This window comes from Lemur catta, chromosome 13 (assembly GCF_020740605.2).
Source record: "Lemur catta isolate mLemCat1 chromosome 13, mLemCat1.pri, whole genome shotgun sequence".
Lineage (NCBI taxonomy): Eukaryota > Metazoa > Chordata > Mammalia > Primates > Lemuridae > Lemur > Lemur catta.
This window is the reverse complement of record NC_059140.1, coordinates 41,798,965-41,871,053: the sequence shown is the minus strand read 5'-3', so window position 1 is coordinate 41,871,053 and position 72,089 is coordinate 41,798,965. Positions and strand designations below refer to the sequence as shown.

Genomic DNA, 72,089 nt, shown 5'->3' with positions numbered 1-72,089 from the left:
CCCCAGCCAGCTTCACCAGCTGGAGCTGGAGCTGATATTAAATCCGAGCCATTGGACTCTAGAGCCACATCTTAACCTTTATACTCCACTGCCTCTGAAAAATGAAGTTTAATAAAGCAGTTGGGAGAATAATTATTAACTAATAAGTGTTTGAGGGTGTAATTAGCTTTATGGTATTTTATACCATAAACCAAAATGAACCAGGAAAAGTAAAAGTATTACACATTTTTTAAGCCATGAAAAAACACTGGAAACCACAACACAGAATTCATTCCAACTCTGTAGGAATGATAACTTTCTAATTTTTGAACAATAGAAAATGCTACAGAAAGTCACACATTTGTCCATAATTTATTACATTATAGTATTGACTTTTAAATTTCAATATTATTAAGTACAATGAAACAAAACCTTACAAAAACAACAGAACAAGATAATATTTGCAATAAATATGATTAATAGAATTCATACTTTCAATATATAAAAAGCCTTAATATTTATAAAAACGTGAGGGTCTCAAACAACTAAATTGGCAAAGATGATTCACATGGGATGAAATACAAATAATAGTAAATAATGAGTGGATTAGTAAAATGTGGTATATGTATACTATGGAGTTCTACTCAGCCATTAAAAAAATGGTAAACTACCTCTTGTATTATCCTGGATAGAGCTGGAGCCCATTCTTCTCAGTGAAGTATCACAAGAACAGAAAAACAAGCACCACATGTACTCACCATTAAATTGGTACTAATCAGTCAACACTAATGCACGTATATGGGAAGTAACATTCATAGGGTGTTGGGCAGGTGGGAGGGGAGGAGGGGATAGGTAAATCCACACCTAATGGGTGCAGTGCACACAGGACACATTTGTAGCTCTTACTTCGGTGGTGCAAAGTAAGTAACCAAAGTGTTTGTACGCCCATAGTACTCTGAACGAAAAATAAAAATAAAAAAATTAAAAATGAAAAAAAATAATAGCAAATAAATTTGTACTGGTCAGGTCACATTCTGAGTGTTAAAATTATTTATTTAAACTAATTTTATTATAAAAGATTTATAGAACAATTAAATATGCTACAAAGACCAATTAAAATGAGGAAGAGATGTGAAACATTTCAGACGAGGAAGGAGTAGTGAGGTTACTGGGGAAAGATGTGTTGGTGGTGGAACTAAATTTTGTCTTTCAGTTGCAAGAGACGGAGGGAGGGTATGACTAGACTAGAAGACAAATGCATATGCCCCAGAAATGGAGGTAGTAACAGGTGAGATTCTTTTTCTCCCCTTTAAGGGAATAAACTTTAATATCTTCTCAAAGAGACTTTCCTTGACAATTCTATCCCTACCTGTAATTATCTATCTTGACTACTTGTTTTTGTCCTTCCTATGATTCATCAAAATTTGTAATTCTTTATCTGCTTATCCTGCTATTAGAGAAGTTCCAGAAATAGTGCTTATGTTAAACGTATACATTTACATTTAGCACAGTGCCTGATACATAGTAGGTCAATAAATACTTGTGGATTGAATGAATAAATTGGCACTAGTAGGCATGGCGGGCAAAGGTGTATTTCAGAAGGGTTTCAGGTTTCCTCGGTTCTCTATACAGCAACCTCTTAAACCTGATGAGAAATTCAATGCCTTAAAGTTACAATATCTTGCATTTCCAAGTAAATTCTTTAAGGTGCTCCAAAATTTCTTTGTTGTACCAGAGGACAGAATATATTTTGCCCCATGTGATCAATGACACAGTAACATTCCATATTTATCATTTAATAAATACTTATTGAGCATCTGTGTGTGCCATGCCCTAGGCACACAGCAGTGAGCAAGCTTGACTGGTTCTGTGTGTTTATAAAGCTGACATTCTAGTGGGGAGGATATAGGCAAGAAATTGATCACCAAGGAAATAAATGAGATAATTACAGTTGGTGAGAAATGCTCTAAAAAAATAAAACAAATTGCTACAGTAAACAGTGCCCAGTGGGGACACTTCTTTGTCTTAAGAAAGTCAGAAAGGTTTCTCTGAGGAGGTGATATTTGAGCCAAGATCTGAATAACAGGAAGAAACAAGCCAGGTGAAGATTTAAAGCCAAAGCCTTCCAGCAGCAAGGAGGCCAGTGTGGCTGAAGTGTAGTCAGTGAAGGGGACAGGGAAAGTGATGGGGACAGAAAGATATACAGAACCAGATCACATGGTGCCTTGGAGGCCATGGTAACATGTTTGAGATTTCATCTTAATGTGATAAAAATCCACTGGAGAATTTTAAACAGTAAGTGATACGGTCTATTTTACATTTTTAAATAATCATTCCAGTTAAAGATGTTAAGGATGGCTGGTTGCCTGTATGTGTTTTTCTCTTATTCCAGAGACTTTGCTGAAATAATAGTAAAGGAATTTTAAAAAGACATAAATAAACCTTTAAGAACAATGAGAAAAGTTGAGGAGACAGCAGGAGCTAAAACATTTCCACGTGTTTTTTGGAAAACAGAAACAGGTGGACAGAGGAATGGTAAGTGATTCAGATAGAAGCAAGGAGTTAGAACAAAAAGTGTGTGCAGAGGAGAACACCAAAGAGGAGTGAGCCAATCTTGCTGTCCAGGACTTGAAGGCATGAGACGCCATGCAGAGTGGGGTGGGGCGAAGAGTCTGAAAACAGAAAGACTGGATGAAAGTTTGTATATGAAGCTGTTAGTCTCCAGGTGCCTGTGCACAGTCAGGCATCAAGATGATGTCCTCCAAGGCAAGCAAAGGAACATGCACTCTATGGAGCATTTGGCCTTGAGAGGCTAAGGGATCAAGGAATATGGCAGAGCGAAGGAGAGGTATGCGTAATTGGGGATGAAAATAGAAGATTAATCCAAAGCCTGCACGCTGAGTAAGGGAATTCTCAGCCTCTTTTACCTGCCTATTGCATGAATGTTGGTCTATATTCCACAGACCAGAGACTTAAGGAAAATTCTCCTTAGAAGGAATGGAAAAGTCACAGAGAACATACTTGTACATAATTCCTTGACCGTTTAGCCCGCAGTGAAGCCCACCACTTGGCCAGTCCCAATTATGGACTGGATCTTGTTTCTAAGCACTATCCAATGTAAAAAAGTAGATAAGAAACATCAGACATTTGAGAACAAAACCTTCAATATAAAAAAGAGAGCTCAAAGCAAACAGGAAAAAAGAACCCTGGAGGAAATAGAGATAAACCAAAAAACAGCATAATAATTTTTTTAAAAATCTTTAATATCATCAGACAGATACTGCATATCTAATACAAGACCAGGAAACTGTAAGAAAGGAACCAACAAAGAATTAAAGTTATTGATTGAAATAAAAAATATAAGAAAAGTGATGGAAATAAAGTGGAAGAAATCTTCCAAAAATTTGAACAAAACCACAACAGTCAAAAAAAAAAAAAAAAAAAAGAAGAAGCAGAAGAAAAAAAAAGACAAGACTTGGAGGATCACAGTGTCTAACATCTAATTCAGAGTATTACAGAGAACTGAGACAAGACAGAAGAAAGTATGAAAAAATAATACAAAAATATTTTCTCCAGTTAGAAAACATGAATCTTTAGATTGAAAAGTTTTACGGAATTCTCAGGAAGACAAATAAAAAAAGAACCACTTCAAGACATCTCATCATGATATATGAGAGCTTTATGGTAGAGAGGCTGTTAGAAACTTTCAGATAGAAAAAGATAGGTTACAAAGGAACAAGATTTAACATACTATTGAACCTTTCAATAGTAACAATGTCGCTGACAAAAAAAGGAAATGAGGAATGCTTACAAAGTGCCAAAGAAAGTTATTTTCAGCCTAGAATTTCATGCCCAGCCAAATTATCATCAAATTTGGGAGTAAAATAAAATTATTTTCAGACAATTGAGTCATCCAAGGTCTCAAAATATTGTATCCATAAGTAAAACACAAAAAGATGTAGCAAAAGGAAACTACTTGTCTCTAGAGTGAAAAAATAATAATTTAAATGAATAAAATAATGAGTTATTGATAATTTAGTAAGAAAATATTAGCATTATTATTCTGAAAGAAATGGGGGAGAGTGGGGGACGGTGGTATAGGAGAGCTAAGTCTTCACCAGCCATAAAAGGAAGTCAAAATAGATAATATCCAAAATTCATAAAGCAAGAAGCAGTAGTTTATTCATATTATTTAGCAATGTGGAGGTAAACACCAGAAGAAACAAAGAAATAAAGGGTAGGGAACTATTATTTTTCACTGAAGTTTTTCAATACTTCATATATCGTATGTTCATGTATCCCATATGACATATATTGTAAATCATGGTTTTCTGACATATTATATATTGTAAAATTATGTGTACATATTACTTTGACCAAAAAGAAACAAAATTTAAGGCAAAACTTTTTTGTGGAGACTAGATTGCAGAGAGACAACAATAGAAATAGGCGGCTATTTTAGTGGTCCAAGTGAGAGACGACAGTGGCTCCGATCAAAGTGGTAGTGGTAGAGACAGGAAGAAGTGGACAGATTCAGAGTGTGTAATGGAGCTGACATCATTTACTAAGGTATTGGCTGTAGTGTATGAGGGGAAGAGAACCACCAAGGATGATGGTGGTAAGATAGATGTGCTGTTTTGTACATATGAAGCTTGACATTCCCATTCAAGAGGGGTGCCAGGGAAGCAGTTTGATGGTGTAATGGGTTGAATTGTGTCTCTCTCACCCAAAAGATGTTGAGGACCTAACCCCCTCTAATTGTGAATGGGACTTTACTTGGAAATAGTGTCTTTGCAGTTGATCGAGTTAAGATGAGGTTATTAGGGTGGGCCCTGATGAAATATGAATGTGTACTCATAAAAAGATGAAATTTGGACACAGAGACAGACATATATAGAGGGAAGAGGATGTGAGGACACAGCAACAACACCACCTGCGAGCCGGGGAACGCCCTGAGCTATTTAAGATGGCAGAGGGGAATGGAGTAGATTCTCCCTCACAGCCCTCAGAATCAACCAACCTTGCTGACACCTTGCCTGCAGACTTCTGGTCTCCAGAACTATAAGAAAATAAATTTCTGTTGTTTAAGCCACCTGGATTGTGGTACTTTATTAAGCCAGACCCAGGAAATACTAATACAGATAAATCTGTATCTGGAGATCTAAGGAGATCTAGGGAGAGGAAATGGTAGAGACACACATTTTGGAATCATGCATACAAGTGGCACTTAGAGCCATGTGACTGGAGGAGATCACCTTGATGGAGAGGAGGATACAATTCAGGAATCAGAACTGAGACTAGAATGGTCCCATCTTTAGAGATTGAGCAGAGATGGAGGTGTCACCAAAAGAGAATGAGAGAATAAGTGACCAGAGGGGGAGAAAGAAACCGGGAGAGTGTGGAGCTGTGGAGAGCAACAAAATAAAGCTTTTTTTAAAGGAAAAAAAAGATGAGGTGCACAGCTGCGAAGATGATAAGCATGATGAAGACAAAGACAGATGACTGCTTTTGAAAACCTGAGACTCATTACTGACCTGAGAAAACCACATTCTTCTGTTCGAAGAAAGCTGAGGATAGAAATGAGGGGAGAAGTGAGGACCATAACCATAGAAGGCTCTTGTGAGATGATTTTCTGTGAAGATCAGAAAACAGAGTGGAGGCTCGAGGGAGACACGCATCCAAGAAGCGGGTGTAAAAGACGGGGGGGGGGGCAATCATGTTGGACGATCATCCTTGTGGAAGTCAAATGACAGGAGCAGGTGAGGAGAGGTCCTAAGTGAGTTAAAATCCTCAGTGCAAAAAGGTAGATAACCAAGGGGAGGTTAGTAATAAAATCAAGGATAAAAAATAGGGGCCTGGTCTGAACGGCAGAGGGGTGGGGGCTTTTGATGAAAGATGGAAAAGAAATGACTTAAAACCAGCACTAAAGTGCAACTCCAGGCTGTTGGTTACTGGGATGGATGAGGACAAAACAGCTTCTGTGTGAGAAGGCTGCAGAGGTCGCTGTAACCTGTGGATGGAACCCCTCACTTTCACGGGCCCCCTCCCACAGTGGCTGTGGGCATTTAATAGTTGTCATTTTTACTGGCATTGCCCCAGACATTTTGTATTTTGTTCTTTTTTTTTTGAGACAGAATCTCTCTCTGTTGCCTGGGCTAGGGTGCCATAGCGTCAGCCTAGCTCACAGCAACCTCAAACTCCTGGGCTCAAGCGATCCTCCTGCCTCAGCCTCCCGCGTAGCTGGAACTACAGGCATGTGCCACCATGCCCAGCTAATTTTTTCTATGTATATATTTTTTAGCTGTCCAAATCATTTCTTTCTATTTTTAGTAGAGACGGGGTCTCGCTCTTGCTCAGGCTGGTCTCGAACTCCTGACCTCAAGCAGTCCTCCTGCTTCAGCCTCCCAGAGTGCTAGGATTACAGGCATGAGCCACCGTGCCCAGCCTGTATTTTGTTCTTTTGTTTATTTTCTTTTCATTAAGAGGGCTCTTCAAATTGTATATGTTTCAGGACTCCCAAAATCCTGGATTCACCCTTGCTTGGAGAGCTAGGTGGGGTCAGAGTACAGACAGTTTCAGTTACTTAAAGAAAGTCAAGCAAGCATTCAGAGAAAAGGTTGACAAAGTAGAGGAATTTGCCAAGGGCCCATGGTGAGAGTCAGTCTACTAGAAAGATAGAGAATCAACTTCCCAGAAGAATTCTAGGTTACCATCTGCAAAGAAAAAGCGGAACACAGATCTTTGAGACTTCTCCTTGACTTCCTCCAAGGAAGTTCCATTTTAAAGCAAGCCATGCCACCTCTGACATTTTCCCTTGAGAAAAGCCCTTCCCTTGGTCAACTGGTTGAATGGCTTGTTACAAAAAGATAAAAATAAAATTAAACCCATTGATAGCTTCATGTCTTGGTGTAGACAAAGATTTTTTTAAGCAGGATAGAAAAAGTGCTAATTTAATGGGGAAAAATAATAAATTGATCTACATTAAAATTAATAACTGCTCATCAAAAGACACCAGTAGGAGAGTTAAAAAGCAAGCCACAGATAGGGAGAAGATACTACTTAAGATATTATACTGACAAAGGATATCTATGAAGAACATAAAAAACTGTAATTGGTATGATTTTTGTTGGGCTTCATTCCAGTTTTTGCCTTATGCACATGTTTTTGTTTCATGACTATGTTTCTGTTTGTTTAAAAAAAAATGGGATCCTGCTGTACATTCTGGTTTGTACCCTTTATCTCCCCTTGTATATTACAAATAATCGAACCTTTGAGCTATGAGACACAATGAGATCGTTTAGGCTAAATATTTCTTACAGGGTCCTGGAGCAAAGGGACTTGCTTAGTATTGTGTAACTGGCTGATACAGCGGGAGACTGTGTCCTGACCCCTGTCCACTCTCCTCGTCCAGAGAGAGAAGACCTTACAGAGAGCCCTGCCTTCATCCTTTGCTCTCACCCTGGGTTGTATCCAAATCGGTGCCTGCCTCTAAAAAAAAATATTTGTGAAAGTAGATTTCATGATTTCTCTCACTAGCTCATTTTTTGGGGGTGTCCAGATTCCTGTAGGGATGAAATTTTGATGAATTATAATATGCCTTTATCCCCAGGATAAAAAAGAAAAACTCTTCAGGAACAAGAAGGAAGAGAAACATTCACGGCTAAGAAAGGTTCAGGTTGCAAACTTCTCTTGCTTATTTATTGAGGTTAAAAGTTAAACTGGATTAGGACAATCATATTTTTCTGACACATTGACTTGCTTCTTAAGAAAACATATTTAGCTTTTTTTTCATGAATCATTTCAGTGGAAGAGCCAGGAGTTATGTTCTTGTGCTGGGCAGAAACACTGAAGGCCCCTTTGTGAAGGCCTTAGCTGGCTCCATGTATTTATTAGGTTCATTTTTTTTCTCCCTCTGGGTTAAATTTTGACTTAAATACTTGTACGTGGAGCAAGAGGTAAGGCATTTGGGCTCATTTTTGTGATTTTTCCACAGATAAAATTAGCACTAAATTTATGGGCCTGATGGCATTGTTCTCCAAGCTGTGGCCTGGAAGGTTTTCTTGTGGTTGTCACCATTTCCTTCTGCCCCAGTTTCCTCCAATTACTCTTTCTCCTGGTGAGTAAGAAGAAACAGGGCTAAGAAGTAAATCAAGAGGTGCCGACCTTCAAAACGTGATATTAAAAAATCTCCCCTCTGAGTGGACAGCAGCCCACGAAGTTGCTTTATGCCACAACATACACGACCCTTCCTTTCAAGTCGCCCTTCTGTTCGCAGAGGTCTACACAACACTGGATGTAGAAATTTCTCATTCTTGTTGTCCTAAAGTTTCAGGAACGGTGCACACCTTCCATTTAGGTTTTCTTTAACATATAAATATGTTATATGGTAAATATGTTATATGTTATATATTCAGTTTTCTGGACAGTGAATTAAAGTTCACATCCACCTAATTGAAAATGGCCAGGAATTACTTACCATGACATTTCCCCCTTAATAATGGGAAAATGGAGGGGGCGAAGTATACCTTTATTGATTTTATTCTGATTATAAAAATTTAGAAAATATCGGCTGGGCGCGGTGGCTCACACCTATAATCCTAGCACTCTGGGAGGCCAAGGTAGGCTGATCGTTTGAGCTCAGGAGTTCGAGACCAGCCTGAGCAAGACTGAGACCCTGTCTCTACTAAAAATAGAAAGAAATTAGCCAAACAACTAAAAATAGAAAAAATTAGCTGGGCACGGTGGCACAGGCCTGTAGTCCCAGCTACTCAGGAGCCTGAGGCAGGAGGATCACTTGAGCCCAGGAGTTTGAGGTTGCTGTGAGCTAGGCTGACATCATGGCACTCTAGCTCAGGCAAGAGAGTGGGACTGTGTTTCAGAAAAAAAAAATTGGAAAATATAGACACATACAAAGGAGAAAATAAAAATTCTACACACTTCCACTACTGAAAGATGACTGTCGATATAAATGTGGTGTGTATCTTTCTTTTAAAAAATGGGATCCTACTGTAAACATTGTTTTTGTGACTAGATTTTTTCAATTAAATACACATTGTCCTTTTTGTATGTCAACAAAAATAAGTTTGCATTCTTACTGAATGAAGAATATTCCATATGTAAATATATCATATTCATTTAATTCATTTGATACTGATAGACAGTTGGGCTCTTTCTAGTTTTCACCAAGTGGTGAATCTCTGTGGCAAATGTCTTTATCATACCTTGTGCTCTTTTCCAATCTATTCCTAAGAGGCAAACCTTAGAAGGGGAATTTCCACGTCAAATGAGTTGTACATCACTAAGGCTATTAATACATATTACCATATTTCACTACAGAAAACTTTTACCAACTTAACACCGTCACCAGCAATGTATGAGAGTGACTTGTTTCTTTCATTCTTATTAGTACAAGCATTATTATCTAAAAATCTTTTCTCAGTCTACTAGCCAAAAGTACTCTATCCCATTGTTATATTAATTTGAATTTTTTTTTTTTTTGAGACCAATTCTTGCTCTGTTGCCCAGGTTAGAGTGCTGTGGCATCAGCCTAACTCACAGCAACCTCAAATTCCTGGGCTCAAGCAATTCTCCTACCTCAGCCTCCCCAGTAGCTGGGACTACAGGCATGTGCTACTATGCCTCGCTAATTTTTTCTATTTTTAGTTGCCTGGCTAATTTTTTTTCTATTTTTTTCCTTTTTTTTAGTAGAGATGGGGTCTTGATCTTGCTCAGGGTGGTCTCAAACTCATGACTTCCAGTGATCCTCCTGCTTCAGCCTTCCAGAGTGCTAGGATTACAGGCATGAGCCACTGTGCCTGGCCTTGAATTTTTTTTTATTATCAATGACAGCGAATATCTTTTCTTATTTGCTATTTGGATGCCTTATGATGTAAATTCTATTTTCAAATCTTTGCCCATTTTTCTATGGGAAAAATTTTTTTTTTATTGATTTGTTAGAACTCATGTATTAATTGTAGTAATCTTACGTTGGTCATGTATTTTACATATTCTGTTTCTAAATTTTGTTTATGGTGGGTTTTACTCTACAGAAGATCTCATTCTTATATAGTCAAATCTATAAATCTTTTCCACAATGATTTCCACCTTCTAAACTAATTTTAAAAAATAAATACACAAATAGGCACAAGCCTTCTTGTACCCTCGGTAATGGAAAACATTAATAGGTTTGTGGTCGAGGAGGTCTCTGGATTACTACAAGACTTTAGGCAGAATATTTTTTAAATACAGAATTTACAGAATTTTTTACACACACAGATTTACTTATGGTAAGTCTATGAAAGAACAAAAAAAAGCCACAATTCACAATTACAGATTTGTAATTATGATTATAATTACAATTTGTAATTTGTGATTATAATTTACTAGGACTCATTAGACTTAAAATAATCTTGAGTCTGGCATTTGGCATTGACAGTTATCTCTTCTTTCAATCTGTCTTCATTCCACGCCTGCCAAGATATCCATTTTGTTTTTCCTGGTGAGTAATAAGTTCAATAGAGGTAACACTGGGTAAATAAATAATATTGAAAAGCAAAATGCTTACAGCTCTATTTAAAGTGGTATAGTAACATCATACCCAAAATGCATATATTTGTACTTCATAAACTAATAATGTTTAAATTGACTTAATCATTGTTTCCATAACTTGCTTAGGTTACAAAAAGTAACAAATTTGAATTTCCTCACAAGCAAGAACTAATCCAGAAATCTCAGTTTTTAATCAGCACGAGGCATCCTAGTTTCTCTTTCTTTCTTGGAAATATCATAAATGTTGTAGGTACCTTGGGGAAGAGAGGCGAGAAGGGACATAATAGGAGGAGAAAGGAAGAGCAGTGTAGACACTGGACACTTTCTGTGTCACATCATTCTTTAATTCTATGCAATGAACTCGTCTCCAGAGTACAGGACATCAGAATTCTAAATGTTCAAAACTAGCTAGGTGTTGAACTCTGACAGCAATTCTGAAAAAATAATATTGCATAATGTTTAGATTTTTAAAAAAATCACTTCCTAATCAGCCAAAACATATTTCTTTCATCTTTCTGATTAGTTAGGAAGAAGTTTCCAAAATATCCAGGGCATGGCATCAGCACACTTGATGCCAAAGTTATCCACCCTGCTCTGGCCACCAGCGACCCTGCTCACTAGTGACCCCCTAACCCCACTGGGGACCCCGCCCACCAGTGACCCCACCCACTGGAGACTCCACCCGCTAGTGACCTGGCACAGCCTTCCATTTGCTTTGGTCATCTCTTGGTCCTGTAAATCTTTCTTTCTCACTTTATCTCTTTTGCTATATTATGACCCATTAATAAAATGTTAACTTGAAAATTTCCTGTGAAAACATTTCATAGTCTAGGTGCTAATCTGTATAATTTACTTAGATTGCAGATAAAATATTCAATATCTTCTGTTGCATTGTCTCTAACATGGGTTCTCAGGAAAATTTAAGTATAAAATGCTTTACGTAGGGTTGTTATAATTGTCCAAACCAAGACACCTTTGAAATGGAACAGATGGTAAAGACTATCAATGATTAAGCCAGAATGACAGGAATAAACTGGAAGTATTCCAGGCAAACCAGGGCATAGGATCATCCTGTTTGGAGGAGATTTTAAAATCATATGGGATATTGTCATAATTGAGCATATTCTTGAGATTGCTTATTCAGATAGATCCCTTTTAATGCTCTTTGCTATCTTAAAGAAGGAGATAGTACATGCAATACCTAACTCTTTAATATAGCTATTTTTCATTGAATTGAAAGCTACCTAAGATAGAGTTTTTTTCTTTTTTTCTTTTTCATAAGGTTGAGGAATGGGCAACTAAAGAAAATTATTACAGATTTATAGGAAGATGCCTTCACTTGAAAAGGCTCTTCAAGCCTGTGTTTATGCTTTTTTTTTTTAATCATAAGTTTGCTTACTTTTGATGATTACAAAATGTTTGTAAGTTTCTAGTTAGGGACTTACTAGATTATCAGAATATAGTTTGTATGCAGTAGATACAAAAAGCAGTAATAACTACTGAGCAGTGTTAGTAAGCAGAAATAATAATAGTCATTATAGCTTTTTTACTGATGCTGTATACTTATTTAAAACTTTCTTTTTTGTTTAAAAATATTTGTAATGATTTTTTTATCTTGAAAAAAAATTCCAGCTTTCAGAAAATGTAAATATAGTGTAACGTACTTTTTCCTCCCAGAACCACTTGATAGTAAATTGCCAACATTCATTGTGGATATAACATCCACATATATTATCTTTAATTCTCATAAAAAGCCTGCAATAGAGCATTAGCCCCATTTTACAGGTGAATAAAATGTTGTTCATTAGCTTGATTAAGCTTACAAAGTTGGGACAAAACAGGACTATTGTCTGAATCCAAAACCCATAATCTTCATTATACATGTTGTCTCTCCCTTCAGAAAGACCCAGAGATTGTCCTTGTATAATTTCTACCTTCATCTCAAATTTTCTCTGGGATTATTAAAGACCCATAACTACAGTATAATATTATGTATCTTTTCTAGCAAAAGGAAATCTGTTATTTATGTTGTTGGTGGAGTGGGTTTCCTAGTCTACCTGCTATACCTGCCTTACCAAGATGTTTAACCAAATGGAATGATAACAGTCTTCTACAACTAATGCCAGATATTAGTTACTCAATCACAATAACTTTGGAGGTTATAATAGATTTAAAAAATAATCTTTTCCTAAAACAGATTGCAGCTCTGCTCATTTAATCTCCCAAGATGTCTATCTGCCTTGGTACCCAGTTTCAGCCACTTTTTATATACTCTGGTCTACGGTATCACACAGCCATGGCATCTCCCCGAGCCCTGTGTAGATAACAAGTTGTAATGGGCCTGATTGAAAATTGTTCATAGGAACACAAGTCTGATGAGTGGTAATGACATGTGAACGAGCATAAACACCAGGCCATTGATTATATTAATACATAACAATGATAGCCTCACTAATGAAACCTGTCTCGGTGTGTTTGTAACAGGGATGAAGGCTAAATCAGAGTCTGGAGGAGCTTGGAGGAGCTGAGCTTCAGCAATATTGGGAATGGTGGTGCTGAAAATTCTAGCAACTGTTATGTCCATCCCTGTTAAGGCTGACCTACAATCCACTTGCTACTACATTTTAGTCATTCTGAGGTGAAGGGGTATGTACTTGGCTTTGTGGCTTTTGCAGTCCATCTTCCTGAAGGCAAAAGTGGCCTATTTGCCAATTACTTTCTTTCCACCATCCCATGAAATTTAGCGTGCTGAATTTATTAGAACAGATTCCAGTTGTGTTTCTCTTTTCTAACTTGATCTTTTCCTCTGCCTATCATATCAAACATATCAACATTCTCCTGGTCTTAAAGAGCAAAACAACACAATAAAAAACACTAACAAAAATCCCACATTTCTTTAACAATGTCTCCCATTCAAATTCTTGCCCTATCTTCAGCTTTTTTATTGATGTTGTCATACTTATTTAAAAATTTCTTTTTTGTTTAAAAATACTTGTAATGATTTTTTTTTATTTTGAAAAAAAATTCCAGCTTTCAGAAAATGTAAGTATAGTATAATGTACGTTTTCTCCCAGAACCGCTTGAGAGTAAATTGCCAACATTACCAAACAATATTTATTATTTGGGACAGAGATCTTAAAAATGTTTCATCTTTGTCTTTCCCACAGTGAGAAACCACACTGCAGTACCCATAGCTCTGCCATTGGAACTGCTGAGCCAATATGTGTCTCAACTTTACTAGGTAAAGCCAAAGTACTCTCCAAAATGACTGTCAGACTTTCTGAAATAATCTTATGGCCTCCACTTTGCTCATCAGCAAATCTTTCTTTAACCCCAAATAGTGGCCTCTGTTCCTGTCCCTGTGAAAATCCCATCAGACCCCTTGCTGTCTACAACCAAATGTTTTTATTGTCTATCTTCATGTTCCTTGGTTTCTTTGCAGCATTTGACTTTTCTTCTTCCCTACCTCCCTGTACTTTTTGAAACTCTGTCCTCATCCTTGGTTTCATTCATTTGTGTATTCATTTATTGAACAAATATTTATTGGTTGAGTAACTGTTATGGTCCAGGCACTCCGGCAGGGATTGTATTCAAATCCAGTGCTGAGTAAGCCAGAGAAACTCTCTGCCCTTATGGAGCTAACATCAAACGGAATCAATTTTCCTAAACCACATATTGGATCATGCTACTGTGTGATCAAATACTTTTAATGCCATCTTCTAAATTAAGAACAAACTTTATAATCCTTCATTCAGCATTCTCCTGAAATGCTACTATCCTACCGGCTTTGCTCTTCATAACTGTCTTACCAACATTAATGAATTCTAAAGAGGGAGCCAAAGATCCTTGCCCTGGGGAACCAAAGTATTATGCCAGTGGATCCATGAATCCATGTATATCTCAATATTAGACTGAATAAAGAATTTGCCTTGTACATCTAATCTCTATATTGCTCAAATCTACTTAGATATTCATTCACTTGAATGCAGAATAAATTGGCCCTCAAGCATTGTTTTCCATGAAATCCTACTAAAAGTACAGTAACTGTCATTTTGAGTGGGATGCAAACTTTTTTAATGTTTACAAGAGGACCTAAGTTTCAAAAAGTCTTAATTCTAACAACACTGGGCAATTTTATTTCCCTCACTATTCTGCCTCCAAGACTGCTAAATCTCAGTGTCCTGTGGCTTGAACTTCATCTGTAGGAATCCTATCCAAGGCTCAGTTTTTATTTCAAATATCTCTTCTTGAAGGAGTCTTTTCCTGTTGTAATCTCTTCCAGCATTGCCTTTTCTCATGGTTGTCCCAGTCTTATGGGTAAAAGGCAGTGTTTTACTTATCTTTCTATCCCCCAAATCACCTAACATAGTGCTGGCATATCCTATGAGCAAACTACTGCCAAATTGACCTAACAATTATCCATGAATAATCATAATCAACAAATGTACAACATAATCACAGTTGTTTACCTTACAGTCAGTAGAAATAGAATAATATATTTCAAGTAATGTTTACTTTATTGGAAAAAATGTTGCATAAATCCATTATTATGTTATTTTGGAGCTTTTAGAACTCTAGAATTCATCCTACTTTTAAACTATTTTTGGCCTTTATACCTAATGCACAAGAAGCTGAATTAACTCATGCTTATTTCACAGGAAAAATAAATTTCCTTTTGCAGATGATTAATATAATAACATTCTACTCTAAACAATATTGCCTGCTTAATGTACTCCTGTGAAGGATTAACCTATGCAAGTTGAGGCAGGAGCTCAGAGTGGTACTGTGTTGTGACAGAAATCTTATTGTTATTTACTGTACAACTTTGAGAGATCTTTAAGTTATTCCTGGGGAGAAAGACTCTATCTCTTTCACCTCTATATTCCCTACTCCTAGTGAAGCCACACAGCTTCACATAGATTGTGTGTTTAAGTCATCTTTTAAGTGAAAACACACAAGGATTGTCCACAGTTAAGGTTCATGTGCTAACCTAGAGGGTGGGCACAGTTAAGTAAAATAGGCCCCAGTGTGATAATGAGTTACAATCAAAGCCCAGTGGATAGGATGGCCCTTCATTTCTAATAATATAAGAGAGAAATATTTAACCCCTTTATTCTACTTCTTTCTCTCATCTTATTAAAATTCTATGATACATCTTTTCTCACTCTATTCCCCGAAAATTTTAATAAGTTTAGATCAAAAAAGATATGTGCTTTTCTTGGGTAACCAGCCTTCATTCAAACTATCTAGTACTTTTAGATCTGTTACAGTTAAGAAGGTATATATCTGAGACTAGGAAACTGCAAAACAGTCCTTGGAGACTGCTATGGTCTGAATGTCTGTATCCTTCCCCCAAATTCTGATGTTCAAACCTAATCACCAATGTGACGGTATTAGGAGGTGGGATCTTTTGGGAGGTGATTAGATCATGAGGGTAGAGACCTCATGAATGGGATTAGTGTCCTCTTACGGGGCAAGAGACCAGAGTTCTCCCCTTTCCACCGTGTGAGGACACAGTGGGAAGGTGCCATCTATGAACCAGGAAATGGATGCTCTCCCTAGAATCAAATCTGCCAGTGCTTTGATCTTGGACTTCTCAATCTCCAGAACTGTGAGAAGTAAGTTTCTGTTGTTTATAAATTACCCAGTCCATAGTATTTTGTTATAGCAACCCAAACAGACTGAGATTGAGACCTTCCAGAATTTCAGAATATAATTTTGGTCCATATATGTCAATCTGGTAAAGGGAAGTTCAGATATCAATTTTTTTTTCTTGCCCTTTTACGATTTATATATGTTAGAAGATGGATTATTATCAGTTGAGATTTAGGATATCGCTTCTCTGCCAGTTTAGAGAATAGTAATTGTGACTTAAACTGGCAAATCATCTCAAAATTGTAAGTGATGCTTCTTCAGAAAGAACAATGTCTTCTTGTCATAGTGCTATTAGTGTACTGAAGGAATATCATGAAGCTCAAATAAAAGAGAGGTTTTTCTAGGGCAGTGGATAGAAAGGCAAGCACTGGTGTTCTTTAAGCATTAATAACTGTGATCTTGCTTCAAAGCAACTTGGGGAGGACGCATGGAAATTACTGCCCTTCCCACAGCAGAGCTAGGAGCAGGATTTTGGGAAATCCTAGAAAAGAGAATTGGAACTACTGTCAGAATGATGGTCATATAACTTTGGAAACTAACACCTCATGGCAGTAAGATTAGGAAATATTCCTTAAGGTCAATTGATTCTATCATCAGACAAGCTATTTTTAAAAATCTTTTTAAAAACCTCCATATAATCTTACTGGGGTGCGGTGCTGATTTCCTTTTTCCTTTATCTTGGCAGAACATCCCCGTAAGAGGATTCCCACAAGGAAATGCCAAATCCTAACATCAGACAGTACTGCTCACAGCAAATAAAAATTATTCCACATTTTCCTGTGTAGACCAATCATTATTGCTATTACCCATTATGGTTGTAAGAAGGTACCCAATTGCTTGATAAATTTCTAGGTACTTGAACATATATTTGTAAGATCTCAGCTTTAGTAAAAATCCAACTAAAGGAGAGAGTAAAGCTTGGTAGTAAATGAGACAACCAATCGAAGGTCACTAGGCCTTATCAGAAATGAGAATATTTCAAGATAGAACTCTCTTCCTGTAGCTACTCAAACCCCAGTGTGGGCTGGTAAAGGCCTGAGGGGTAGGAGGTCACAAGGTGTCCCTGTCCTGGAGTTGGAGAAGGTCCATTTCAGGGTTAATTACAATGGTTGAGAAGAGGCCCAGAGGGGAGGATCATCTTTCAAGTCATAAGAATTTACAGTCAAACTTAAAAGTTTCCTCTCATACTTAGAAACAAACAAGGAACATGGCCAGTCCTCAGCCACAAGTATGAGCCACAGGCAGCCTGAACTCATCATTAGCTGTCTACCAGATCTTCACACCTTTGTGAAATTGTTACCTACCATTTAACTCTAATTCTGGGCAGTTGCATCATTAAAAAATGGCAAGAAGGACCCATTCTTCTTAGATTTAACTCTAAAAAGCACTTCACACTGGATGATCCAGAGAGTTAAATGGCACTGACTTTCTTAAGTATTCTAGTTTGGTTCACAGCAAGATGAACTAAGTAGAACATTCAGACTTGTCCATAACATCAATTCAGTAAAATCAATACTTTTCAGCACCTTTGGAAGAGGCAAAAATACCAATGACCAAAATGTTGCTTTCTCTTTTCTTCTCATTCTTTCTTGAAAAAAACATGTTCACAACATCTATGGCATTTATTATTATTACTGTTCTTAGGTGAGAAAGGAATTATACCCGCAAAAGACAAATCCAATGATGGCTAAAGTGGTAAGATGATTTTCTGTAGATTTTATCCTATATTACCAAAGCCCCCAAACTCCAAAGCATAAAGTTTGACATCATTAGTGGTTTCGAAGAGTTGGCAAGTTTAAACAGATTGACATAAGAGTCATAGATATTTTTATGACAAATCATCATATATTTAAATCCAAGTAAACATCATCTACTAACCTGTGTCAAAACATACTTTACTTGATTCTTTAAGCAAATCACATTAAACTTAAATAATGCCTCTCAGGGATTGTGCTGAAACACCTGTTTTCTTAAGCAACGTGTCCTCTTTGAGAAATAAATTCAAAGTAAATAGGACATGAAGCCATTTTATAATTTGTGCCAAGGTAAAACCAGAAAGTGCCTCCTAAGTTAAGCCAAACAAACACAGAAATATGTGACAGGTTTGTCTACTAATAACCTTATGTCGTTAATTCAGGTTATCTCTATTTATCTAACGTTGTTAGATTTAATCTCATCTTATGAAATGTATGTTACTGAGTTGATGCCCAAAGCTACTTCAGAATGTACTCCATTTTTTTTAAAGAAATTCAGACAGAAATTATTTAAACATACTTTAAACATATCGATATTATTTTTATTTTTAGCTTATTCATTTATAGAATATTATAGCAAACTAACGTGGACCCAGAAAAGGCCAGATTTTTAAGACTGGCATTTTTAATACCTAATATAATGTTGCTTTACATTCAAAACAGTACCCCATTTGTGCTCTTTAAGGATCTTAGTGTGTTTAGACTGTATATTTCTTAACTATTTTCTGAACAAAGCTCTGATTAATATGCCCTTCAATACTCAATTCACTGTGAAGTCATTCTGGAATTCTTCCCTATCCTCCTATTCCGTTTTGCCCTAATCTTTAAGCCACAGTAGTGTCACAGCCAATATACATCATTACTTGCAGACTCTCTGACTCCTGTCTCAGATTGTCATTTCTGGATGTCTATTCTTCTGTGTGTGTCCCCTAACATTTCACACAGTGCCTGGCATATATGGTAGAGGCTCGTTCAAAGTCTTCGGTGAACACATGAATAAACTAAATAATACCTTCATTATTTAAGGGTCTGGAATTGAACCATTTTAAAATCCCACAGAGAGCAAAGCTAAAGCAAAATTTTAGTAGTATCAACTAAAATTTAGTGAGCATTAAATAGAGATATGCGTTTTCATAGATACGAGGCTTCCTTGTTGCTTCTGACCCTTTCAAAAAGCCAAAAAGAAAGCAAAATAATAACTCGATTTATAGGATAACAGAAATTTTATTGGATCATTAGATTGATTACTTTGGTTTAAAAAAATTTTTTTTTCAGCAAAGCTTAACTAGTCAGAACAAGAAAAATACTTTTGCCCTAGCAATTTCAAATGCTTGATATCATTGTTCATGTTCTGAGATGCACATCTTTGGTGATGGCTTGTTTGTTTTTTTTGGTAGAGAAAATGTGCTGCTGTAACAAAACCATAAAAGGCTATGTGAGATGGAACCTGGAGTATCTAAAAGTATTTAAAATAAATATTTCCACCCCTGAGTTTAGGAATTTTCAAAACAGATGTCTTCTATCAAAGAAAGTAGCAGATTTTTTTTTCTTCTTTAACTTGGCAGGGATATCTGCATGTTCTATACTCTCAATTCCCTACGGCAAGAAGTTTTTTTTTTTCTCTCTCTTACATTTTTCCTGGTTTAGAGTTTCTGTCTGCAAGGTAGAAACTGTATGGTGCATTGCTTAAGTTTGGTGATGGGTTTTACAGCCAGACACCACCGAATTCAATCCCAGATCACACAACACAGTGGCTAACACCTGTGGCTAGCTTACAATATGCCCAACTTTGGGATAATTTTCTTTACATGAATTATTTTATTCAATTTTTACAACTTGAGAGATATTATTATGCATATTTTTCAGACAAAGAAACTGATGTTTAAAGCATTAAGTCAATTTGCCAAGGACCTTCAGCTGGTAAGTGGAAAGACAGGATTTGAATCCAGGTCTGTTTAATTTCAGAACTCATTTTAACCACTACACTTTGAACTGCTTGCTAATCATGACCTTGGACATGCTCCTACACATGTCTGCATCTTACTGTGTTATTAAAAGGATTATGTGAATTAATATTTGTAAAACAGTGCCTGATATAAAGTGAGCTTTCAATAAATTATAACCTCAAAATACTTATTATTTTTGCTTTGAACAGTCAAATGTCTGCTAGACAATAAGAAAAGAAAACAAAATCTTTTATATTTATCAGACGAGATGGGGAACATTCAGGGTGGTATGGCCATAGACAATTTATCCACATATTTATATTTCGTGTATCCTTCATTCCATCATGTAATTCTAAATTTCTATCTGGTGTTATTTCTTTTTAGCCTGAAGCAATCACTCCTTTAGCCTTTCCTATGGGATGGATTTGCTGGCAACAAATTATCTCTACTTTTGCTTATCTGAAATTTTCTTTATTTTGCTGTCACTTTTGAAGGACATTGTTAGTGAATATAGAATTTTAAGTTTACAAATTTTTTTCTAATTTCAGCATTTTGACAATGTCATTTCATTATTTTCCAGCCTCCTTTGTTTCTGATAATAAGTCAAATGTCTTCTTTTTGTTGTTCTTCTATATGTAAAATGTCTTTTCTACCCCCGGCCGGCTGCTTTCAAGACTTCATCTTTGGTTTTCAGTGAATGTGCCTAGATGTGTAATTTATTCTATTTGGGGATAGGTATGCCTTTTGGATCTGTATGTTGATGTTTTTCATCAAATTTGGAAAAATTTTGCCCAATATCCCTTTAGATATTTTTTTCTGTCTCTCTCATCTCTCTCTTCTCTCCTTCTGGGTCATTAAGTACATGTATGTTTGACCATTTGATAAGATCATATAATTTCCTGAAGTTCTGTTCAATTTTTTAAAATCTTTTTTGCTTTCTGTGCTTTAGTTTTAATAATTTCTGTTGACCTGTCTTCCAGTGTACTGATCCTTTATTTTGCATTGTCCAATCTGCTGTTGATCTCAAAATGCTTTTTAAACTTCAGATATTTTTTTATTCTAGGTATACAATTTGTTTCCTTTTTAGAGTTTTCTTATCTCTCCTGAAATTACCTATCTCTTCATCCATTTTCCTGAAGATCCTTTAATATGTTTATCATAGTTATTTTAAAGCTTTTCACTACCAATTTCAACATCTGAGAGATCTGTGGGCCTGTTTCTACAGATTGATCTTTTTCTTGACTATGGGTCAGATGTTCTTATTTTTTTTCATGTTTAATAATTTTTTAAAAGACATTTACACTGGGTATTGTGCATGATCATACATTATAGAGATTCTGTATTCTGCAGTTTCCTCTGAAGAGTAATGAAGCTTTATTTTTAGCAGGCAGTTAAATCACTGCTGGATTACCTTGATTCTGTCAATATCTGGTTTTAGTTTGGGGCTTTGTTAGGGTGGGTCTACTTCAGTTTTGAACTTTGGTCTGGGAAGTGATTCTTATTCCTGAGGTGCGGCACTTCTGGGATTTTAACAGAAAGTCGAAGATGTTCACCAAGCCCTGTTAACTTAGTAAGACTTGAATGTCAAATGCTGGCTCCCCAAAACTGGGAAGATGTTGAAATCTCTCCTCAGATCTTTCAGGCTTTGTGGATTGGATTTCCACTGAAGACTTTGTATTCTTTCTTTTCAGATTTGTAGTTCAGAATGTAGCTCAGAATCTGAAAGTAGTTTGTGTGCAGATTTGAGGATCTCCTTCTATTGGTGACTGTTTCATTTATAGAATTTCTTCTGTCAGTTTTCAGGTACTCTGGCAGCCCTGAACTCTGGCTTCTGAGCTTCTCAGCACAGAAGGATTTCTACTCTGACTGAGCTTTGGATCCCATATGCTGCATGGCCTAGGGATTGCACTAAAAAGAAAAGTCAAAAAAATATTTATCCCACCCAGTTTGTTTCCATTATTTCAAGGATCATATTATTTCCATTTTCTGCCTATTTTCAGTTGGTCTTCAGTAACTCAAGAAATTGTGTTTTATATTTTGTCCAGAGTTTATCATTGCTAATGGCAGGAAGATAGTATATGCTACTCTGCCATAAACAAAAGCCAGGAATGTACATTTTCAATAAATTATGCTATAAATATTAACTATCTTTTTATCAATGAGGTGCTGCAAATATTGAATTTTTGGCATAGGCCCACATCTGGCATAGAAAGTATTTCTAATTATAAGCCATCATTATTAGAGGAATGACTTAAGAGTTTATCAGGACAACTAAAGAGCAGGAGACAACTACAGAAGAGACTATCATAGTACACGCAGAGCCAGAGCCCTACAGCAGCTTGAACTCACGATAACCTGCTGTCACTTGCTCAGCATCCACTGCAGCTGTCTGTGAAGTCCTTATAGCCAGATGTTGCTTCTGAAAAAGTCATTGCAAAGTTCATAAACTCAGAGCAAAGACTTTTAGTCCTGACCTGGTGTGATTAACAGGCTAATGCCTGGGTAGAAAGAGAAATCAAAGAAAAATACAAGGCTTATGAAATTTAGAAATAATCTTCTACACCGGAATGAACAAATCTCATTAGCTGCAGGTCATGTTCATATGCTCCTTCTTCAGAAGTTATGTAGAAAATTGTGTTGCATAATGTGCTTATGTAAAATGTGTGGTACATCACCTCCTCATGACATTCTAGCTAGCGTTTTAATAATTATCTAGTGTTTTAGACTATAGTTTCCTACAACTATGAAAATAGTGACTCACAAAATCACAGATGGGAAAAAAACAACCCAATCAACAGATATTCCTCAAATGCTATCAGGAAAGAACCTGTGCAAAGTAGCTAAATCACTGGCTGTGTTCTAAAATTTATAAATGCAATAGAAACTCTGCAAAGAATAACTGGACAGATGAAAGTTTTAGAAATCACACTGCAACTTAAACTCAAACTTGGTGAACATCTTGGACTTTGCATTTAAACCCCAGAAGTGCCACCCCTTAGGATTAAGGATCACATTCCAGAACAAAGATCAAAACTGAGAAGCAAAAGTAGCAACTCATAGAAAAAGTGTATAGTATTCAGATATGGAGACAAACATAACCAAAATCTAGGAAATAAATGTCGTGTGTTGGAGTTAAGAGAGGTCAGTTTAATTGGAGTGATACATACATGGAAGGACATGAGGTTAATAATAGCGTTGGGCCGGATAAGTCAAATGCTAGAGGGGGTGTTTGATCCTGCCAATATGGCATTTTCCAAGTCTAGAAAATAGTAGCTGGAAAATAGTATACTTTAAGAAATATCTTTAAATATCTTTAGTGGGAAGGCATATTTGTTATTATGGAAATATTACACATTCAATTTTACTTGGTATTATTTCTGAAGTTTTTCGAAATAAAAACAAGAAAATACAGTACATACTTTCGAGTAGCAGAGGAAAAAACTGGAGACAGATTCTACACTTAATGGGAGCTCTGTTACTGTGATTATAATGGAGTTAATTCTTAGAATGAAATATGAAGGAAAAGTCCTTTTGCATAACATAGCTTCTTCTTCATGCATTTACCCCTTTCAGGAGTATATTTTTATTATGGTATAGTCAGATACTTTTGAAAACAATTTTATGCAGTACACACTGAAGTTGACATAAAAGAGTCATATATTTTGTGTCCTGAATTGTACAAATTGACCTTCCATCCATTCATTTGTTCAGCAAATCATTTATTATTCAACAAATATTAATTGAGGATCTATGATGTGCCAGGCATTATTCTAGGCACTGGCGCCACAGTGGCAAACAAAAGGATGAGTTTCTTCCCCCATGGAGAATAATTTTTAGGCCTTGCTTTTCACCCGGCTTCCACTGCTTCCTTGAAGCCACAGCCTTCCTGCCCACCCTCATTCCTTGAGACCAATACACAATCTAGCCTTATTTCAGTTTGAAACCTCAGCTTCCCTGTCTTCTCTCTCATCTTTCCTTTTCAGTTTCATGTAATCTTGGAGAACGTCCAGTGTAAGACCTCACTTTGAGAGCTGCTCCTTCTACATCCCAGCCTGCACAGAGAACAATCCTGTCAGTCTCAGTCTCCTAAGTAGGATCCAAGCCCAACACCTTCTGAGGTGTTGGGAAACATAGCTGGAAATGAACCTATTTCACTTTGAACAAACTAGTGAGGATGTTGGCAAATAGATTCCATTTTAAGATGTATTAAGGGGGTTTTATTATTGGCATGTGTAATATTAATATAATGCCCCACATATTTTCCCCTCAATCGATTAACTGAATGCCTCCTCTTTCATGTTTATCTCCTTTGATGAAATAAGGCAATAACCCTCACTCCATCATGCAGTTTTATTATTTTGTTGCTCTTTCATAGGAGGAATAAGTGATGTTAAGTCCTAATGTTCTCTGTCATGAGAAAAATTAAATTATATCTTGAGGCTAAATTATTTTTATATGGTATGAACGACACTAACTCAATACAGATCCCTAAGCAGCAGAACCCATCATCAGTACTTTGATCTGCTAGTATTTGGGCACATCAGAGACCTACATATGGAGTCAAGAGAAGCTATGAGTCAGAGACCAGTGCTGACAGCAGAGCAGGTGACTCAGGGCTTATGAACTCCGTTCACTGCCAGCTTGATTTTTAGAAAGCCGTTTTCTCTGGGGTTGACTGTACTAATATCCAAAATTCTAAACATTTTAGTACCTCTCCTCTGGCCTCTCAGGCATACTGATGAAATGAATTTGTGCGGTGGACTTTTAGGATGGAACATTTAGCCTATCCAGTGGACTTTCTGCTACTGGTAGCAAAGAAGTTCTCATGGCAAAAAGACACCTGCCCGTAACTATATCAATCTGGCCCCAGATTCTTGATAAAATCTATAAAAACATCCTACGTAATAGTGGACATGCCAACAAAAAGATTTATGAGAATGAAAAATTATATTTCATTTTCATTCTTTTTCTTTTTTTAAAAAAAGGATGGTTTCTGTTATAAATCAAGAACAATTTCCAGAATAAAATGTCAATGAGTAGAACACTTAACATCTTCCAAATCTTAGCTAATACAAGGGCTTTTTAATTTCTTTGGGGTGTAGGTGGGCCTTTCTCTTTTATTCTCAGGATCTATTTTGTAAAATTTATTTTTATAGTTTAGGGGGTACAAGCACAGTTTTGCAACATGGATATATTGCATAATGCAAACTCTGGGCTTTTAGGCAGCCATCATCCGAGTAGTATATGTGGTACCCATTAAGTAATTTCTCATTCCTCACCTCCCTCCCGCCCTCCCACTCTTCCAAATCTCCGATGTCTATTACTCCGCTCTCTATGTCCATGTGTACACATTATTTAGCTCCCACTTATAAGTGAGAACATGTGGTATTTGACTTTCTCTTTCTAAATTGTTTCACTTAAGATAATGGCCTCCAGTTCCATTATGTCCAGGATCTATTTTTAAAAATCACCTTGGGTTTAAGTCTACTTGACTTGATCGAGTGCTAAATTTGTTATTCAGTAAAGGCAGTAGAAGCCAACTGAGGAGCCCAAACTATGAAAAGCTACCAGGACCCTCAACCCCTTATTCTCCAATTCCAGAACCCAGGCTACCTCAATCATGCCTTACTGCCACGACTGAGGACTCAGGATATGCCATCCTGAGACTATATTTCCAGGCTTCCTAATAATTCATTAGAACAACTTAATTCATAAAATATTTCATAGCTGTCATAAGTGTTAATTCAGTGGGATTAATGTGGGAATTTCGGTATTAAAATATAGTAGACATATTAGGTTACCTGAGGTCTCCTTCTCTGGGATTCATTCTTTAACCTCATTGCTAGTCACAGGGGCAGGTTTCTAACACTCATCTTTATACACTGTGACAGTGCTCTGCAGACTCTTGTCTTATTAGTCCATAGGTAGGCACTTGAGATCAGCTAAGTCTAGCAGTGTCCCTTTCTTGACTATTTGAAATGGGGCCCAAGAGATTCCAACTGCATTCTGTACTGGTGAAAGAAGATATGAACACATGGGCCATGTTTTATATCACATATATCAGGGAATTGAAAAGGTAGTCCGGAAACACAGAGGGGAGAAAGAAAGAAATACACACAAAAGGAGACACAGAGAGATGAAAAAAGAAAGAAACATTGGTGCAGGGTGGGGCCTTTGGAGAAGTTTCCCATGACTACTGTTTTTAGCAAATGACTACTCTGTTATAGTGAATTCCTATAATGTGTTTTTGTAATTCCCTCAGACTTCTTAGGGTTCTATGGGTTTCCCAGTACCCATATAATAAATCCTATTTTTTAAATTTCAGTTCTCTCAAGTTGTCTTATTTCAGCCCAAAAGTCCTAACTAATACAAAAGGAAAAGTAAATCCTAAAAGACAATTTCAAATACATTTCAAGTAGATGTTCATTAGATGCGTCCACTTTTCCTATTCACACCATGTCCATGCAGGGGGATTTCATGTCCTAGACTTGCTAGATGTTCTTCTGACATTAACATGTCCTTTCTTCTGCTTGTAACGCCTCCCTTTTCTGCCTAACTATCTAAATCCACGTCAAAACTTAGGTATTCCCAGAAGCCATCACAACTTAACCCAACCCATTCTGTTTTCTTCTTAATTCTGTTTCTAGCATCTCCCCACAGCCTTGAGACCATACTGTATTATTTTCCATGTTTTTAAATGTCGCCTTACAATCATTTCTAAATTTCTTTGTTTGCATATCTTTTTTCCAAAGAGACAATGACTTATTTCACAAAAGGGATAAAATATTGTGCCCCATATTTTACTAATTTACTTTAAATAGCCCCAGTACCACGAATTGCATACCGCAGGTGCCCCATAAATATGTTAATGTCTTTAGCACATCCTGAATGCGTCATCAAGGTCTCAATTTTTATAATACTAGAAGCAAATATTTGAAAGTGATTGACTTAAAGAAAATAAGATAGCGATGACATCTGGAAAGGCCAAAATGTTAACCGTCTAAAGTTTAGCCACGATGCATCACTTCACCTGTAGATTTCCATTTCTCCAAGGGAAGCAGTGTCAGAGTTCTAATGCAAATTCTTTTATGCATAATGTGTCTGGGTAACTAACCACAGAGGTTTTTCCTTCTAAATGAAGCAAAGCAAAGGGCAGATTGGGTTATATTTCCCAGGCCTAACTCCTCAATAGATGCAGTAGATGATAAACCTTTTAGAAAGAGCACACACTTGCAGAGAAGACACCAAAAACTAGCAAGAAAACGAAATATTAATATCTTTGAAAAAGTGTTTGTAAAAAGTGTAGAGGGCAAATTTTTAGATTCTACTTTACAATCCACAGTAGATCATTAAAAAATGTCATCCTCTTCTGATGAGACTATTCTTTAATAGGAAATGTATCCCTAAGACATTTTTTCATTCATTGGCAATGATTAGGGAACAATGCAAGCGATAGCTATAAGAATTCTTAATATTTTCAGAGGGCCAGAAGAAAGCTATTATATAGAAATTTTCTCTAATGAATCTCAATTTTTATATTGTCACATGCCCTGAAGCTACCGGGATGAGAACATTTTTGCAAATCTAAAATAAATAACTAGAGTAGATTTGTTACTCACAGAAAAACACAGCTTGTTTTCATGAATACCTCTTCTACTTGATTCCTTTGACCTGAGAACTTGAGTGAAACTCTGAAAATGCTGCCAAGTTCCAATGCTGGGAACAGACCCAGCCCGGCATGATTTTTATTCTCTTCTACCTGGGCACATTATCTCAAGTAGACAGGGATTAACAACGTACAATTACATTTTTACCAACCAATGTTTGCAATACTTTTGAGATGGCATGTATACTAAGAATGACAAATGGTTTTGTTTTAATCATCAGTTAGGTGTGAACAGATTTTTATACCAGTTTTCTGTTATTTTTTTCTCCCAATTTCCCTATCTCTGCCTTCTCAAATCTAGTACTCCTTGGATATTTATCCTGTGTTTCTCTTTGCCCCAACATATTTTGTTCTGTCAAATCAGCTTCTGCTTAAACTTGCAGACCACCAGTTTGCTCGCAGAGGTGGCCCTGACAGGATGACATTTCTGGTCATCTCCCAGATCAAAGCACCTTCAGGAGAGTTGTCAGGTTAGGGGAAGTTAGTAGGCGGCAGGAAAGGAAGGGTGTTACCTGAGGAAGGGCAGATGGAAAACCAGCAGAGGAGCCGTGCTCTGGTGTCTTTCTCTGCCAGGGTAATGGCCACACCTACTCATTCACTGCTGCTGCCCTGACATCCTTCAGGCCTTTCTTCTCTTTTCTGGATTCTGTCCTGAGTATTGGTCACTGTATCCACTGGTGTTTCACTGGCTCCTTCTTCCAGTCTTACCTCAATACATTTGGTTTCACAACCACAGAAAATAGACATGCTTGCTGTCTGACTCCCAGAGTACATGACTATTTTTTAAAACAGCAATTGATTCCTCTTTCCAAACTATAGGCCTCTTGGCTAACTAGACATTCATAAAAGACTTGCCTCGGTCTTGCTTGGCCAACCATAAACTGAAATTTCTCCAGTCAGAGTTTTATATGAATAGCCACTGACCTTTAGGCAAAACCATTCCGCTAAAGTCTACCAACTCTTAGCCAACTTGTGGGACAATCTCTCAAAGACTCTTGTTCTCCTTTCAAGAATTGAATCCCTAAATAATTACTACTCATCTTCCTTCTCCCTCACTTACTAACTCTCCTTATTTTAACCTGTCTTGTGAGAAGGCTGTGAAAAATTAGACATTTCTTATAATTTTGGCCTGGGATCACAGTAAGATGTAACAGTGAACACATAAACATCAGACCTCAAGATAACCTAAATAAGCAAACTATAACTTTAGCTACATAAACATCTTTTTTCCTTTTTCTTTTTTGATTTCTCCTTAGACTGTCCCACATCGTAGCATTGTTGCATTTGAAATATTTCTTTCTTTATTGGTTTTATGGTTCCCACATTTTAATAACCTGGCTTTTTTTAAATCTGGTGTATGTTGGATTTCAAATTTTTTAAAAAATAAAAGCTATCTAAAAATTTTCTTTTTTAATAAATATTTGGCCTTATCATGCCTGTAATAATTTTTTTCCCACATGGGTCATTATAGTCTTTATAATGGGAAGAAATAACTTTCAGATGTAGGGCGCTCTTGGAATGAAAGTTTGAGTCTTTTAGAAATTCAAATAACCCTGACTTTTGGATGATAACAAAATACACAGACTTGTAAGTGTTTGTGACTGCTAATAGAAATGTGCCCTTTCATCCAAGGAATTTTACAGTATTTAAAAAATGCTGGTGAGAATGCAAAATGGTACAGCCACTTTGGAAGACAGCTTGGCAGTTTCTTAGAAAACTAAACACACTCTTATCATACCATCCGGTAATTTTGCTCTTTAGTATTTACCCACATGAACTGACAACTTATGTCCACACAAAAACCTGCACACAAATATTGATAAAAAGTTCATTCCTTATTGCCACAACTTGGAAGCAGCTAAGATGTCCTTCAATAGATGAATGGGTAAACAATCTGTGGTACCTCCAGAGAATGGAATGAATGAATGAATGAATGAAGAGCATTCAACGATAAAAAGAAATGATCTATCAAGCCACAGAATGACATGAAGGAAACAAATGCACAGTACTATCTGAAAAAAGCCAATCTGAAAAGCCTACATGCTAGGTGGTTCCATCTATATGACATTCTGGAAAAGGTGAAATATGAAGACAGTAAAGGTCAGTAGCTGCCATGGATTCAGAGGAGGAAGGGAGGGATGAATGGAGCACAGGATTTTTAGGGCAGTTAAACTATTTTGTATGATACTGTAATGGTGAATACATGTCATTATACATTAGTCAAAACTTATAGACTGTTCAATCAAAATACTGAATCCTAATGTAAACTATGGACTTAGTTAAGAGTAACATATTAATATTGTATCAGTTGTAACGAATGTACCACATGAATTCAAAATATCAATAGTAGAGAAACTGGAGGAGCTTTGGGGCAGGCCAAGGGAGTATGTGGAATCTCTTGGCACTTTCTGCTTAATTTTTCTATAAGCCTTAAACTGCTCTAAAAAATAGTCTATTAATTTAAAACAAAACAGAAATGAGTTTGCTGCTTCTCAACTATAACAGAGTAAGAAAGTCTTAAGGGCTTTTTCAAGAACACTTTTGGTAATGTCACGGCCGTTCGGTAGGATGGTGAACAGAACGAACGTGCATCTGTAAGTACATTTTGTGAGCCAGCCTCTTCACTAGGTACTACTGTCCATCCAGTATCTCAGTGGAGCCCTAGTAGGTGGTACTAGATGAGGCATTGAGGCTTAGAAAGATTAAATAATTTGTTCAAGGCCACAATGCCAAGAAATGGTAGAGCCAAGTTTCCAATGAGGTCTTTCTTGTTGATGGAAGAAAGGAGGCAGGTCCCTTCTCCACTCCCAGGGGTCAGGGCAGGTGCAATGGAGGGGTAACTAGGACCTTTTCCCTAATTGTGAAAAGAGCTTACCCTCGTTATAACTACAGGCTCCAGAAACCAAGGCCATAGCAAAGCCCACGGCTACCCTGTCTCCTTCCCAAGATTTCCCTGCTGGGCGGGGCACCGTGGGGATTTGGGATCTCTCCCTATGGTAGCTGGGAGGTGCTGAGTCAGTGGGAAAACACAGTAGGAGGATACTGGTGTGGAAGGTCTGTGTAAATGATCTGGCATTAATGTTATATAACACAGAAAACACTTGCCACACTTGCAACGTCCTTTATGATCCTCCCAGGATATTTTTATTACAATTACGGGCAACAGCCCATGAAAGGTACGCCGCAGTTCTCAATTTACCCGAGCAACTACCATATTCTTTTCTTTACTTCTGCTCTTACATTAAAAGAAAAAAAAAAGTTTCAAGGCTTACATATTACCTTTGCTAATTTTGAAAGAGAAGGAAAACCTGCACAATCAAAAGCTCAAATAGCTCACTTTAGAAGCACTTGAGAACAGGAGAAAGTTTTATGTGATTACATTAATAGCAGTGACAAATGCATGTAAAACACTTAACCATGGTCTGTGATGCAAAGAAAACCCATTTAGGTGTCATTCATCTTTTTCACATTAGTACAATGAGTACTCTGCTCTATCTTCTTCTCAGACAACACTGGAATTAGAATGCTGCATTTTCCAGACGCAAGCTGCCTAACTTTTCTCTCTGGCACCCTTTTACAGAAATGGTTAAAACTCTGAAACCCAAAGTATAAAACAAAGTCTTTTTTTCCCCTTAATTCCATATCTCTAAAAAAATTTTTTTTGGAAATATTTTCTCTTTGAAGGGATCTCATTTCTATTTAACAGTTGGTTATCTCTAGTGCTTTTTCCTCCAAAAGAAATAAACCATGCAAAATAAACTGTAATTCCTGATAAGGTATTTCCAAACTCAGAGGCATGAAGAATAGAAAAGAAATAGGGGATGGTAAATAAAACAGTGTTGGAGTGTGGAGAAAACGTGGAAAGAGGAGAGGAGGTGGAAAGAGGAGAGGAGATGTGTGAAGAAAGGACAGAGCTATTAGGAATGGCTGCTCTGAACAACTTAGCTTCCTACAGCCGTGGGAACTTCAAGAAACTTAGCCACAATCCCCTTCCCTCTCACCGGACTGCCACCCTTCCAATCCCCCAAACCAAGTTTTACAGGTAGGAGAAACTGTATGATGAGGTGAAAAAAAAAGAATTTTATGGAGAGTCAGGCGACCTGCCTCTAACTAACCGTGACCTTGGCAGGTCACTTGACTGCCCCAATCTTCTATTTCCATACTGGAAAGAGCAGGAGTTGGGCTTGAAGATTCCATTGTTCCTTTCATCTCTGACTTATCTGAAAATCAGTCCTGGGGAAGTTAGTTGCGCAAAGCCATATAGCTAGTTCGAGGCAGGGCCAGTCTAGATCTGAGGTCTCCTCAAGAATCATAAAGGTTTTTATAGCTTCCCTTGGGTGGAGTGGTTTAGGAAGAAGTTTATTCTATGGACTAATGCAGGCACTCTCTTTGTGAGCTGCCCTGTGTTCCCCCAAACCTCATTACAAATTTGCTTTTTGATTTCAGATATTCCCTGGAAGGTCAAGTCAGCCTGTAGAGGCCATCCCGGCACTGGCAGCTGGTTCATTTTTACTGTGAAAGTGGGAAGCCTAGAAAATAGCAGTCTGTTTACTACTGGGAGCAATGAGGTAGCACCTCACTAGAGCAGAAAGAGGATATCAGGCAGGTAAGGGCTCTGGAGGGCAGGGGTGGAGAATCAGAGCCTGTCTCCCCACTCCAGCCTCACCGCTTCCCCTGCAGCTGTGCAGAGGGACTCAGGGGACAGGAGGTCCAATGTTGGCTTTCCTCTTTGCCATCCAAATACACATTTAAAGACTCCCAAAGGGATTTCTTGCAAACTTGAGTTTCTGATATGGAAGGAAATGTTTCCAGATATTAAAAAAAAAATCACAACAAGCTCCAACATCACACAAAGGAAAATACTTAGGTTTAAAACTTCGAAGGAATATTAAGTAATAGACAGAATTTTGGTTATGCCAGATATGAATGCCAGTACTATAGGAAAGAACCTCATAAAACATATCAAGCCCAGGCAAAAAAATAAAGCAAGCAAAAATAGAACACCATTTGAACTATAGCAGGCCCGTAAATTCAGCTCCGAAATTACAAGCCAACACACATACCATATTGTACAACGAAGCCCGAAACGGGGGAAATTAGCAATAAACCAAAAAGTTTTTAAAAGTAGCATATTGAAGTAGGAAAAAAAATGCAAAGCCACAAAAGACATAACAAGTAACTATCCTGGAAAAAATGCCAACAAAATATCTGATTTTCCTTTTTAAAGATTCTGGATTGCAGATCGCATCTGAGACAGGGGATGAGTCAATCTGGGTGGGTAGGTTCAGTGTGTTTGACAAATAAGTTTTGCTTCTCACCAGGACATTTGGATGCTACATAAATAGAAACCTTCTTTTCATCTTGAGAAGCATAAGGAAGTGCTTTCTCAGAGTGGATATTTTCCTCAAATCACTTGGAAAAGAGAAAGAACATTTATTTCCATGTTTCTCATATCTAGCAAACTCTATTGACCTGAGATTGAACTTGAAAACATTGTTCTAGTACAGCCTCTCTATAAATTCCAAACTTGCTTTTCTTTAGCACCTGCCTGTGATCTTAGAATCACCATCTCCTGCAGTACCTCCGTCTTTAGAGAATGCTTTTTGGTTTTGTGGAGGATGGGACAGAATCCCCTCCGGTGTCAAGGTGTCAATGCCAGAGTGTGAAGCGTGTCCCCAGAGCCTGCCGCCAGCCTCCCAACAAACCTCTCTGTATGCAGGGGCTTTTGAGCTGGCTGATCAGGCTATGATGCTGCATTCTGGGCAAGGTCACCCTGGCATCCCCTTGTTAAATCAAGGAGGCTTTTTTTTTTTTTTTTTTAAGTCTATAGCTCACACCTTCCAGGACCTGGAGAGGACAGAGAATCCTTGTGGCACTTGTGGGAGAACCAAGCCCAGTGAAGGGCTCACTGTGCCAGGCTGCTGTGTTTCTGGAACGCTGAGCTGCACTCACGTCCATTTCCGCACTGTCCTGAAAGCAGCAGCAGAGGCAGCTCCGGGGCTGCCATGTCGCCACCTCCTGTTGCCAAGGCCCCAAGTCTGGTGCAGGAGGTGGGTTCTGCTTTCGGAAGGTGATACTCCGCTCACTCCCCGGTGAGTGCCTGCTCCTTACCTGAAGTGTTTAGAGCCCTTTGAAATTTAAAATTCACATTTGCCATTCACATCTGGTGTGATTAGACTTGCTTATTTCAAAAGGGGGCTGGGGGGAGTTGACTATATATAGGCCCTAAAGGGTGAAAGGAATTGGCCAAAGGAAACGGATCAGGTGCTTGTGTTTTTTCAGTTTATTTGTCCCTGGGCTTCTACTCTCTTTGAGTTTCTCTTATTTAGTCTCTGACCCACAGTTGGAGCTAGAATACAGATCACTATCCTTAGAAGGAAACTGAATAATTAAAGGTCATTCAATATACCGTCATTCTTTTATATAACCTCCAAGGGGAAGGCACTTAGGGCTAACAATGCTGTACGGTTTGTTTTGTAAAAGTAGAATTATAATTGTAATCCTAGAATGCCATGCTTTCCACTCGGCGTAGGGCCTGATGCGCTTTCTTAAAGAGTTGCCTTTATGTTTAGTTGCCAGGGTATGTAATAGGGTGAACGTTCTAAGGCATTCTATTTCTTCAAAGAGCTGATGTTTGAAAAGCTCAAATATTTGTACTTAATCTTAATTGTCAAATATATGTATCTATATTAATATATGTGTTTAATTGCCAAATACATATATCTAATTGCCAAATACATGTATAGTCAATTGCCGTATATGTAGAATGTAGTATGCAGAATGCGACACATTCTGCTTTCAAATAACTCAGATTTTTCTCTGTGTTTGCTTTTAGATCAAATCTCAAATATAAGATACGATAGCATTTCATTGTTTTTCACTCATTAAGTATAATTTAATGAATAGTGAATATTCCATTGAACATAGGAATTCCCTGGATTTTGTATGGAAGCCTCTTCTCTCTTGCCTGTATAAATATTGGGAAAAGGTAGGGACCTACACATGCATATTTCTCCTCTTGGAGAATGTCTGTTTGAATAAAGTAGTAGGATTTCTCTACTTTGAGGCAAGGAGCATGGGCTGAACAAGGAAGAAGCTGGGGATTTAAGCTGCTCTAAGAAATACAGATACTTTAACTTTGGGCAATCAGGAGCAGAAATGTTTGATTTTATGTTTCCTGTTGCTTTGTATCTAAATAGCTTACCAATATTTTTCACGTGATATAACTGATAGAAAATAAAAACATTTGTACCACAAACTGGGATACACTTAAGAGTACTTGAAACATAGTTGAGGACCCTTCATGCTGCAAGTGACTAGCTCAAGGGCTTGGGCCAACCCTGGCCCCACCTGCCTGCCCAACCATGGAGAGCATCCTTATCTTGCAGTGCACCTGTTGGAATCCAAGCCCTAGTTCAGCATCCCTGGCTAAGGAGATTGCAAAGCAGGTAAGGTTTGTCTCTTCTTCCCCATCTTGCTCAATTTCATTCAATTACTAAGTATTTAGTAAAGCTATAAAACATGCTGTCCCTGGGCTCTTAATTGTCTTACAAGTAATGATCAGAGCTATCCAAGATATGAAACACAAATCTAGCAGTTGCATATCTGGGAAAGTTATTATTCTTTTAAAAAAATGTCAAAGAAAAAATGAATTATTTTTTCCCTTTACCTTCAATTATTTTATCTGTGTTCTATCTTCATATCTTACCCAGTCTTGCCACCATTCAGAAATCACTCCTTTCTTGGCCCCAGTTAAAACTTCTCTTCTCTGATAATTAAAATAATTCAGATCAAGAAGTGAATAAAGTTAACTCCATCTATTTAAAAGAGTTTGTGATCATAAATCAATCTTTAATTATTGGAACACCTGGTGAAGAAGCAGGCATTCTTGATTTCCTCAAAATCTCTGGGGCTTTCTCTTCTTATTTATCTCATTTTGCAAGTAGCAGATATAGGGAAGCAATTTTTCTGAGCCAAAGAATCTCATGAGCTACCCTCGCCTTCCTCCCTGGAATCCTTCCCTTTCTTCCAAAGTTCAGGAAGAAAAGAGCCACTAATTTGGGAGAGTGTATATTGGCACAGGTAGCTGAATTTTGGAAACTTAAATCTGAATTTGATAAGGACCTTTTATCCTTTATTAAATTGTCTTGAAAGGTTTACTTTTGGGCTAAAAACATCAAAATGTCTGAAACTTCAGTTCCATGTTCAAGAATAGAGACAATGACCATGATAGCATGAAGACAAATCAGTTCACCCCATGTTTACAGCTGAAGCGTGAGTGCTCACTGGCAGCGTAGTAGCTCAGAATCGATATGGTGAGGGTAGCTGGACCATGTAACAGAAACACCAGACTTGGAATCTGAAAGACTTGAGTTCGGATCCTGATTTGTCCACCTCCCCAATAGGTGGTTTTGTCTTGATTACTGAAGCTTTCTGACTTGTCTCTGCTTCCTTGTCTGGAAAACGGGGTATTTTTTTTGTATGTGAATGTTTATAGCAACTTTATTCAGAAAACCAGAAACAACCTAGTGTCTTTCAACTGGTGAAAAGATAAACTTGGGCCCATCATACAGTGGAATACTACTCAGCTACAAATATGAATGAACTAGTGATACAATAACATGGGTGGACATCAAGTGTATTATGCTATGTGAAAGAAGCCACGCTCCAAATCTACATATTGTGATGATTCCATTCATATGATACCCTGGGATAAGCAAAACCATCCTTCCATGTCTTTAAATCATCTCTAGATTACTTGTATTAATAATACCTAATACAATACCTACACATTTCATTTGTGTGGATTCAATGTAGTACTTGGTGTGTGGCAAATTCAAGTTTTGGTTTTTGGAATTTTATGGAATTTTTTTAATCACACTGCTAGATGTTTATTCAGAGGAAAGAAAATGAGTATATTGAAGAGATAGCTGTACTCCCATGCACTATTCACAATCACTAAGCTATAGAATCGAGCTAGCTGTTCAACAATAGATGAATGGATACAGAAAATGTGGTATATATACACAGTGAAATACTATTCAGCCATATAAAATAATGAAATCCTGTCATGGGAGACAACATGCATAAGCCCGGAGGACATAATATTAGGTAAAATAAATCAGGCACAGAAAGATAAATACCACATTCACTCATATGTGGGAGCTAAAAAATTTGAGCTCATAGAAGTGGAGTGTAGAATTATGGATATTAGAGGTAGGGAAGGGGAGGAGGGAAGAAGGCAGAGGAAGAGGGAGGGGAGGACAGGGAGAAGTTGGTTAATGGATACAAAATTGCAACTAGATAGGAGGAATAATTTCTAGTGTTCTATAGCACTGTGGGGCGATTATAGTTAACAATAATTTATTGAATATTTTCAAACAGCTAGAAAAGAGGATTTTGATTGTTTCCAATACAAAGAAATGATAAACATTTAAATGAGGTGATAGATATGCTAATGACCCTGATTCATGATTACACATTGCATACATATACTGAAATACCACTCTGTGGGCTATGAACCCTAGCTCAAAGAGGTTGGTGCGCCAGTGGAATGGGATACAAAAGCGCTGAGCACATAGAATTCCATCTGTAAGTCGTAGTCAGACATGAAATGGATGATGCTAGGCTGTAGTTTCTCTAAGACGTTTCTTAGGCCTCATCTTGCTACATGGTTTTGGATTATGATTAGGTAAACTGGGGTTCTGCAGCCTTGGGAGCAGAGAAGGAACAAAGCAGGACTCACCTCTACATTTAGTCTGCCCCCAAATTTGTAATATCAAGTCAAGCTTCCCTGGGGAGCCAGGAACCCCTACAAGGCTGATTCAACCTTGGAGACTTGCTATCGCAGAAGCAAAACCTGGGTCAGGACCGATCTTGGCATGCCTTTGTTCCTTCTTATCGGGACCAGATTTCCATCCCTGCAGCACACTGAAATTTCTTATGGAACTTAAAAAAAAAAATACTGATAGCGAGGTTCTAGGCCCAGAGATTTTGATTTAAATGGTCTGAGTTAGGGCCTGGGCAATAGTAATTTCTTAACTGTCTTAAATGATCCCTACCCTAGAGAACCACGGCTCTGGACATTGCAGATCTAAGTGACCTGGAGACGTTAGAGGTCAAGGTTGCGGTTGGAGGCATTTAATTCTGGAGAACCCTCCCTTACTCAGGTGCTTCAATCATTGAGAAAAGAGCAAGAGAAAAGGAATTGGAGTGATAATCTCCCTTCGAAAAAAGAATAAAATTGGCAAAATGAGCTCCACTTGGAGCAAGTACTGAGCCTAAAGAGCCCTTTCTCTCCTGCCCGTGAGTTCCGGTTTTCCGAGCAGCAGTTGAATAAACACAATACTGCAGATTTTTTACAACATAACTCCAGAAACCTCACTTAAGATGATATCATTATGGACTTTTAAATCTTCTGCCTACATTTAGTCCGTTGATTTCTGAATTAAGAAGTACTTAGAATGTAATGACTTACTTAGATTGCTTGTTCTCTAATGGTGGTTACAGAGCTGCGCTCTTAAACCACGACGCACGGAGGATATTTTGATCAAGTCACAGTCAATTGTCTTAAAAAGCCAAAGTCAGAAAGAGCACTGTGAAAGCATTCAAATGATGGGAATAGAACCAAGATGTCTTGATTTCCAGTTCCCTCTATCAATTAAATTACATAATAAAACTCAGGGCTACTCCTCTCCTTGAATAGTGAGGTACTCACGTTTTTCCTCTTTCTTTTGCTGAAGATCTCTGATCAGTCACAATGACTGCATTTCTGTTCTGCTCCATATGATGAAACCCTTTTTGCTTAATTTCTACTTTTGTTCTTGTCTGTTTACATCTCCAAATAAACTGAGGGTCCTTTGGCTGGATACCATGGGAATGGTCCTCGCTCTCCTTTCTAGTGAACAAAGCCTCAAATTGAGTCAATTTGGCAATGTTAAGCATCTTAACAGAGCAGAAGTAATATCTACCTTGTCATTGCTAAATAATTAGGAGTTTCTTTAAGAACTATATGAAAATTGGCTGGGGGAGGTGTCTCATGCCTGTAATCCTAGCACTCTGTGAGGCCGAGGCGGGAGGATTGCTTGAAGTCAGGAGTTCGAGACCAGCCTAAGTAAGAGCAAGACCTCATCTCTACAAAATATAGAAGAAATTAGCTGAGCGTGGTGGTACGTATCTGTAGTCCCAGCTACTCAGGAGGCTGAGGCAGGAGGATTGCTTGAGCCCAGGAGTAGTCGAGGTTGCAGTGAGCTATGATGATGCCACTGCACTCTAGCCAGGGTGACAGAGTGAGACTCTGTATAAAATAATAATAATAACAATAATTTAGGTTATTAAGTATGAAATGTCCGATTTCCTTAAATGCTAAATTTGACAGTTATCTCTGCCATTTCACTTTGGCAGTTTTTGTTTTATGTTTACAGTTAAGGTACATACTCAGTCTTTTCAAATGCATGTTTTGGCTTGTGATTATCTTTTAAATTTTTTTAGAGCAATTTTTGTGAAACCATGGATAAGCCAAAAATTCATGTTATTTTTGAATATGAGTTCCCTCGTGAAACCACTGCAGCGCAGACAGCTCAAGATATCAAGGAAGTGTTTGAAAAGGATGTGGCTAATGAACGCACAGTACGTCTGATGGTTTGAGCAGTTGTGTTCTTGTGATTTTAATCTTGAAAGTGAGCCACATGGGTGACCTGACACCAAAATGGATAATGATGAGCTGAAAGCTGTAGTGGAAGCAAATCCATCTCAACCTACACATGAATTAGCAGCAAGGTTTGACGTTACTATTCCAACAATATTGAACCATTTGAAACAAATCAGCAAAGTAAAGCTGGATAGATGGGTTCCGCATGAATTAAACAATTGTCAGAAGAGAAACCATCTTGAAGCTTGCCTTTCTTTGCTGTCATGACGTAAAGGTGAACCACTTCTACACTGTATTGTCACTTGTGAAGAAAAATGGATTCTTTTTGACAATCTCAAGTGTGTGGCACAAGGATTGTATAAAGATGAAATGTTGAAACACAGTCCAAAACCCAATATTCTTCAGAAAAAGCTAATGGTGTCTGTTTGGTGGTCCAGCACTGGTATTATCCACTACAGCTTCATGAAACCTGGCCAATGGATTACAGCAGATGTCTACTGCAACCACGTGGACGAAATGCTGAGGATGCTTGTGATTAAGCAGCCGAGATTGGTCAATAGAGACAGGCCAATCCTCTTGCAAGACAACGCTTGACCATATGTCACACAAACAACACTGCTCAAACTACAGAGGCTGGACTTGGAAACTCTCTGTCATCCACCATATTCACCAGACCTTGCACCAACTGACTACCACTTCTTCCAGGCTTTGGACCACTTCTTGCAAGGAAAAATATTCAATTCTCAACAAGCTGTGGAAAACACCTTTCGTGATTTCATCATTACTCACTCTCCAGGCTTCTTTACCGCTGGCATAAACAAGCTACCATTAAGATGGCAAACTGTGTCAATATTTTAGGTGCATACTTTGAATAATTGCACTGCTTCTTGTTTGAGATATAACAAACTACACTTTTGATTCGAAATTGGACATTTCATGTTTAATGACCTAATTTTTTTTATGCAAAAATAAGCATTTCTGACTTAGACCTATCTGGCCAAAGAGAGGATCCATTTAATCACCTAATCCCAAACCTAAGTCAAAGGGCTTCCCTGCTTTTATACTATCCCCCCCCACCAAAAGATATTAATATTAATCATGGGGAGAAAATTGACAACCCATAGAGGTCTGATGCCAGGAGGATGGATTTGATTACTTTCAGCTAATTTGGGGAGGAAAGCATGAAAAGGATAGTTGTGAAAATAAGCTCCTACTAAATCAGAACCTGTCGCTAATCCTACTGACAGTAGGGCTAAAGAAAAGAAGAAATGTTCAGCATCTAACTGCAAATGGAGGCTGTTGTAGGAGCCATGGGTGATATTCCCATAAAGGAGAAACAGGGCTTCAGAAAGGGAGCTCTCCAGGTTAATGACCAGTTCATTCTGCATAGTGGATTCCTTCACTGCACAAATATTTATTGAGTGCTAGGCACTTACTAGACACAGAACAATGAGTTTATTGGAGGTGTAATATCTTGTTAGGCAGGCGTGGTGACCGTGGTAAGTGGATCAACTGGACCTGCTCTGGCTTAGTGCATCCTGAATTTAAAATGACCTCTGCATTCTTGGTCCCATGGTAACCTTATAAATTATTTGAAAGCTTCTTGGAAAATCATCCATTTATTTTAGCTTTCAACTTTATTTTTATGAAATTAATCTCCCCCAAATTACAATTCTTTAAATTTTCTTTCTATGCCTAGTTACTAGTTACGTTGGTGATACATTTCCTTGATTTGGTGTTAACTCTCTTCTTAATTATATTTGCTAGAGGCTTATCAATATAAAAATTAGCTATATGTATACAGATTATTGTTATATATCATAAACATACAATGCATATATTATTAAGTGAAAAAAGCAAAGTACAGAACAACATGTATAATGTGATGTTATTTGGATAACAAAGTTTATATTATGTATATTTATGGGAATGAGGGTGTGTTGAGACACTGGAGAAGGAAGTTAGCTTTTATTCCCACCTTCTTTACCATCAACATTCTCTACCATGATTAACTTTAATAATAATAAAAAATAACTGTTTTAAATGAATGAAAGACCTCAAGAATGAAATCTAGGCAGGGTTCAGCACACTGAGGGCCTGTTTTCAAAGCACGGAGGTCTCAGTCCTGCAGGCTTTAGGCTTCAGTTCTACTGAACTTGATTGTGTTTTTGATAACTGGCAGCGTGTCATCAGGGTGGATTGCCAGAACACTTAGGGGAAGTCACTTGATCAACTTGTCCTTGGCACAATGGCCATTCTGAAAATAGACATACTCAAGTGAAATGAGTTATACTAAGAATTTATTCCAAACGTTCAGTTAACTGGAGCGTATGTTATGTTTGAAAAACACTTTTTAAAACGTGGAATTGTTTTGTTATACGTTGAAGTGAAAAGCCCTGCCTGAATTACAGTATTTAATTTTGAGTCATGTCGTATTATGATCTGGAATAGCCTTTTGGACTTGACTTCTTTGCCTTGGTCCATTTGGAGATTTCTAAGTGCTCAGGGCATATGCCAAAACAGGAAAGATTCCTATGTCTAGAAGAGAAAAGATGACCAGGAACATGTGCGCAAATTTGTTCACACAAATACACATAACTAGAAGAAATACTTTGCAACAAATGTGACACAGATAGGATTGCCTTTTTAATTATAAAATGAGCTTTTGCAAATCGATTCAACATGTACAAAGATAAATAAAGGCTATAAACCAACAGTTCTCAAATGAGGAAATATGGTTTATGGGTTCACTAATGTAATACAATTTTTATTGAGTCCTTGAGACAGGAGTGTTGCATATTTGTCATGAGGTTCCTAAGCAAGACTAATCAAAGCTGGAAACCAAGAGGAAAGAGAGATCCTCACCTTCTGCACCTTGGAAGCCTCCATAATTACTCTTGGTCTTGTGACCACAGAAAGCATCACTTTGACATAAGACAAATGGATCTGCCAGGAGTACTGGTAATATCTCAACACCACACAGGAGTATTATGTGCTATTCTTGCTTTATTCATAGCTTTCAGATACACCTAGACTCACCGTAACTGCCAATAACATAAACACCAAGTCATAACCGGTACCACACTTCAACCTCTGGGCCTCACTTCCAGCACTCACCTTTTCCACTGGCCTCGCATTTCTGTATCCTCCCTTCTCCCCTTTCACTGGCTGCTTACTACTCAGTAATTAAGGGCATGGAGATTGTGGCTGAGAGTACAGTAGTAGCAATAGGGACAGAGGGAGTGAGTAAGTTCATGAACTACTTCAGAGACTGTCACAACTAGAACCTGGTGAGTTATTGGTTGGGGGCTGTGGGTGAGAAAAAGGGAGCAACGAGTGGCTCCCAGGTTTTTCGTGTGAGCTCCTGGGAGATTGTAGCGCTGATAACTAAACAGGAAAACTAGAGGAAGAACAGCATGAGAAGGAAAGGAATTCAGTTCTGAACATGTTGAGTTTGAGAAATCTGTGAGATACCAAAGAAGGGATGTGACGAAGGGTTTGGTTCTATTCATCTGGAGTTAAGCAAAGAGATCGGGGCTGCAGATACGTATAGATGTAATCAAGCCCTTCATGGGTGTGGATGAGATTGCTTAAGCCTTGTTTGTAGTGTGACATGATAGGTGGGCCCAGGCTGAGTCCTGAGTAACTCCAATATTTTAGGAATGGGTCAAGGAGGAAGGGCTAATAAAAGGGCCACAGAGGTGGAAGGAAAATTGGGGCAGTGTCTTTGTTCATACTGATCCTTTCCCCTGGAGTAACCTCCCTCTCTTCTTCCCATGGTGAAATGCAAGCAATTCCTTCAAGACATCTCAAATGTCTTTTTGGTGAAGCAAACTTTCTGGATTCATTCTCTACTTCCCCAAGTGCCATAAAAATTCCATTGCTCTCTTTTCTCTGCCTCTGTAGCCCTTCAAAGAAAGCAAAAGTGAAATTGTGAACGTGGCTCTGAAGACATCTCCTGCCCTCACCCCCCATGGGGCACGGCAGGTGATTCTAATCTGTTTCTGTTTTCTAACACCAAGAAATGCATATAAAATGGTCCAAAGAGCTGAATTAATTTTGTTTGCCTGATGTTGAAAACTTTGTTTCTCATTCTGACAAACATCGGGGCCTAGTAAGACATAATATTCAAAAAAAAAATTTCCATAAGGTTTTAAGAACTCTTGCTTTATAATGGAATCATTTCTTATACAACATTGCAAGTTAATTAGTTTGTTATTATTCATGCCACACCTACTTCCAAAAAGAATATGAGATAGCTTGCAATGAGTCACATGAATAATTATTATCTTTGAAAACAGCACAAAGCATCATGCAATGGAAAAAGGTGATAACATTATCTGATAAGTTAGGCCAAAGAAAGCTGCTGCAGTTGCAGTAAAGGTACAGCTTTATACTTCTCAGCAGACAGAGTGATATGTTCTCTTTTTTTGAGCAGCCCCTCGATTTTTGTGGGACTTGGTGTAGGTGGAGGATAGCACATATGCATATTACATAGACCCACTAAAATTTCGCTGGGCTTAATTATATCTTCAAACTATTTATTTGCAATGTTGTATATAATTTGCTTAAAAATGGCCTGTGGACTAAAACAACAACAAAAAACACAACTCTCTCACTTGCAGGAAAAGCTAAACAGACGTTTTCCTTTGTAGAATGAGGATTCTTTTTTAAGGTAAAAATATTTCAAGCTATTTCAATTGTATTTTTAGAATATGTTGCTTGAGAACATTTGACCAAGAAAAACTACCATACATTTATTAATCCTTGAATGTTTTGGATTTATTAAAACATAAAACTATCTGAATTTATTTTTAAGAGATGACTCAGTTATTTGCATAAGATTACTTGTTTAGCATAGAGACATTGCTTAGTAAACACGGGTTTGAAATGTTTTTGTTGTAGCTCCAGAAGTCTTCTGATCAGAAATTGGGAGCCTCCAGTCTAGGTTAGTGGTTTTTGAAGTTATTACTGTAATTAGTTTGTTTGTTTGGTTGTAATTGGCTGTGTACCTGTTTGTTCAAAGAACTCGAGGCTCTGAAGACCAACAAATCACAGCTCTGATTAAGGCTGGAACTGGACTCTACATGTTGGGGGGCCAGAAAAGACCTTATTAAAAATCCTATTATCATCCAACCAAAATTATGCTAAAGAGAAAATATTATTAAATATCATTAATTTTCCTGAATGATAATGAGTAGCTTGGCATTTAATGTTAGCTTCAGTATGCTCATTTAAATATCTGTGACTTTAAAATATGCACTGCCTTTATTTTTACATCTTCAAAATTGCAAATTTCCTCTAAGAAGTTTCTCAAAGTGCTAGAAGATTCTTTAGATTATAAATTAGTCAAACATACAGACTTTGAGGGGAAAATGATACTCTAATTACTTTATCAAATCAGATGGAGTTCAGATTTTTCAAACTCTCGCCAAAATAAAGAGAACTTTGAGGTGAATTATTCCTTTAAGTTCCACCTGTTGCTACTGTATCACAAAGCACACATTGTAATTTTATTCTGTGATAGAATTTCCATCTTCTTAATATTTCTAGAATTCAAAAGAGATGATTTTGATTAATAATTTCTTTTTCTTTTTTCTTGTTTGGCATAGGGTCTCACTCTGTTGCTGGGGCTACAGTGCAGTGGCATTATCATAGCTCACTGCAATCTCAAACTCCTGGGCTCGAGCAATCCTCCTGCCTCAGCCTCCAGAGTAGCTGGGACTACAGGCATGCGCCACCACGTCCAACTAATTTTTCTTAATATTGGTAGAATGCAAGGAATTAAAGAATCTCTCTAAGTGTGTTTTAAACATATACACATACACACTGCCATATCACAGCTAAAATCACATACGTGAAAAAATGAAATTATGCTTCCTTTGCAAATCAGCATTTCTGAATCAGTGCTCGATATCATTGTGGGACATCTCCCATCTCATGGATTATGTGTTCTGTGATTTGACATAGATCCTGGATCCTGAGAGTTTGCTACTGACTCAGGCTGCTTGGGGGCAAAGACAGCTTCCTGCTGAGCCTGGTATTTCTGGATCCAAGTCCAAGTTTGTAGAATTTAATTCAATTAAATGGAGATCCCTATCCAAGTATAAAAGAGAATGGTGACTTCTTGTTGTCCTCTCCACCCTTCCAACCCCATCCTCCCCTCTCCCCACCCCCAGCTCTACTCCCAGTCATCATGAACTCAGATTAGCTCCCCACATGCCTCTCCCTCGACCTGCCTTTGGCCTTTTGCAAATGCTGTTCCCTTTCACTGGAATGTTCTTCCTCATCTTACGCCTGGGTAGGTCATACTTATTTTTCAGGGCCATGCTTTTTTCTTCCTTCTGTGAGAGTACTTTATAACTCCCCAGGTCTGGATAAGTATCCTTCAAAATGTACTCCTGTAGGAATGGCAGCATAGCTGTCATCAAACACTATTGCAATTGAATTATCCCCCCTAGATTGTAAACTTGAGGTGGCGGGCAGGGTATGTTAATTTAGTCACCTGTATGTCCTCAGGATCTTCGTATAATGACTGGGACTTAGCAGGTGCTCAATAAATACTTGGATAGGTAAAGAAAATGAATGAATGAATAAGTGCAATAGCCAGGAACCCTTTCTCGAGCATCCTACCTTCCAGAACCTTCTCAGCAATTGCAACTTCACTGTTGGCACAGTGGCCTTGTTTTAGATAAAGCCCTGTTACCGTATTTATAAGAAAAATGGCTGAAATTGTTCATGAAACTGGAAGTGCCACAGAATCAACTCTTGCATCTACATTCCCGTCATCCTGGTGTATGTAGACACGATGGAACTCGGGCTCCTTGCCTTTAGCTGAAGCAAACCTACCTAGCCTTCCTCCTTTAGTTTCTACTTCGTCAACTGGTATACCTTTTGGATATGGGGATGTGGTCTCTATTTTCATTCATTCAACAAATATCGATTAAGGGTCTCTTGTAAAAAAATCTGTGGACTTGCCATTCGTATAGCCACTCACGAACCAGGATTCTGCTGAAGCATGTCATCATCTCTGCTAGCACGAGCCAGCAAATGCCAGGCAGAGAATGGGTAAAGGGAAAACCCTTACAAACCCTTCTGAGAGTGCTCTTCAAGTTATAAATATGTATTGGCAAAATCCTTTGATCAAATCTCAACATGTGCCTTTCCTCATAGTAAGGAATCATCCCCACCCTCTCTTAAAAAACAGATGAAGGCACAGTTAGAGCCATCTGGAAGGAGATGCTGGTTGATTAGTGTTCAGTCTCTCTCCTTAGAGAACAGCTTACACAAAATTACACTGAATAGAGTTTCAGAATCAAGCTGCTTTTCCCTTTTCCTTTTACAACATGTACTTTACCGAACGCATAGTGATCTCTCTTAAGACATTTTTCTCTTTTATTTCCTAGTCCCTTTCTGACAGAAATTCTTTTCTTTGCAGAGAAATAAGGCTTTTCTTTCATTGCCTCTATTCCCTTGATGACATGAAGTGTTCAATCACAACCACTTTACAGATAATGTGCTAGTTTCTTGTGTGTGTTTGTTAGTTTCGTCACCTGTGCCAGATCGTCAAATGCATGCCCTAGATAACGCCGCTACCTTAGTCAACAAGTCTCATCGTGCTTCTAAATGGAAATGTTCTGGAAATTTTCCTCTCGGCTGTGTTTTTGTTTGTTTGTTTTTTGCCTGTAATCTTTTGGATGACTCTGAAGTGGATTTTCTCTGCCTGGCCAGTGCCTCATGCTTTGCAGTCACTCTAGTTATAGCATCAACCCTCTTGTCAGCTATTTGTTCAATTGGCTTGTAAACAAGTTGTCAAATTCATTCCCCAAGTCACTATAGGTCGTCAGCTGGGAAATGCACAGGGGATGAAAATAATCTCCCATCAGCAGGGCAGAAAAGCCAGGGGAAGGTCTTCGACTTGGTGCATCACTGCTAATCTCGACAGTGGCAGAAAGCTGAGCCCAAGCTCCTAACATGGTTCCTGCTTTTCCCTGTAAAGGCAGGAAAAAATCCCAATGATATGAGATGCTGCAAAGCGTCTAGCCATCTAGCTTTTCAGTGCCGTTTGAGTAAAGGAGCTTAATCAATTTTACTTGAAAGTATAGGATAACTGTAGTTGGAATAGGTTTTATTGGGGAGAAGGGATGGCAAAGAAGCATTTAGTGCTAGTTTTGTTAATCTTGTCAATATTGGTGACCTCAATTACCTTGCTAAAAAGTAAAGAAAAAGATGAGAGGCAAGGCAGCTACAGACTAAAGATTTCTAATCGCTAGATTTCTACTCATAGCTCATATATTTATGCACCCAGACTCTTGTTTTCACTCTTAGTAAACAGCAGGAGCTGTGTAGGTTGCTCCTTGCCTCTCCTCTGATAAGTTGACAGCCATCACGAAAATGTTGGCATGTCCCTAGATTGTGGCGTGAAGATAGCATCTAATTCTATGACCAGCTAATGATCAGTGGGTGGGAAGCAGATGCAACTGTGACAAGAGTTAGAGGCAAACGTACTGAGTTCTCTGATCTCCGTGAAGGGCTGACTTCATGCACATGCAGGCATGGGTGGTCACACAGGGCCTACATCTGAAAGGTTTCTAAGCTTGGCTTAATGCTCTGCTGTTGCCCTCTCCGTGCGTGTTCTTAATAATTTTTGAATGAGGGTCCTTACATTTTCATGTTGCAGTGTGCCCAGAAAATTGTGTGGCACAATACAATACATCCTGTCTCCAATATGTATTGTTGAACATTAGAAAGCTGTGAAGAAAAGTGTGGATAGGACGTGTAAAAAAAAAAACAACAAAAAAACCCCACCAGAGCTCTATGCTTTAACTACCCCCTCTACACACACCTATGTATTAGATGTATTGAAAGGCAATTTTATGCGGTAGTTAAGAATAGACTCTGCCGCTAGATTGCCTAGGTTTGAAACTTATGATAGGAAAGTTACTATACCTGCTGGTGCCTCAGTGTCCTCATTTAAAGAATGGGATAAAAATAGTACCTATCTCATAGGGTTGCTGTGAGGACTGAGTGATTTAATAAGTGGAAAGTACTTAGAGCACTGTCTAGTATGTAGAAAATCTGTATTATCTATTATGTTATCAGTATGGATTATGTCATCATTATTCAATTAGACTATTTCTGGAAGGCTATATAATAAACTTGTAAAAGTGGTTCTGTCTAGAAAAAGAGACTAAGGAGCAAGGATAGGTGCAAAAGTAGATTTTATAAGACCCCAATTTACATGAGTTTAGGGATCTCTCAAGAAAAACAATATAAATTATAAATAAAAACAGGGCAAACATTTATTTAGAAAGAAAACATTCTACTGCTGACAAATACTACAAACATAGACCAGAAAAAATAAAATAAAATAATATTTTATTTATTAATTGACTCTAAAATACTTTTCCCTTACATTTTTTGCCACGTAATCTTTTATTGCCTCCTCTTGAGTTATAATTGACATAGCATAAAATTTATCACTGTAAGTGCACAGTTTGGTAATTTTCAGTAAATTTACATAGTTGTACACGTTTTAAACCATTTCCATCAATCCAGAAAGTTCTCTCATGACCATGAGCATATGTTTTGTGAAATTCATTCTTAAGTGTTTCGCTATTTTTGATGCCATTGGGAATGGAATAATTTTCTTAATTTTAGTTTCTGATTATTGCTAATCAGAACATAAAAATTGACAAGTTTGTCCTCCCAGTTCCATACCCTTTCTTTCTTTGGAAACATTTCTCAATTGCAGTAGCCTAGTGTCTAAAATTTAGACATATAATTGATTTTTTTTTTGTTTATTAATCTTGTATCCTGCAAACTTGCTAAACCTACTCATTAGTTCTAGAAGTTTTTTGTTTTGTTTTGTATATTTCTTATAATTGTCTACATTTAGGACCATGTTGTCTGCCAAAAAAGATAGCTTTACTTTTTCTTTTCCAGTTTGCATGCCTTTAATTTTTTATTCCTGTTTTATAGCACTGGGTAGAAGCTCCTCTACAATGTTGAATTGAAGTTGTGAGAGGGGACATCCTTACTTGTTCCTTATCTTAGGGGAAAAACATTCAGTCTTTCAATATCAAGTACGATGTTAGTGCTCAGGTGTTTTGGTTTTTTACATATTCATTAACAGATTGAGGAATTTCTCTTCTATTCCTAATTTGTTGAGAGTTTTTATTATCAACAGGTGTTGGATCTTGTCAAACGATTTTGCTGCATCTGCACAGAGGATCATGTAGGTTTGTCTTTTATTCTATTATTATGATGTATTACTTTAATTGATTTTCAGATGTTGAATCAACCTTTCATTTCTTGGTAAATGGGTATATATATACATATTTTTATATATTGCTTGATTTGGTTTGGTAATAAAGATTTTTGCATCTATGTTCATGAGGGACATTTTCTTATAGTTTTAATTTCATGATGTGTTTGGGTAATATTGACCTCACAGAATGAGTTGGGATGTGTTCTCTCCTCCTTTAGTTTCTAAATAAATTTGAATGGGAATAGTTTTATTTCCTCCTTAAATATTTGAGAAAATTCACCATTCTGGGTGATTTTCATGTAGGGGTTCTTGGGTTAGGCACAGAGGAGATGGCTCCTGGAGAGGTAGAAGCTATTAACATGCCTGGTGTTATTTTTTTCTATATCATCCATAAACCAAAAAGAGAGAGAATGAAAGAAAAATTTGTTCAACCCACTTATTTGCTGATGCTTCTAGGATTTTGATATGTTATTTGTATTTTACTTGAGTGAGTTTCAGATTTTGTCTTATAAGGGCAGGTTTTGATAGGGAGAGAGTATGAGGACACTAGGATACCGCAATTGAGAAGATGTTTCCAAAGAAAGAAAGGGCATGGAACTGGGAGGACAAACTTGCCAATTTCTTGATTTTATCTGTAATGCCAGGCAGGGCCTGTAATGCCAGGCAGGGCCAGAAAGCAAAGTGTTATTTTATGAAACAGCTATGGTCAGACCATGGCAGTAATTCAGCCAACTTGGATTCCAGCTAGAGGAATGGAAAGGTCTGACGTTTGGGACCAATTATTAAAGTTGGAACCTTAAAAACAATTTTAAAAGGCACCATAAGATGGGGACTCTATGTCCAGATTTCACCAGGTCAGATATATTGATATTTTCTGTCAGTCTGTCCACCAATATCACTATGATCAGACATCACTGAGGTACTCTGACCCCACCAATATCCAGGTAAATTTAGCAAATTGGGAACCTCTGAGTTTTCTCTTCATTCCTAGAGCAAAGATAATTAATTTTTTCCATACAGTCTCTGTCACAACTACTCAACTCTGCCATTGAAGTGCAAAAGCAGCCATAGGAAACATGTAAACAAATGGGCATGGATGTGTTCCATGTTCTTTATTTACAGAAATAGATGGTGGGTCAGATTTGGCCCATAGGCACAGTTTGCAGACCCCTATTCCAGAGGGTAGAGATGGCTTACTGCTTACCTGCTGCTCTCTTAGTCAGTTCAGGCTGCTATAACAAAACGCCATAAACTGGGCAGCTTAGAAACAATAGAAATTTATTTCTCATAGTTTGGAGGCTGGGAAGTCCAAGATCAAGGTGCCAGCAGATTCAGTGTCTGGTGGAGGCCCATTTCCTGGTTCATACCTTCTGGCTGTGTCTTCACCAGGCAGAAGGGGAGAGGCAGCTCTCTGGAGATTCATTATAAGGGTACTCATCCCCTTCATGAGAGCTCTGCCCACAAAATCTAGTCAGTTCCCTGTGGTCCCCATCTCCTAATATCATCACATTGGTGATTAGATTTCAACATGTAAAATTTGGGAGGATACAAATATTCAGACCATAGCACCTGCATATCTCTTGTTCTGAGCTCCTGCTACTGCTAAATTATTTCAGTTTATTGGTCATTTTATCATCTTCTGAATCTCTCCCTGTTCCATGGTTTATAAGGCTAAAAATGGAGCTCAAGCAGCCTGCTTGGAAACTAATTTATCCTGAGATCCAATCAGGCACCCATGTCTAACCATGAGATAGATCTCTTTTTGGTAACTTGCTTGGCATGCAGTTATAACTGTTATATAATTCTCAGCTGACTCACCCTTTGCAATGTGGAAAACAGGTTGTACCACCTCATGCTGAAGGAAGCAGGAATGGAACTGATGGCTTCTCAGCAAATTCTCAGAGTAGGGGGGAGACAGATTGGGTTCCATATATTACTCTGTAAACCAACAGTTGTCAAGCCAGTGCTACAGCTTAGGCTGCTCTGCTATCAAATTGTCTTCTCTAACCGAAAAAACTATGCGTTGCTCCATAACACTTGGAATGCAAGAAATGTCACATCTCCCCATTTGCTAAATTACATTAAATACAGCTTGAGCATTTTATTTTCCAGGATTGATGAGAAGCCCAAACTCAGTGATTCTCAGAGCTCTCTTTCCCTTCCTTGGGCTATATAAGGACCCCAAGATTTGTGGGATACAGGCACATGGAGGACAGGAACCATTCCTCAATGTCTGTTTGCTTGTGGCTGCCATACCTGTGTTTTAATGACTTGTTCAAATACAGGCAGCTCCCAGGTGGTTCCAATTTTTCCAGCCACGAGTGTCGTGGGGACCCTCACCAAAGCTTCCTAGGTCAAAGGAGAAAGTTCTCAGTCTTTCCAGCAGTAAGGGGCTACATTTTAATGGGCTCCAATTTTTGTCACTTGTGCAAAATCCTTCTTCCAAGAATCAAACTAATTTCCCAGGAACATGGTTGCTCTCCTGATCAAATTTTAAATTATCAGACCTCCAAACCCTTTCTTTTTCAGGCAATCCATTTTAATATTCCTTATGGGCTCAGAATGTCAAAGGTAGAAGTTGCTTGTCTTACATAGTGATTTATTTTGTTTTAATTAAACTTCAATACCTTTAGACTGGGAATATAATCTCCAGTCTGCAATCCCCACCACTCTCTTACCTTACTCCAACTAGCTTTCTTTATTCATTGCCTTTACTATCTGGTCTTAGAGGGTAGGTGGAATAATTACTTCTGTTTCTTCTTGAAGAGTTTGTGGTAGTAAGAAATGGTACAATTTGCTTTCTCCATAATGTATTCTACTACATACATTTTTAAATAAACCACTCTGTTGTAAAGAGTCTGATTTATTCTAGCCCAGGGGTTCTCATGGTATGGTCCTTGGATAAGGAGGATCAATATCTCTTGAGAACTTGTTAGACATGCAAATTCTCAGGCTCTAGTCCAAATCTACTGAAGCAGAATCCTGGGCTTAGGCCCTGTAATCTGCATTTCAAAAAACCCTCCAAGAGATTGAGATGCATGTGCAAGTTGAAGAACCACTGTTTTAAAAGGTGTCATGCTTTGGATATGATGCTCCACTAGAGACAGATCTGCCATTTAGAACTATTGGTGACTCCTCAGAGTAGTCCTTAGTCCTCTGTTCTTTTCTTTTCATACTCTCTTGCATTGCATATTCTCTCCAACTTTTAATGGATGCCCTCTTGTGGCTATGAGAATTCCTAAGTATATCACTATATCCCTGACCTATTATTTTCTTTGTAGCTTTTTCTCACTGTTTCATTCCAGGAAAACTCAATTTTAATGTTCTGACATTATTGGAAATTATACGAATCCTCTTATCCCTCTTCTCACCAATTTTTGTTCCTTCTTTTCCTTTTTATCAACAAGGGTCTTGTAGCAGGACGGATCCAAGGGTAAGTTGAATGAGTCACTTACCTCACATGCAAAATTTAAAGGGGAAACAAAAATGTGAATAATCAAGATAAATAATATTTTAATGAAACATTTTTAAAGTTAAAATTGATGCAAACAAATCCATGATGAACAAAACACATTTTTTTTGAAAGATAGGATTAGTAACCTTGCCATGCCAAGCCATATTGGAGCTTGAGACAGTAAGAAAAATCAACAATAGTGATTCTGCCTTTATTAAAAATTTTGATATTCTTTCCTTCATGGATATTGTTGCATAACTTTTTATTTAAAAAATATTGCATTAAAATATTATCTATCTTGATTATTGTGGTTTCTGTTGCCCACTTAAATTTTGTGCCAAAGGCGCAAAGGGTCCTCCCTCTTCTCAACAAATCCCCAAAGGTTGGAGCATCATGGTTTCTCCTATGCCTCCTATATACACACAGTTCTTTTAGAAAGGGACCTCTTACTTTTCTCTGTTCTCTGAACTTTCTACTGATTACAAAGGAGTCAGCAGGCAGGAAAGAAGGTTGACAGTATACCATGATTTGAGAGGCACCAAAAGGTCATTTGACCTACCAAACTCATCTTCGCCCTCTGCTTTAGGTTATTATGGCGTAGTTGACACTTTGGTCCAAGAAGAAATATTTAATAAAACACAGTTTGGTTTCAAAGGGGATACAAGGGAAAATCTTGGATCCCATAGATCTCTCTTGTATGGGTTCAACAAGTGATGGAGCACCTGGAGAGCAAGTTCCCAGGTAAGAGGAATGTTGAAATGAAAGGGGGAGCTTAGGGAGTGGGGAGGGACAGCCACTTGTCCAGGGCTGATGGTTATCTCCCTACTCATCATCTCTTTAACAATTGAATGCTCAGTGTCTACTACACAATCTCATACTTGCTCACATGCCGCTTTGTAATCCATCTCTGAATGAATCACACGCGTATATTTACCTTCTCAAATTAGATTCTACTTTTTGATTTCAGAAATCATGTTTTCTCTCTCTTTTTTTTTTTTGCTCCTATTTTTTGAAGAGGATGACTTAAGTAGCCATTCCAGAAACATTGTCTATGCTACATTTGACTTCATTCATTCATTATCTTTTGTTTATTCAGTTCATACACAATATACTTGAGATCAAATAGAATTGAGGAGATATTGAATTAAGCCACTCAGCATTAAATAAAAATTAAAAGCCTTGTTGCCTTCAGTGTTTGTTTATTAATTGCTGACAGCTACATGGAGATAATATCTACTTTCCAGGAGCTTCTAAAGCAGTGAACAGATGCCTCTAATACAGATACACATGAATAGCACGTATAAAATAACTTAGAACATTGAATCTATGTATCAAAGTGAACTGACAGTTCAATCATGTTCCTATGGCATAGCAGTATTTCTTTCATATGTTTCCAGACCAAATGCTGCATGCACCTACAGCCAAACTCATGGGTGTTTGAAGATGCAAGCATTCTGAGCACAAATTCAACTTCCATGCAAAAATTCCGAAACCTAGCCCAGAAACATGCCCTTCATAAATCACCAAATACTCTCTTTGGTTGTAATGCTATAAGAATTAAAATTGTCAAGACTGTTTTCCTTTTATAGAAGTTGATTCAGTATCTTTTAAAGTCCTTAAAGCTGTCAGATTTCTATAGTTTGAACTCCAGTAAATAAATGTATGCTTTTCTTTGTAGTTAGAGGTTTACAACATAGGATTTCAAGCTCTGACCTGTTTAGAAAGTTACCTTAGTAGGTTGAGATTTTATTACTATGGTAACTTGAGAGGATAGAGGTCTCAAGAATAATTTTCTCTAGGACTTTCAGGAGATTTTGCCACTTATGACTTGGGAGCATTATCTTACATAAAAAATGTATTTTGGGAGATTTTCTTTCAATGGAGCATTTTTGTATATATTTCAGAATAAATTTACAAGTGTATTGAACAAAGTGGGTATCTTTTGGGACACTCTTGCGCTGGTGAGAAGTTGTTCTGCTTTTGTGGGGCTTTGTGCCATGAAGTCAGCAAAGGCACCAATCCATTCATTCTGCTTGGTTCAGCAACAGGCAATGAAGAAAGTGTATAAACTAGTGATGACTTACTTGCATGGAGCTGATGAATGGCCATGTGAGATGCCAACAGTTGAGGGAAGAAAGCAATTCCCTCCTTAACAGGAGTCCCAGAGATTCACCTAGAAAGCCACCTGCATAAACCTCTTCCAGAGGATAATGCCCCATTTCCCAGTTCACTGGGACACGTGGTACCGAGACCTCACTGAAGTCAACCTCCCAATCTGTTAAGGCACAGGAGGACAGGCATGCAAAGAACAGGGTGTCTATTTTCATGTATTATATCTACAGAGGACTCAGCAAAAGTGTACCTGGATGTCCGACTCAAGGAAGGACTCATAATAGTATTATGCATACACTTTTCAATACTGTGATGCCCATGACCAGCTGGAAGGGGTACCGTCTGTTGGTATCATTGCCCTGGGGAACATTTGAGTCATAAGGGGATGATGCCAAGGCCTTTAGAATCATTTTGCACTGTGGTGTGTGTGTGTGTGTGTGTGTGTGTGTGTGTGTGTATATATGAAGAAATCATGAAAACCTAGAATGGTATGAAGTTAACAGGAACTTTTTTATTTTAAAAGTTTTAAAATGATCTCCATGCACTGCCACAGTAGAAATGGGAGAGAAAAATTAATGTATGTGTATATGCGTGTGCATGCATGGGTGTGTTTTGCTTGGTTCTCAGCTATTCTTCTGAATGTTGTCATTTAAAGGTTTGTTTGCTCCCACAATACCTGCTGAGGGTGAGTCAATCTTCTTTCAGTTGGATATAATTTGCAGCCACATTATCCTGTCTAATAGGAACAAAAAGCAACCAGAAAGATTTGCTGAGAAGAAACTGGCACATGCAAATGTGAAACTGCTCATTTTAGTTTTGGTTGTCATGACATTTCTTCAATTATCTCATTGACCTGAATCATACTTCCTTACGCTGTTTTCAGCCTTACTGCCTGAAAAATACAGACTTCTTTTCTTATTTGGATAGCCCAAGGAAAAACTGTGAGCAAGTTTGAATGTTATAGTTCTCCCAAATGCTCCATGTGTTCACAAAATGTTTATTTGAAGCTTTAACCTACCAGGAGTTATAATTGAATGAGCCTGCCAGTCAAACATTCACTGGGTTTATTTCTTTGCCAAAGAGCCATTCCTGGATGACACCTTCATTTATAAATTGAGAAAGATATGCCCATAGATGATCAATGTGGAGGGTACCAAGCACATATGGCCAAGAGAAATAACAAAATATAAAGATGTTTAGTGAACCCTATTGGAAGGCATGGACATGAATACATGTATGTTCTATAAAGTAATTTGCCCTAATTTCTCCAGGTAGATGCTTTAAAAATTCTACTTATCATCTTCACTATAGCCAAGATAATAGGATTAGCAATAGCTATCAGATGTGCTTCAAAACATAAAGCAGAAAAATATTAGTCAAGTCTTTGCAATCATTATATAGTAATTTGTCCTTAGGAAGACATTCAGTACATGTTCTAGGTATTTTTAAATGATAAATATAAAAGATTTTAGTATACATTAGACACATACATGAACCAATTACTGACATAAATATATATGTGACACATAAATATGTATATATTTATACATAAATATATATATCTTAAAAATATAAATGTATTAAAAATGTAAAACTTTTTCTTACAGCAAGAGATAAGGCATGATTTTCAGTAATAAAGAAAGACATAATTAGCCCTGATTGATATCTACAAGGCCAAATAGTTTTATAAAAGTAGACTTTTGGGGAAGTACTAGTGGCTAAATAAATGATATCAATGGTTACAGTAATAATTATGTGTGTAAGTTAAGAACATATATGAAAAGAAAACTTTAAATTTCTTTTCTTATTAGCTGGTTTCCACCATGCATTGCCAATGAATGGCATTTACTAAACTAGCTGCCAGTGGACAAGGGGACAAATGCAAGTGGAACCTCTGTTCATTCTCTTTATGTCCAACCTATAAAAAAAATTTCGACTGGTCTTTCCCAGAAGTGAGAGGGTACATTGTGTGTTTGAGATCAGATGGTCAGGTATGCAGCTTTTGTGAATAGGCCTGCTCTGCTAATATTTACCAAAGACCACAAGTTCCTGTAGGTGGAAGATCTAGGAGCTAGTCTATTGTTTGAGTAAACTGAAGCTTTCTTTGGGAAATCTTGGCAATGGGAAGTACATTTGCGTATTTATTTATAACAACTGTCATACACTTTTCTCTCTGAAGAAAATAAGTCTTTAATTTCCTATTGAACTTGTTCATTTGACAGAAAATTTTTTATGCAGCAGCTTCATGTATAAAACATGAGGCAGGAACAAACTACCAGTCCTATATGGAAATCTTCTGAAAGAAAGATCTCTTTGCTTTGAATCATTTTGCACTGGAAACACAAAAATGATCTTATTGAAAGCAGCGCTGTATGGAGTGGATGGCTAAAATAATTTTCAAGTTTCCGCTCTTCAGAGTCCAGATAATGTGGTAGTAAATTGAAACCGGCGCACGGTGATAATTTTAGGAATGGATTTGCAAACCAATAGACAACATTTTTTTCCAAAGCATTTTCTAGTGTGATATTTTCCAAATATTGGAGAATACTAGAAACTCATTGTCAAGATATACAACTTCCTTTATCTGCATGAATTTTAGTAGCACACATACAGCTACTAATATATATATAATTTTCTAGATTGTCTTGTTACTTCGGCACTACTTTAAAATACACCCTTGTTTGTCTGGAGATGCCAGCTGAGGAAAGCACCTAGCTTATCATTCTATCCTCAGTCTAGATTCTAGAAGACTACCAAACCCCTTTATTTTTTCAGATTCCTCTGCATTTGCATTTGCATTTACTGGCCGCAGCCTGGTCTCTGAATTCCACACTACTCCTTCAAAGCTTTGGAGCTGAGTCAAATCAGAAAGCCCATAATAACACCCGCAGGTCCTCTTAGCCCAATACATTTTTCAGAAATTCTGAATTTTACTTATTTCTTCTGCTCCCCCATTTCCATAGTTGTCTTGAGCCATAAGAGAAACTCAGTATTTTTGACGTAGTCCGAAATCACATTTTAAGAGTGATCTGGAGATCTTCAAATAAACCTATATCCTCCAAAATGGACCTAAGTTTTCTGAACAGATTTGGCTAGCTTAAGCAGCAGTGCAAGAATTCTCTGGAAACAAAACAAAACAAATGCCGTACTCTGTTAGCTAATTAGCTTTCTGGTTGCCCACAGGGAATTTTTAGTTTCCATGCATTTCTCTTCTTTAACATGCTTAACTAGGCTGGTATTAGTTCAGTCGTGGTATAGCAAAGGACGTGTGTCTGAGCCTGTCTGTGTTAAATATAGTCTTTCTCACTGAGTCAATCAAGGATTTTTATAGAGCACCTTCTATTGCTAAGCACTGTGTGAGGTGCTATGGGTTATACAGAGGCAGAAGATTTAATTCTTAGCTTCAAGTTTATAGTTCAGCTGACAAGATCAAATTAATGGAAGTCAAAAAAGCAATGTATTGTTAAATTATCTAGTATTGAGTTTAGCATGCTAGAAGTTCACAGAATAATGAAAAGATATGGTAGAGTTGAGTTGGGGAAGGTTCAATGAATGAGTAATGCTGAAGCAGTTTACTGAAGGATGGTCTCGGCAGGCAGAGTGGTGGGACAGACATTCCGAAGGGGACAAGCAGCATTTAGGAAATGCCTCCGAATAGGATGAGCATCACGAGGGAAAGTGGAGAATAGGAAGGAGACTATTTCACTTTTATTTGCTATTTATAAATATGAAAGACAAGTCATAATTTTCCCCCAGACAAAATTGTCTGTCTTAACCATGTAATTTCCTTCCGATGCAATACAGTATTCCACATATAAAATAGTCACTGGAAAGAGAATCAGTCTTTTCATTAGCTTTTCTGCAAGTGCTGTTTTTTTTTTTCTTTAAGGCCAGGAAGTTGGTATATTACATGTACTAAACTTTCTTCTTAATGCTGTTGAGTGAGATTTTGAGGATGTAATATTAACTGAAGAGAACCCAATACTTAGTAACTTATTGCACCAAGTTTTAAATACCACGGTAAAAAAGGAAAACATATTTCTTATTAATTATGTCAAAATAAACTACCTTTAAAAGTACTTTAAGCTTCTTGGAGATCTAAAGATGCAGGAAGATAATTATGATATTGTTCAAGTCTAGTTTGTCCCAAAGGGTCCATCATGCACATGCTATGCCTATGTGTTAGTGTGTCCTAGGTTTGGTAAAGCCATGGCTATCTTCCTATGGCCAGAAACCAGTGTTTTCCACAGAACTGGTCCCCAAACAAGCCCAAAGTCTAGTTTCCCAAAGCTTTTTCATGACTGCACAGTCCCATGAAATTTCACTAAGCATATTACAGCACCATAGAGTTTCAGAATTTGGAGGAGCCATATAGATCATCACCCAGACCTTTTAAATTGCGATGAAGAAACTAAAGCTGTAGAGAAGGGCCATCTCTCCTCTGCTTTGCAGTGGGTTGACTATACTGGATTGACTCTGAACCTCCTTTTCCACTGCAGACATCCTTCAGTCTGCATCCTAACACTTGGAGTGCTTCTCAATCCTGCCAAGGTGTGGCAGGATGCTTGGGATCTTGGGAGCCTTCTCTGTGCCTGACGGCACTAGGTAGAGTGTAGACAGGGCTTCCAGGTGGTCAACCAGCCAGAGGGCAGCTTGAGCAAATGCATGGACAGGGGTGACCATGGTCACTGTGAGGCCAGGATAAGGGCCTGCTGTACTCTCTTTCTATGTAGAATGCAGTCCTTTGATGAAAATTAAGATTTAAAAATCTTAATGAACATAGATGTGGAGGAAAACTATTATTTCATTTAAAAGTTACAAGCCATGTTCTATCTCTAGAGATAGAAGCTCAAATTTATATAGCAAACTGGCAGCAACTTCATAATAGGCATTTTTTTAATGTAAAAGACAAGACAGAAGTTCAACCTAGTTCTTAAGGGAAAACTTGAATATAGTGAAATAAATTACATTCAAATGTTTCAAACTAAGAAGCTTAGTTCTCTGTTCATGCAAATTTAGTGTATGTTTTAGCAGTTACTACCTTGGGGGCCAGTGCTTCTTTTCTCTGAGCCAAATTAGACTTTTCTAGCCTGTTTATTATTGAGTGGCCTTGAAGAGTGAATTTTTTTTTTTTTTGGGGTCTGAGATCTCCCAATCCGTGGGAAAGTTGGAGCCATTTCAGTGAGATCTTTTTACCTTATCCTGGAATAGAAAAGAAATTTTGTGGTATGCAACCTGAACTGAAAGATTGCTGACTATTTAAAGCTAAATAAGCCAGATTTGGGAATTGTATTAGAGTGCCACATACGGGTGAAGCAATAAGACCAGACCACATTTCTACGGGTGGGAGTTGTGGTTTCCCCCAAAAGTAGTGGATAATCCACTGTCCATCATCCTGGGAAGGGGCAACCTTGGAACCATAAGAACTCAGGATCATGGGCTTTAGACTGTTAGGTTTGGGACAGAGGGTGTGGTTTTTCTCTCCTTTCTCTGAAACTTCATGGAATCCAAACAAAGTAGACATACTAGAGGGCACACTTGCTGAAGAGTGGTTGCCCATCCTTTTCCAGATGGTACCAAACTGGAAGAAGACAAAGAGGTATCCTTTAGGGACTCCCTGAAGAATGGCGTGCCGGCCTTGGAGCTGAGGGCTCGCCAGCGTAACTTGAGAGCGCGTCCAGTAGAACTTGGGATTGATTCTGTATGTGAATAGTCCCTTTTATTTTCCAGAAACTTTCAGTAAAGCCTTATTAATAGTTACCACCTGGTCTCTCCTTTGCTTGAGGGAAGGAGCAGTGTCCCCTCTAAGAGGCCACAGGACTGGTGGTGTGGGGGGTCATTGGGAGAGAAGAGCTGTGCCCAGGCCACAGAGCATCTGACGGGCTTCTCAGCATGGAGGCAGCAAAGTGCAGCGTGCTGAGTAAATGCCTAAAGAAGATTAAGAGGGACCTTCACTTAAGTGTGACAGCACCATTTTCTCCTCTCAGAAATAGCCCAGAGACAATTGGAAGTCAAATAATTCATGGAAAACAAGTAGGTAGGACCCAACCTATCATTCTGGGAACTTTCAAAGGAAATATGACCTTATTTTATATTCACATGTATCCAAAGCTTGGACATTTAATTATACATATTTGTGTCATAAGGACCAGAGACTGCTTCCTTTTATTTTTTTATTTTTATTTTTTTTTTAGTTAAATAAGTATAGAATGACTACTGGGCAGTCTTTACCTGGGGGAAGAGTATGATAGGAATCTTTTGTGACATGACCAAGGCTTGCTCCTCACCGTATCTCTTAGCCTATCTGGTCACTAGAAAGGAGTCTGATAAATTTGCATAAAGAAGCTATGGACTTTTGAGACGAAGGGGCTCCAGCTCTTGCTCCCTTCTGGAGGAGGACTGGGATGGTTAGACCAAAGTCTGCAGAAAGGACACCGAGAGCTTCAAAGAGGAACATGCCAAAAAGAATGTGGTATGTGGGGTGGTGACCCTTGGTCTATACCAGATGAATGGTGGTTTAGGAAAAAAAAATGTGGCTCAGATGGGAATTACCTTAGGATCCAGATATCCTGGCATATTGTTGTGGTTTGGAAACAAAGCCTGAGCATTTGAACATGGGGCACTCTTTGGTTTGGGGATGTGGGTGGCCTTGCAGGATTGAGATGTTTCCATGGCATGGTGCAGAGCTTGTTTTAACAATAACATTCAGTGGGTGCAAAATGCAGTGCAGTAGTGCAAGATCAAACTCATTGCCTCTTGGGACTGAGTCAGCCTCAAGCTTTTCAAACTTAAACTTAAAAAGGGTCTGTATGTGTGTGGGAGGGAAATGCTTTCCAGGAGAGGTCTCTAGAGTGAGATGCTAGACTTCCCATTAACAAGTCATGTGGATGCTCGCTGGGAATATAAAAGAACACGACTGCTTTGTACTCCTGTGTTAATGAATCAGTACATGCTTATTACATTTATAAAATTAAAGAGAAATTACAGTGTTACATTGTGTAGGGTAAGCCCAAATCACAATACATACTGTGATTTCTCCTTTATGTTTATTAATTTAAATGAAAGGTCCAGGGAACCTCAGACTAGCAGAAACCCTAAAAACCTCAAAGAAGATTTGGTCTCTTCTGGGAGGTCTGTGAGAGTAAGTCACAGCACAGAAATTCCCTTGCATGGCTGACTATAGACTAATCCTAAATCTCCCTTTTAAGTGATTTCAATGAAAGTCTGAAATCATATAATATAAATGCTGAATATCAACCTGTGGCTTCTAATTATATATTTGATTCAAAATGTTAGCTTGGTGCATTATATAACTTCATAATTTTTTACATATATTATGTTATTTGTACCCCACAACAACACTGATCAATATGTAGAGCAGTGATTACTAACCCCATTTAATACATGAGGACACTGGGGCCCAAAGAGAATAAATGATATAACATGAATCAGTGCAAGAGGGTTTAAGTTTAAAGAATACTTATTAATTGCAATGGGAAAAATAGTAACTTTATAGTGGAGAATCTGGCAGACATCACTTTAACCAAGTGATCAAAGTTAACATCACCATCAAAGAAATATATCAACATCAGGTACCTCCTGATCTTATGTACTAAGAAGGATACATCACTTCTATAGAATTCTTGCCATAATAACTTGAATCATGAAACAACATCAGGCAAATTCAAATTGAGAAACATTTTATCAAATAACTGGCCAGCACTATCTGAGTTTGTTTTGTGCTGTTATAACAAAATACCTGAGACTGGGTAATTTATAATGAACAGAAATCTATTTCTCATGGTTCTGGAGACTAAGACACTCAGATTCTTAGAGTGCTCAGACACTAAGCAACCATGACCACTAAATGCAATTTGGGAACTTGACTCCTGACCTGAAAAAGAACATTAGTAGGACAGTTGATGAAATTTGAATTAGACTTGTACATTAGTTAATAGTATTATTGCCAATGTTAATGTCATAATTTTTCTGGTTGTGCTATGGTTACATAAGACATTAACATTTGGGAAAGCTATGAGAAGGGTTTATAGGAACTCTGTGTACTGTTTTCACAACTTTTTTGAAAGTCTGACATTCTTTCAAAATGAAAGGTAAAATGAAAAATAAATAAATAGGTTTTCTCTTGTAGCCAAGCCCATTTTTACCTTCAGTGCTGTACGTAAGCTGTAAAACCCAACTTCTAATCTAAATAAATTTATTTAGATTAGCAGTCCATTAATTGAAATAATAGATCCATGGATGCACCTATGGGGCTCTTCTATGTTCTACTATGGAATTCTGGGGAGGTATAGAGCACAGTGATAAAGACTACAGATTTCGGATTTGGATAGATCAGATTTTAAATCTCAGCCCTGCCATTTCCAACTATGTGAACCTCAGTTTCCATATTGGAAAAATGGGGATACAAAATGGTATCATAGGATTTTGGTGGGATTGAAGGTGCTAATGCATGCTAAGACCTTAACACAATGCTAGGTACAGGTCCCAGCTATTGAACTATAATTGAATTTAAATAAAAGGGTGAGAAAAGAGTGTCAGGGACCAGTTACCACTTTTCATCAGAATGGCTACTTGGGTTGATATTTCACCAACTTGAATGGACATGTTTACTCCAAAGCTACTTAAAGCATGCTCACTACTAATACAGAAGGGAAAGGATGTCCTTTACACAAATTCTCCAGGGATATTTTGAAAATAATAAGTGAATCGCAGCTAAACACTTGCCATAGAGAAGATCTCAGCTGTCACCACAGCATCTGAAGTTGGCTGGGTACTGTCACTAGAAGAAAATGGAAAAAAAGAGCCTCTTCTCAAAGCTTCGGTGCCCGTGACGGAGAGCAGGGAAGAAACCATGACTGCTCCCAGAGTCCAGCAAAGCCTGCCCTGAGTGGGCGGACAAGGCTTTTAAAAACTTGGAAAGGCTCTTCAAAGAACAATTAAAAACAACCTCCCATGGTGGGAGGTGAATCTGGCTGGGAAGCTCCTGCTTTCTTTCCCCAGGGTAGAATTCCCAGGCTTCTGGATCCTGGTGGAGAGCCCTTGGCAGTGGACAACGAAGTATGTTCCCTTTTCACTTTCCCGGGGCTCCGAGTGGTGGTTTTGAGTACACAGGGGGAAGAACATCTGGCTCTCCTGAAGCTGCAAGAGATTTGAAGTCAGCAGGTGGGGGTTGGAGGTTTATGAAAATAGCAGGGTGAAGTTCATTTTGTGGACAACTCTTGGCCACGGGTGTTATTTATTTCAAATTTTATACTGCTGAGCTCCTGCGGGCTTATTACAGATCGATTCACAAACAAACACACACTAAGTTGTGTCCTGGGGATAAATGACGAGTTTATGTGGCTTTGGGGTTGTGTGTGAGAGGTAAAAGGGGAGCCACAGCTCAGGTCTCAGTGTCATAAAGGGAAATTCCAGGCCACACCCCTATTTGGGCAAAAGACTGAAGAAGAAAAGTCCATGAACTATGCACAAGTTTTAAGGTACTGAATTAATATCTTTAACATTTCTAAAAAGAATTACTGTGAATTAAAGGCCAAAAATAATCCCACAGAGCATCTAGCTCTCTTTAAGAGTATATGAAAAGATGTAATAAATATTTTGGAAAACTGTTTGCTCTGTAACATTACTTTAATAGGTTTTTAATATTTCTCATGATAATGATCCAAAATCATCATTGATTCAATCATCTATGTGTGTCTACCTATGTACAGAACTATATGTAAGCCAAGATTTTAAATAAGTTATGGTAAATATTTTTTGATGATTTGATAGTTTTCACTTTGTACGAAAGCTTCTTAGGATGTACTAATCATTGAGCAACCCCCTTCCCACCTCACAATAGATCCCCTATGGCAATTCTGTGTGCACATAGACTGTTATCTTCATGCATTTGAAGTGGTGGAAGCTCACTGACTGAGAGGATGAATGATCGTGACGGGGTTATGTATGGCAGCCCTGTCTGAGCAGAGCAGTAACAAGGGAGGCTTCACAGTTCCAAATTATACATGCAACAAAATGATGTTCATTTCTCACGATGAGGTCAATCTCAGTGAGATCCTGGGAAGAAAAGTCGTCATCAAAGAGAAAGAATCATAACCATTCCATGAGATCATTTAGCCTACAACTTCAAAGTGTCTCTTTGCAACACAAGGAAAAATTATATTGGAGATGGAGAGAATCAGAGAGAAGAAGATGGAGGTTAAAGTTGAGAAGAAAAAGAAAAGTGAGTATCCACGGAAAGACACAGAGCTCCCCCCAGCTCACTCCCCATGCAAGTATAGTGCTTTGCTTTGTTTTGTTTATTTATTTATTTATTTCAGCATATTATGGAGGTGCAAATGTTTAGGTTACATATATTGTCTTTGCCCTGCCTAACTCAGAGCTTCAAGAGTGTCCATCCCCCAAATGATGCGCACCACATCCATTAGGTGTGAATATACCCTTCCCCTCTCTTCCCCCCGCCGATGAATGTTACTACTGTATATGCACATAAATCTTGATCAATTAATACCAATTTGATGGTGATTATGTGTGGTGTTTGTTTTTTCATTCTTGTGATACTTGACTTAGGAGAATGGGCTCCAGCTCTATCCAGGATAATACAAGAGGTGCTAGATCGCCATTGTTTTTTGTGGCTGAGTAGTACTCCATGGTATACATATACCACATTTTATTAATCCACTCATGTATTAATAGATGGGCACTTGGGCTGTTTCCACATCTTTGCAATTGTGAATTGTGCTGCTATAAACATTTGAGTGCAGATGTCTTTTTTATAGAATGTCTGTTTGTTTTAGAGACAGGGTCTTAGTCTGTTGCCCAGGCTGGAGTACAGTGGCATGATCATAGCTCACTGAAGCCTTGAACTCCTGGGCCCAAATGATCCTCCTGCCTTAGCCTCCCAAGTAACTGGGACAACAGGCATGCACCATTACAACTGGCTTCAGTAGTGCTTATGGCATAAGCTGCCTCCCTGTGTCATTCCACTCCTCACCCTCAAAAGAGGTTTCTGCCCAGACAGAATGGTTGTTCTAGACAGAGTGCAACTCCAAGATTTTTGTATCTCAAGATCAGGGAAGGATCACTCTATGAACATGACTCTAAATGAACAGCAATTGGATGACTTAGTTATCTGTAAAATAACTCATAGTGGGCAATGGTTTGCAACTGAGTTGCTGGTGGGATCAGCATGTTGCTGAAGTCCAGTCAATAGAACACTTTATTGTATTGTGACATGTTCACCATGGGATAAGAGTCATTTTGGTAATGAATATAAATAGTAATTGGACAGTTCAGAATTCATTAGTATAACTTGTTAGCATTTATTCAGCATAGTCCAGGGGAAAAGAGGAACTCTATCTGACAAAAAGTTATTCTAACCACCATATGGGTGAACTTGCTCCTTGGAACAAAGACTCTATGTGTCAATCAATCATCTTCACATCCTATATCAATTGTATTCAATTTCCTCTTGCCACCACAAATTTGTGGGCTTCAACATCAACTCAGAGCCCCCTCACAATCTTTTTTCTTGCCCATTCTGGCTCATCCCAAAAGTTCATTGCTCTCACCACCTTTGTTTAGTTTATTACTCTCATTACTTCTGCCCTTGAGCCACCCATCCTCTCTGTTTAAGAACACTCCTTCTAAGTCCTCAGCCCACCATATAAGTCATCAGTCTGTAGTGCCTGTTTTGCTTGAGTTCTCTGAGGTATTTAATAAAACTGTTTCTGAAACTCCCTCATCATTTGGTTTCTAGAAGATCACTCTCTCTGTTTCTCCCTTTACCTCTCTGACGTTCCAGCTTCCTGGCGTGGACTTCACTTTCCCACCTTCCTTCCTTGTTTGCGAGGGTTCTGTCCCAGCCCTTTTCCCCCAGCACATGCTTTCTGAGAAGTCTTAGCCCTTCCCCCATTTCACCGGCTGATGTGCTCAGCACTCCCAGATGCACACCTTCAGATTGCTTCTTCTCCATCATTGCAGACCAAAGTAAGTAAAACTCAACAGGGCTGGAGATACACCCTTATTTTTCCTCTTAAACATGCTCCTACCATTTTTCATAGATTGATGAGTAGCACGTCCATCCACCAGGTATCTCAGTGCCAAACTTGAGTTTCTTACTCACCCTGCTCTTTCATCCTCTATGTTCAAACCTCACTTCCTTAACATTTCCCAAACCTAACTTCTCAGTTCTCTCTTCAGTTCTGGGCCTCAGATCAGACCCTATTCACCTTTTCATTTTGGAGAATTTTAATAGTTTCCCAACTGATTTTTCGGCCTCTGTTCTTGCATACCACTAATTGATTATCCACACTTTGGCCAGAGTGATTGCTTTAAAAATTCAAATCTAATTAAATTACTTCTCTACTTAAAACCCATTAGTGGCTTCTCATTGCTTAATGGCCCTTGGATGCTCTTAGCATGATATCCAAGGCCTGATGGAGCCGCCCTCTGCCTGATCCCAGCCTCTCTTCTCTCTACTGCCATAGTCTATGGTCCCGCCATAGCCCAGCAAAAAAGCAGTGAACTGAACAGCTCAAGTAGAAGATCCCACAGGCTTTTATTATGTCTAAAGAGATAGTCTCAGATGGCTGAGATTAATTAGGTTTGATATTTTACTGGCTTCCCTCAGCATGCACTTCAATTGTGTTGAATTTTGTCATTATTGGATGTTCTTTTGATAGCCTTCTCTCTTATCTCTACCAGCTGCTGAGGACCCATGTGTTGATCTCACATCAGATCTGATATTTGCTGCCATTGAGTAAAGAAGCCTGCTTCATGTTCTAACAAAAAAATGGAAACATTTAACATCACATTGCCAAGATCTGAGGATCTCTAGCAATAGCATATGTCATTCATTTCAGCCTTTGATTATCCAAGAAGTATGGAAAATTCCCGCCCCCTACTCTTTTGCAGGATTCACAACTCTGCCAAGTTTGTAGCTCATCAGGATACTGACAAGCTAAATTTTGAACTGTGGAAAGAAAAAATCTTCCCATATTTAGTTAGAAGCTTTACAAAGAGCAGAACATTCAAATGAGGAGTGTGGTGAGAAAGAGGGAGGAGAAACATAGGATTCCATTTCCAGCTTTTCCAGGGACAAGTATGATTGGGGACAAATTCCTAGACCTTTCTGGGACTCAGTTTCCTCATTTGTTAAACAAGAGCTTTGGCTGATGTCTAAAATAATTGCCAGCACTAAAACAAAACAAAACAAATACAAACTTTCCTGCCCAACTACATGATGATAGAATGTTTCCTTCATGAGGAGAGGAAATAAAAATAGGCTTTGGTATTTTTAAAAACTAAGTGATCCTTCTTTGGGGACTTCAGCCCTTCATTGTCTACAAATCAAGGTTATATCCATTTTAATGTAGTTACTGAAAAATTGAGGGCACTTTTTTTTTTCCTCCCCAGCTGATGCTGCTGGTAACACCATTTCACAAATGCTGACCATATAATGTACAGCTTGCTTAAAAGGGAAAAGTAGCTTTTCATCTGGATAAGAAATATCCTAGAGCATTTGCTACCCTGAAGTTAGTGGGCAAAGATGAATGCTTTTAAGAATTGTAACCAGTTAATGGCTGACTCTGATGAACACGGAATCAGGACCATCCCGAGAGAAGAAAGGAGAGAGAGTTTGCACACAAGGTGACCTAAAGGAGTGATTTTTCTTTGGAGGGCATTACCACATCACTTGCACATCCCAGCTCCTTCACCACTTCTGCAGAAGAATACAGGATTCTTCTGTTTCCTTTCAGAAATATAACAGAGGTATAATGTTTGGACTAGAACCAAAGAGAAACCATAGCCAGCATTTTGGCCTTTTCCAAATTGGAAATCATGACATACTTTTGGTGACTATGTTTTTGGATTAAAACACAAATTATAAATTCATAATGAAAATATCTGGAAAAAAACCCATACGTTTGGACATTGACACACAAAAAATACATAAGTACATATATATGTATATTTATAATGTTGTAAATTAGGAAATACTTAGAATTTAAACATTAAAAAAATCATACATCAAAATTTGTAGGTATCGACCAAAGAAATAATGAAAGTTTTAGTTTTAAAGGTTATTATTAGAATGAAAATTAATAAATTACATGGCCAATACAAGAAGACAGAAAAAATACAGCTGAAAAAAAGAAAAAAAAAAAAAGAAGAGAGGAAACAAAAGACCAGAAATTAGTGAGAAAATACTTAATGCCTTAGAAGCACCAAATCAAAGGTTCATTTTTTTGGAAAGCTAATAAAATAGAAAAATCTTCTGTGAGATTTTAAAAAATAGAGAAAAAACAATATTAAAAGCAAAAAAGAGCAGCCTATCTGCATATGCAGCCTAGATAGAAAAATAATAAAAAAATACTATCAATACTTTTGTGTTGGTAAATCTGCATACTTGAGTGAATGGATAATTTCCTGGATAAAATATAACTTATCAAAACTGGCTCGTGTAAAATATAATGTACCTGAATAGTAACCTCTTAACACATGTGTATATACATATGAACACCAAGCATTGCCCACACTATTGTACAAATTCTACCAAATATCCATGAATCTGATCATCCCTAGCCTATCCAACTGTTCCAGGAAACACCAAAAGAAAGCTCCCTAACCCTGTGTTATGAGTTCATGTGGAACTTGATCCCTATCTCAGAAAAGTATAATATGAGAAAGGAAAATTACATATCAATCTCCTTTGTCCTCATAAATGTAAGCTTTCTTTTAAGTAGAGTAATCCAATCCCAGCAATGCATTTATTTAAATATACTTTACCACATTAAAGATTAAAAGAAAAAAATAATATGATTACTTTAGTGGATGCAGAAAAAATGGACAAAATTTAACAACTCTTTATTTGATAACTAACCTTAGCAAACTTGGAATAAGAGTAATTTCCTTATCCTGATAATAATAAGTTGTTCAAAGAACCCATAATAAACATGACACATTATAGGAGAAATTAAAAGCAGTCCCTTAATATTTGAAAATATAGGGCAAGATGCCCACTGTCATGACTTAAACTGGAGTCTCATCCAGCTCAACAAGACCAAAATAGAAGAAAAGAAAGAAAAATTAATAAAAAAAGAAAAAAATCTGCCGTTATTATTGATGATACGATTAGACACAGGAGAATGCAGGAGAATCTGCAGAATACTAGAATGAATAAGGGAGTTAAGAAAAGTTGTGGGATAAATGATAATTATTCAGAAAGCAATAATTCACCTTTACTTTACTCAAAAATAGAAAATGTATTTAAAAATATAATATTAACAACAAGAAAATAAGATACTTAGTAATACATCTGACAACAGTGTATAAGACCTTTTTAGAAATACTGATAAAATTATTGAAGGTTTATTAAAGACACTCTAACTACATGGTGAGACATACTGTGTCCAGAGATAGGAAGAATGAGTATAAAAATGATGTCAATTCTCTCATAATGCAGTCACAACATTATGCAAAGTATGGCCCATGATATGATTCATTAAAAACAACCAATGTGCCGAACTCTTACATTATTCTATTTTATATTTAAAATAGTATTAATAAGGGCCAAATCTAACTGTATTTGTTTTTAAGTAGTTGCTGAAAAATTGAGAGCACTTTTCTTTTTTTTCTCACCAACTGACCCTGCAAGTAACACCATTTCACCTATACTGACAGTATAATGTACACTTGAAGATAATTTGCCACACTCCTTAGGCAGTTCTTATTGGGGGATTTTTATTAGGCAGGGAAGAGTCTTGGTGTTCAAATAGGATTATAAAGTACCCTTTGCTTTAGCTTATTCTCCTATGTTGACCAGCTGAGTACTCACTCCGCCTCTGCTATCAAAGTAAAAGTTGCAGGCACGTTTTGTTTGCTATGTTGTGTGGTCACTGAAGCTGAAGATTATCCACTCCTCTGTGTGGGGCTGGATTCCTACTTGGTAAGGAGCAGAGGAGCTCCTAGTTAAGCATGATACACCTTAGCCTCAACCCCATTAGCCTAGAGAAACCTGTCCCATTCCTGAAGCTTCTCAAATGACACCATGGCTCAAGGCTTGGGTGGCAGCAGGAAACCTGGACCACAGGTGCAACTGAGCTTCTCTGTTGGCTCACAGACATAGCTGAGAGGCTGTGCCTTTGCTCGGGAATGGGACTTATCCCTTGTCACGACTAGTGCTGTCAATTGGCTATGGCAGCCATAGGCATTTAATCTCAGAACCCAACACTGAGGAGTGTTGTGAACATTTCACTCTGCCTCTCCCATTGAAGCCTCTGTCTTCCACTTTTAAAGATTTTTCTTTTGTCTTTTTTCCTCTATTTCCTTTTTTTCCTATCATTCTCATCTGTATGGCATCTTTCCCATCATTTTCACTCTATTTCATTATCCTTTTTTTGTCTCACTTCTCTCTCCTTTTTATCCCCATTTACTCTTTTTCTCTATTACCTCTCCCACCCCATTTTCCCCAGTTTCTAGATATACTGTCAGGCCTCCGCCAATTTCCCTGGGTTCCCCTCCTTCCTGACACCATTGCCCTCGCCCTTCTAGCATTCACTCTTTTAAAACTTGTCCACTTACCACCTCATGGCAACATGTAGGCCATCATTTTAGCAAGAAGAAATAGCAAAGTTCCCAGTGCAGCAGATGCACATTAATAGAACAAAAACATCATCCAGATGAAGGATCTGTGTTCCATTTACCTCCAAGCCTCCTCCTTTCTTGGAAAACATGTTTCTTTATTTTCTTTTTTGTGTAGGCAGCTAACATTTCAGAAAATACCCCAGAGATTATTTATCCTGAATTAGCCCAATTCATTTTTTTTCACTATATTTTTTATTATTTTACAGTTATATATTGGCTTAGCCATGAATTCAGAAACTGTCACCAGGGCCCTATATCTGAGTTATAGCAATAAGACTATTACACAAATAACTGGATACTTATATATGCTTATGAAAATTATAATTACTTCTGTGTACCTCAAGAAATTAAAGACCAGTGATTAGTCTGTTGATTTCAGAGGCAAAC

At 37.8% G+C, this 72,089-nt stretch overlaps 1 long non-coding RNA gene across 1 annotated transcript; it reads left to right on the top strand.

Annotated features, from left to right (window-relative positions):
• The first annotated feature begins 33,589 nt into the window (after nt 1-33,589).
• Nucleotides 33,590-67,816, top strand: LOC123648867. The gene is made up of 3 exons (XR_006738810.1): nt 33,590-33,640; nt 34,937-34,996; nt 67,761-67,816. It is a non-coding gene; the product is annotated as an uncharacterized LOC123648867 (long non-coding RNA).
• The last annotated feature ends 4,273 nt before the right edge of the window (nt 67,817-72,089 follow it).